Source organism: Cavia porcellus, unplaced genomic scaffold, assembly GCF_034190915.1.
Source record: "Cavia porcellus strain 051 isolate PalLab524CR breed Dunkin Hartley unplaced genomic scaffold, mCavPor4.1 scaffold_13, whole genome shotgun sequence".
NCBI lineage: Eukaryota > Metazoa > Chordata > Mammalia > Rodentia > Caviidae > Cavia > Cavia porcellus.
The window spans coordinates 26,946,576-27,018,664 of NW_026947496.1; positions in this window are offsets into that span (position 1 = coordinate 26,946,576).

Sequence of the window (72,089 nt, forward strand, 5' to 3'; positions counted from 1 at the left end):
TTTTGAGCATCACTTCTTGGCTACACTGCAGAACCCTAATCTACTGACACAGACCCTTCACCCCTCTGGCATAGACTTTCTAGCTTCCACCACTGACCTTCAGGTCTTCCCAGTGCAGATCCATGAAATAGATTTGCATGAGTCATTGTCCTGGGCTCTAGGTTTTCAGCTAAACTAATGCAGATTATTGTCATGGGATCCGGGCCCTTGGCTGGATTTTCTGGTTCTTTAGTGTTGTGGACAGATTTCTTGCACTTTCTTTGTATTTGACTCCTTGGGTGACCATAATAAATAAAACTATAAATTATGTGACCTGTATGTAATTTTTCTCCTTGCAACCCCTGACTACAACAGTGAGTTACATAAGAGTAAAAAAATCATCTTTCAAAAATGAGTAGTCATTTCAGGAACCTGACCGACACAAAAAAGCATTGTTTTAGTTCATATGTGACCCTAAACCACATCTGTATCTTAGCTTGTTATTATCATTTAAATTTTAAATGCAGGCAAAAAGGTAGGGATTTTAATCTACCACACTCAGATGCAAAGAGTATCATATTATTTTATTTTCTAAATAATTTATCTCTAACACAAAGCTCTGTCTCACTGATAAGAAATTCAATCATTTTTGGTTTTAAGAATGCTTCCTTTAGTCAAGAATGGTGGCACATGCCTATAATCTCAGCACTCTGGGAGGCTGAGGCAGGAGGAGCACAAATTCAAGCTCAGAGTGGATAACTTACTGAGACACTATCTCAAAACAAAAATCAAAGGACAGGGGAACATAGTTCAACACAAAGACCCAATACTGGGACAAAAATGATAAAATAAAAGCTTCTTCTTGATCACCAAAACTGGACATGGCCTTTGCCTCACCTTGCAGTGAGTCAGAGATCCCCTCCTCCCTGCATCTCTTTTTCATAATTGCCTCTGAGTGCCCATGGCCAAGCCTCTCAAGTCTCCTTAGAAGAACTTTATCAGGCTGGGAGTTTAGGACCTAGTCCTCGAGTTGTACCCCAAAGACATTCCTCTTCCCAGGGACCAGATCCAGCTTTTTCTAAGACTGTGTCTGAAAACTTCTGAGTCTCCAGAACCCTCGTCCTCCTGGGTGCCCTCCTCTTCTGCTTTTACTCCCTGCCACCGTCATGTCCTGACCCTCTGGATAATCCTGCAGATATGCTCTCCCAGGCTGTCTAAAAGCCTAACCAGGGTCCAACTTACCTGCCAAGTCAGGAAAAGACAGGTTCTCATCAATTATTTTCTTATGAATTCATCCTGTTAGATCCTTTTTATCTGCAGATCTCACCACTAAACAAATATTATCACAGATATTAAACTAGCCATCAGCTAATGAGACTCTTGCATATATCCTTGTTTAATATTCTTTTCTTTTCCTGTACAAAAAGAAAAAGAAAAAATGATAGAAAAAGAAAGTCACTCTGCCCTTGGTGCTCAGTGGTGGCCACAGAGGGCAATGGCCTGGCTGAGCCTGTGTCACTGACTGTGGGTTGATTTTTGACCTCCAGGCCAGCAGGGCCTGGATCAGCCTGCTCTGCCATCCCAGTCTGCAGTTTCCACACCCCAGGCTTGCAGAGGTTGGGGGTTGGGCACATATTGGGAGCATTTTTCATGGTCCAGACCAAAAGCTGCTTGCCAGATGTATGCAGCCCTGCCTGCAGCATATCCATGAATGCACCCCATATAAATTGTGGCTGTCTTGAGTTCACGTTAAGTAGGAAAATCAATTAGAGAGAAGCCAAGGTCTTAAGTGGGAGAAACCCCTTTTATCCCCATGAAATATTTCTCCTTTTCTGTTCCTTTAATCAAATGGCAGTGACTCCATCTAACCATTCCCCACTATTCCCTGTCCTTGCTCATTCTGTTTGCTCATGAAAAAACAAAGACAGACACAAAGGCATGAAATCCTTTGTTTTTTCATTTCTCAAATAAATCCAGCATTGTTACTGACACGTGGTCAATTTGATCATAACATACATTTCAGAGTTAGGAGAGGGAAAGCGTTTCAAAAATTACCTCCTGATTTAAAAACTGCCGTGTGTGTGTGTGTGTGTGTGTGTGTGTGTGTGTGTATGTGTGCGCGCTACTGACATGGATATACACAGGCACACAGACTCCCTCAGGACTGGTGTGCAGAGAGCCGGCCCCCACCGACCATTTTATTACTGTTTGCACATTTAGTCCAGAGCCATGGTGAAGGCCTCAGTGTCTGCAGCAGCTCCGGCAATTAGCTCTGAATGAAACAGTCATAAATAGTAATTAGCCATTCCCTCAGTCATGTCCCAAAGCCTTTAAAAAAAATCCGCAGAGAAATGAATGCATTCTTTTCTAAAGACCCATTATAGGCACACCACCCACTCACCACCATCAGGGCACACAAGCTCCAGCAAGAGCAGCATTGTAGCTGCTCCCAGAGAAAGTGTGTGTAAGTTCCTGACAGGGCACCAGGGACCAGAGATGGTCCAGAGGTGGTAGAGTGCAGTCACAGCAGAACTAAGGTCAGAAAAACATTTGCAGAGGTAGGGGGTGTAGTCTGGAAAATGCAGCACACTCTGGGCAGAAGAATGCAGGGTCCACATCGTAGCTGATGAAGACTTTCCACGAAGCCTGTGCTACTCTTCCACTGCTCTGCACTTCACCTGGGGTGGAGATGCTGCTGGAGGACCTCATTCATTCTCCTGCACTCACCTGTGAACTTGCTCAGCCTTCGGATGAGCCTTGGACCTCCTCTTACTCCTTCAATGATGGAAAGCAGAAACCAGAGCATAAGGTCTCATATTCATTTAGCCCTATCTCCCTTCTTGGAACATGGATTCTGAGGCCCTGACAGCATGTCTCTGCATTATTAGGGAATTCCTGAGAGTGACAATTAGGCCTTGTTGTCCAATAAACACACACACGGCATCCCATGATGTGCTGAGTAGCCTGGATGTGATCGTTCTAATTCACACAGTCAGAGGTCTGCAATAGGCCTTGAAGGCTTATCTGGCTTGTTCCCTTGGCTTTAGTTATGTCTCTTCTGTTCCATTTCAAATAGATTTATGAACAGCGAAACCCTGAGCTCAGCCTTTTTGTACCGACCATCTACAGCCCAGCCTAATCATTCACAGGGCACTTAATCAGATTGCTCTCAGAAACAGGGTCCAAGCACAGCCAGGGGCCTGAGCAGTGACAGGCAGTGTTTCTTCACTTCTTGGGGTGCTCTCAGAGTACCCAGAAGCTGACACAAGAAATGTAGATTTAAGTCTCCTTTCCAAGCATATCTCCACCCTACACTTTTGTTCTCTAGCTAGTCCGGCTATTGTGCACATATTTTCTGGGGCTCCCTCCCCACACCTTGTCAGTAATGCTTGTTACTGCTCATTGGCTTCACCTGCTAGAGAGACTCTCATGCAAGCATGGGAGAACAAGTCTCACACCTGGGACCCAACACTGACCTAGCCAGGAGGGAAACATAGGAGCTCAGAATTGTCCATTTGTCCCTCTAGTCCAGGAGTTCTCAATCCTAGCCATGCACTAGTCATACTTGACAATTTGAGGTAACTAGAATCACAACCACAAGTATCAGTATTTCATCTTTCTTCATAACAGATAGTCACTTGTGTTTCTAGTACAGCACTGGATTGCAGGTAATTCCTTCAAATAATTTAAGATCCTGTAACAAAATTACAATGACAAAATACTTACATATAAGGAAAGGAAAAGGGTCTCTGTGGCAGATTCCTGATGTCAGAACCAATTTAAGGATAAGGTCTTGGTGTAGGTACGTGGATTCTTCTGCTATGTATCATAAGATCCAAACTGCAGTTCGAAACCTCAGATTTACTCACCTGCATAAACACTCTTTCCATAGGCTGCTGGGGACTTCTATATCTATAATACAGATAACTACAGGGAACACAGTAAATATGTAATCAACTAGCTGTGGTTATGTCCTCATTGCTCATTTCATTTCCAACATGCTTTGCCAACTCTGGAAGCTCTGATGAAGTACAGCGCAGACCCCAGTGCCTGATTAGATTCTGAACTCCAGAGTAAGCGCCTCTCTGCCTCCTCTAGGCTGGTGCCTGACACAGCAGAGTGTCAACAACTTGGAGGAACCGCTTCCACCCGAATCTACCTTTCACTCAAACAACCAAATCAACTCACCTTCCAAGATGTTTGTCAAATATTCATGTGGCCCTTCAGCAAATTCTTTCCAAGCTTAGAGTACATTGTGTATCTAGCAAAAGATAAAACCAACTGCATAATATTGCTTCTCCTATGATCTTATGCTATTTTAACTCATTTGCTATTGTTTATAGATTTTCTCTTTAAGTGGACATTTTGTTTTTATGTCCCTTTTCTTGCCTAACTTAGCAGAGGTTAGCAAAAGATATAATATGTCACAAATGTTAAGAAAAATACTCTGATAAAGAGGAAAAATATCCTATTTCAATATAAGTACAACTTGAAATGGTTTAGAAATATCAACAATTTAAAAACTGTTCATGATAAAGAATAGAACTTAATTGGTAAAAACAAACATTGTGCATGTCAGCTAGCAAAAAGAAAACAAAATTATACAACAAAAACTACCGAGGTTAGAGGTATGGATTCTAACTCCAGATCTATTGTTAACCAATTTAAAACCTAGGACCATCACATTACCCTTGTGGTTTTTAGGAATGTGAGAGCTACAAAGGTGGCTTTCCACCTTTTCATTCTGTTTTTGTGACACTCAACTTCTTAAATACAAAGGTGCACAGTCACAGACATGGAGAACTTCCCAAGAGATGCAATTATTCTCCAGAGAATGGATGCTAAAATTAGGCAAGAGTGGGAACTCAGGAAAAGAGGGCAAATAGAGCATGGAGGTGGAAAAGGATATAGTTTGCAACGCAACTGATTTGTGGGTCTCTACTGCCCTCCTCCGTGGAAAGGAAGGCGGTGGGGCTGCAGGCTCATCAGTGCGGGGCGGAGGAGGGGCCTCTCCTGCAGCACAGCCAGGATGTACCACAGAGAAGGAGTTTCCCAGGAAAACGGCTTCAGCACTGTGGGTCAAATGAACTGTTTCTGAGATAACAATATACTCCTTAGAGTTGAGGGCACAAATTTGAAAGCCAATCAAACAATCTTGATAATTATTCAAACAATCTTGATCGTGGCATGGCTCTGCCTAAACCAACAGCTGAGAGAGAAGAGAGAAGGGGGCGAGAGACAGAGACAGAGAGAGACAGAGACAGAGACAGAGAGACAGAGAGACAGAGAGAGAGAGACACAGAGAGAGAGAGTTTTATTTAGAGACTTTTTTAAAGCTTACTTCTCACCCTCCACTCAGCTACCCACTTCCTCATCTGGTGACACTTCTAATAAATGGTTTCTATTTTTGATAAAAGCCACCCCTGGCTTCTCGCATTTTACTGGGTCACTAAGGAGCCTCCCTGTGGGAAGCTGCTTATACAGGCTACTGATGTGACCTCTCTGAAGCTCTCCTCCCCACCACTCCAGGGGAGGCTGGTCCTTTCCTCCCTTGTGCCTTGGTCCCTGTTGCATCTTCTCATCCTGCCTCTCCCCACAAAGCTAGTGTCTGCTATCGCTCCCTCTCCAGCGCTTCCCGTCTACATTGGTCTTTACAGGCACTCACCAACACCACTGCATGTGGATGGTAGAAACATGAATTCTCACCTTCTTCTAGCACCATCACCAAATCCCACTGAAATTAAAAGGAAAAGAGTCAACAGGCAAAATTCAACCAATTCAGAGAACAGGACCAGCGATGGTATCATAGGAGAAATTTTTTATACATTTGAAAAATTGACAGCCACCACACTTTAATGGAAGCAGTGCTAATAAGAACAGATTTAAAGATTTTCTTTAGAAGAAAAAAATATTAATAAAGGAAATTTAATTAATGACTATATCAAGCAGGGATAGCATTCAATGATATAATAAGATAAATTTTACTATATCACAAAAAAGGTGCAAAATTTCAAAATCATATCGAGATAGAATGGGACACACGTTTTTAGAGACATGAAGTAAATACCAGGAAATATGTAGCTGCACAAGTGAAAACGATGGCTTTTGAATTGATGTTGCTCTTTTTTATGCTTTTATATGAAGTCACTTTAAAATAGCTGGTTATACTATAAAAGGGAAAAAGAAGAAACAAAAGATTTTATTTTGAAGAGCAAACTGAACTTCAGTGCCTCACTCTCTCCTGCTCTGCAGACCCTGCCTGACCTTCCCTGGTTTTTCCCATGTCCTGTTCTGTACCACAGGGGTGGGCCTTGCCTCATAACATCTCCTTGAAAGGAAAGGTGTGTCCGTCAGTTTTATTTTCCTTCCATACCCCTTCACCTTTTGAAAGGCTGTGAGCCAGAGCCCCAAACATATGCTTTGGAAAGTTGTCACACTTAAAGTCCCATGGTTGTTAAAAGTCTCACACTTCCAGAAATCTTGTTATATATAAAGTATTCCTATAAATGAAGAATTGTCCTACCAAGATACTTTGGGAAATAGCTGGCTGCATATCAGACTCAGAGTCTTGCATGCCTATGATACTGCAAGGATTAAGATTGGAAAACCCTTAAACTTTCTTACAATTTTCAAGGTTAAGATTCTTAAACCCATAACTGCCATTGGCTGTTACATATGGCAGTATATGCATTTTCTTTGTAATCAGAGTAACAAGAAGGTAATGAAAATGCCAAGCTATAAATTCATTTCATGCTCAAAAGATTCTGACCCAGAAATTCCACACTCAGCATTGAGTCTACACTTGGGCAAAGCTCACCAGAGTAGAATATTCTAAAGCTCTTTGGGGATCTCTGTGAGTTTAGAATTTACTGCTAAAATAGTATAAAAATAGGAAATGCAGTAAAGAAGAAAATTTAGAAAGCTTTTTAGAAAACCCATCTTGCTCCATGTGTCAAGAAGTAACACTCACTGTAATATAAATTTGCCTAAACTTTTCAGCAGCTTTTGCTCAGTTAAATGCAGAGACATTGTCACTCAGGTACCTCCCACAGAAGCTCCACAGCTCACTCTGCAAGACGTACGAGGCCCACAGCAGCCTCAAACTCCCTATCAATATACTTCCTTCCAATGGCTTAGAAGACAGGCTATGACCCTAGTGTATCCGTTAAAGACATTTCAAGACATGGACACTGAATTTTCTTTCTTAATCCATGAGTAATTATGTGTCTTGACAAAACCTAAAATCTCTCTAAAAAACTCTATAACTTCCATCCCTGGAACATTTATTCACAGCTGACATTTAAATACAGCCTCAAATGAATCCCAGAGAATTATAAAGATTTATGTGCTATTATGAAATATTGTGCTTTCTGGTCACCAAATAATGACTGCATAGCCAGACAAACATTTCAATAACAGTTCACTTGCTAATCAAATTAGTGAAAGTTAAAATAGCAACACATGAGTTTTAACCACAAACATAGGAAATACTGTTTAACTTATACCTAGTGTTAATTGCATGTAACAAATTTATGCAAAAATATTCTTTTGGCTGATGGAAAAAATCAAGAAGCAATGTAAATGTCTCAAAGCAGGATGGTTAAATGTATGGATAACTATTTAGGTATTTAAACCATGATTTCAAAGACTATATAAAGACATGCAGAAATAATCATACTAAAATGAATATTAGATGTTGTAAAAAGTTTTATATAACATCAGTTGGTTTCATAAAATATACATGAACATTTTGTCACAATATTGTAAGAGAGTAATATTTTCAGATGATGAGGTAATAGTGTTTTTTCCTTCATACCTTGTTTTTCAAACATTATACCATAAACTGTGATACATAAATATTATTACATTGTATATAATATATATTATACCATTACATAGTATATAATATATTATACCATTACATAGCATATAATATATATATATATATATATTATACTATGTATTATAAAAACAATAGTGTAGCTACTTGGTAACACTCACAACCTCCAGGACATCACCATGTAAGAAAAAGCAGATGCTAAAGGCACTTCCTTTCCAGGGAGACTTGAAAGTCCAATTCAAGAGAGATCATTACTTGTTTTTCCCTCTGAGATTCTTTTTTTAATGTTTTCACAATTGGAGATAGAATAAAATGTACCATGTGAAATGCTACCTCAAGAAAAAATAGATCCCTTTGAAAAGGGTGTGCTTTGAAATTATTACACAGTGAACTTATTCACAGCACATTAAGCTCTGGTAATCAAGCAGCACCCTCCTCCCCTGTGCCTCCTAGCTCCCCTGCTCTGGCCTCACACTTCTGAATGGGAAAATAAATCAAATTACATCAACGAAAAGCAGAGTATTCTCCAAAGACAGGCCCTGTGTCTCTCCCTTAATTCTATATTGTGCTTGAATAAAGCACATGGGACCCTTTCATTGAATCATTCTAAATATAAAGCCTCTGGATATATCAGAGGGCCTTCCCTTTCCAAAATCACGTACAATTCCCATTAATGTTAATAAAAGCTATGTGGGGGGATGAGGGGAAGAACCATTCCCCATTATGTTTTATTACATTTTTATTTTATGAACTGGTCTCCCAGATGATAAATCAGCGCTACTGCGAAACCATAATTCTTTGGGGAAAACCTCCATGAAATTTCCCTGCTTTGTGCTATTCTGATGCTGTCAAAAAGAAAAATCTAAAAGACTCCACATAAGCCTGAAGATTTTAACCCGCTGCGCCCACTGTGCTAGGGCTGACACGCCCACACAGTACAGACTCATCATTAGCAGCTTATGCAGGTTGGCAGATAGCAGAGAGAGAGAGAGAGAGAGAGAGAGAGAGAGAGAGAGAGAGAGAAAGAGACCTTCCTTCCTGGAATAATGGTCATTGTATTTTGTATTTGCAAATACCCACTCACCAGCTGACTGTTAGATACCCCAGAGTCACCCACCAATTGAGTCACAGGACCCAGTTGGCCTCTGGCCGAAGTCCATTCGTGGTGCTTTGGGCCAGCCCCTGGCTCCCACTGCAGCGGCCTCATTTATCTTTGCCCCAGGAGGAAAAGTACCTGAATTCCTACCATAACCCTGTTTATCATAGTCACCGCTTCCATATTCTTGATCCTGCATTGTGAATTTATCCTTCTCTGAACACTGCTTTGCATTTCATGCCCTCTCTTAGCTCCCTCCATCTGCTCAGATTCTCTACACTTAATCTTTTTATGTTCATCTTTACCACTTTTCTCCATAAACTCTTTTATTAGAATAATCTGGTCTACAGTTGCTCTTTTTCTTCATTCTTTTACCTTTAAAAATAAGCTTTGTTTGACAGAGTAGTTTTAGATTCAGAGTATAATTCATAAGAAAATCGAGTTACCATATACTTCTTGTACCTACAACCTCCCACAGTATCGACAGCCCACACCACACAATCACATGTGTAACAGTCAAAGAGCCTGTACCGACATGTCATTACTGCCTTAAGTCCACGTTCAGGTTAAGATTTGCTCTTGGTACTGTGGGTTTCATGGGTTTTGACAAACATAAGACAAATATCCACAGTTATAATAAGGTGCATAGCAGTTTCAGTGACCTAAATACTGCTAGCGCTTACCTTATTCCCCCATCACCTTCAACTACTGATAATCACTCGTCCTGTTGCTTCACACATTTTTCTTTAAATAGCAGGAATACAGAGGTCATGTAACCGCAGTCATACATTAAGTCATTTTTCAGGATGAGTCCTTTGACTTCGTGACATGCAATTAAATCTCTCCCAAGTCTTCACAAAATTTGATAACTCAATTTTAAAATATTTTCTATTACAATATATTAGTTATATGGAATATGAGAGTACATTGTGAGAGTACCTCCATACATGTGCATAATATACTTTGATCCTATCCCTGTCTTATCCTCATCGTCCTTCTTTTGCTGTTTTCTAGTAGTCTTCTTGTTAACATCATCTTTTCCACCTACCATCAAAATACAACAGAAAATACAAGGTACATTTCTGAATCTGGCTTATTTCACTTAACATAATAATCTCCAGTTCCATCCATTTTCTTGCAAATCACACGATTTTGTTCTTTAAGGTTAACATTTCATTGTACATTTTGTTCACTTATTTATAGGCACCTAAGCTGACTCCACAGCTTAAGTGTTGTGAATGGTGATGTAATAATCATGGATATTTGGATACCCTTAGAAATAACTTTAATTTTTTCAGGTATATCCTAAGATAGAGTATTGAGAAAGCTGGATCATATGGTATTTCTGTTTGTAGATTCTACAGGAACAAGCGTACTGATATTTATAGTGACTGTGCTAAACTGTACCCCTACCAACAGTGTAGAAGAATTCCTTTTAGGTTACATTTTTGCCAGCATTTGCTGCATTTTTATATATTCTTAATTATAGCCATTCTCACTGGGGTGAAATGGAATGCAGTTTTAATTTGGTTTTCCCTGATAGCTAAAGATTTTAAGCTTTTTTTGGTATATTTATGGTCATATGTACTTCTTCCTTTGAGAAGTATCCATTCAGTTCCTTTATCCAGTTATTAGGTTATTTGGTTTTTGGCATTGAGATTTTTGAGATATTTATATATTTTGGATATTAATCCTTTGTCAGAGAATAGCTGACAAAATTTTTCTTCCACTCTGTATTCTTTGTTGTACAGAAGCATTTTAATTTTTTTAATCCACTTTGTAGGCTCTACCCCTGTTTCCTGAGCTTTTAGGGTGCTATTTAGGATGCTGTAACCTGTGCCCATGCTTCCTCTCTGTTTTCATCTAGTAGTTTCAAAGTTTCAGGTCCTATAAGTAGGTCTACAATTTGTTCTGCATTGATTTTTCTTTGCTCCACTCAGTGGAATGTGCTCCCTACCATTAGGCAGCCACCATTTGCCACTGTGCCATAATCATCCTTCTCCTGGTTCAGTGGACTCAAGGTAAGAACCCTCTGAGTCACTCGAGAAAGCAGCTATTGTGTCTTAGAGATACAAAACTATGGGGGCTTCTATTCTCCCGTGCAGGCAACTCACACACTGGGACATTCATTAAGTGGCTCCCCATCACAGCACTGTCTAAATCTGCTGGGAAACTCTTGGATTTTCTTCTCCCATGCTGGTTACTTCAAAAATCTCAATTCACCCTTCTCAGAGTGCATATTTGTGGAGCAGCAAGTTCTGCATTAACAGAGGTATGGTGGAGTCCCTCCCTCAGCCCATTGAAAGAGAGGTTACCCTCCCCCAAGTTGTCACCAAACTTACTTGTGTTTGGTGCTGGTTGCCCTATTATTCTATTATAAGCCATTCCTTCTGGGCTTCAGCTGGCCTCTGGTTCACTCAAGCTGTCCTCCAGCATTTTTTGACAGCCACTGTCTCTCCGTGCAGTGACACACTCATTGGTCTGAAAATCTCCTGGAGGAGCCTATAAATGCAGCTTGCTTCAGCCCACCAAGATCTTCAGCTCATTTCCTGTTAGTGCCGAGTGGTATTCCACAGTTTAGATGTTACCGCTATTTATGTATCCATTACTCACGAAAAGACATCTAGACTGCCTCCAAATTTTAGCAATTCTGAATAATGCTGCTATAAACAACCCTCAGAGGGTTTCGTGTGTGGATATGTTTATCGTAGAGTATGTTATCAAAAAGTATGATTTCTGATCACAGGGTAAAAGTATGTTTCACTTGTAAGAAACTGCTGAAATATTCTCTGAAGTTTCTGCACTATTTCACATCTCCACAAGCAAAGAATGAAAGTTCCTTTTGTTCCACATCTATATCGGCCACGGGCATTGTCAGTATTTGAGATGTGTGTTATTTTCATAGATGTACGGGGTATCTTATTATTATTTTAATTTGCAATTGCCTCATATCACACATGATGCTTGGGTCCACTGTGGATGAAGTATGTGGTAAGGGTTTCTGCCAATTCTTGAATCAGGTATGTTCAATTCTCTTATTTTGAGATTTTAATAATTCTTTTCATATATTTTGAATAATACATATGTTTTCTGCAAGTATTTTCTCAGGTCTGTGCCTTATCTCATTATTTTGATATTGTCTCTAACAATACAAAAGTTTCTGGTTTTAATCAAGTCTTTCTTTACTATATTTTGAAAGCTGGGGATATAAGTGCCTGCCTGGCAAGCCCAAGGTCCTGAGTTTGATTCGCAGCACAAAAAAATACTTATTCTTTTTCATGAATCATACCTTTGGTGCTATGCTACCATACACAAGGTTATTTACAATTTGTCTTACTTGTATTGTAGGAGTTTTGTCGTCTCTATCTTACATTTAGGTCTCCGAAGAATTTTTAATTATTTGATGAAGGGTGCAAGAATGCATTTCAATTGAGTTTTTTGCACATGAATCTCTAGTTGTCCAGCATCACTTGCTAAAAATCAACAGTCTTTACTCCATACATTGTCTTCATTACTTTGTCCAAGATCAGTGGACTACAGCGTGATGTAGATCTATTCCTCAATCTCTATTCCACTGTTGTATGTTTTTCCTTTCACTGATGCCACACTGTCTTGATGACTCTAGCTTTATAAAAGCTTTCAAGTTGAGTAATACCAGCCACTGTCTATTCAATAGTCTACTGGCTGTTTCCTAAGTTTCTTGCCTCTTCACTTATACCCTGAAATGAATGTGTTACTACTAACAAAGCAATTTATAGGATTTTTATTCGGATTTTATTGAACCTCTAGGCAAAGTTGGGAAGACTTGACATCTTGGCAATAGTCTTCTTGCCACAAATATAGATCTTTCCATTTACTTGATTTCTCTTTAGAATCTAGGCTTAACTTTATAAACATTTCATGTTGGTTTTCTTGGGTTTATATCTGAGCATTTCATTTTGGGTGTTCTAATCTCAAATTCCACTTGCTCATTGTTATATAGAAAAAAGTACTTTACTTTTGTACATTGGCCTTACATTCTGCAATATTAATATAATCATTTATTAGTTCCAGGAGGTTTTTAATCAGATTGTTTCAGATTTTCTACATTGATGATTCAAGTTATTAGTGAATAAAGATATTTATCAATTTTGTTCCCAATCTGTATTCATTTCCTTTTTGCTTTCCTCTTACTGTGTTAGGGAGGATTTACAGTATGATGTTGATAGTAGTAGTGAAAGGAGGCATCCTTGAAAAATATTACTGGAAAACAGTAACGCATTTAAGGAATAGTCACTTTACTAACCAAAGTAGCATCAAAGTAAGAGCAGATATATTTATAAGATTAAAATAAGGCTATCAGTTTAAAATATTTTATCAGGACTAAAATGGTACTGCTCTTTTGCACAGTTTGATTAGATAGAGAACTTGTGAAAACTTCATAAGCACCAAACTTTTCTCCCTCTCTGCACTTCAAAAAACTTAAATTCAAATTTCAATTTTGCTACTTACTAGCGATGAGGATTTGTACAGATTGAGGAGGAATAACTGATACCTAATTTAATCTCTTTGAGTCTGTTTCTCTGTGCATAAAACTGTGATTATATTTACCTTGCAAGGCTTTTTGTGAAAATTAAATGATAGGGTTTAGGCAGACTACCTAACACAGTCCCTCGGAGACAGTACCTGTCATTTGATGTATCCTCCTTCTCAAATTCAGCTGCTAATAAAGTCTAGACTGAATGTTTTGCTTCAGTACTTTAATCTACTCAGTATTTATTCCTTTGAGTTTTCCTTTTTCTGCATCTTTTATATAAATTATAATCAAATTTTTATATAATAAACTTAATTTCAAAACGTTAAGTACACAAATTCAGTCATGTGACACATACCGACTTTTTGGTGCATGAAAGACTGTACATACAATTGCAGTCCCATAAGATTATAGCCCTGTGTTGTCATAGCTCTCCTAGTTTTTGTAAGTGCACTGTACAATGTTCACACAGCAAAGTGTCTATCACCACAATGGTAGTGAAACAATAGTGTGAATTTGATTGGCTTAGGAGCTGTCCAAAGGGTCATTAAAGTACACTTTTGAATGTGTCTTGGGTGAATGTTAGGGTGTTATCTTGGGTTCTACATATTATCTCTGGTCTTTCTTCCTTGGCACTGTTCCCCTGCCCAGTTTCCTGCCACTGTGATGCCGTTTCTGCCTTGGAGTCAGTTTATCATGGATTGAATTCCCTGAGATCATGAGCCAAATTACACCTGCTCTTCTTTAAACTGTGGTGTCAGGTACTGTATCTCAGCAACAGGAAAGGAGGTAACAGAGACATATGTCTCAGAACATGTGTTCATCCTGACATGATGCACGGGTGTGTACTTCTTAGTGTAAGCGCAAATCATGCACAAGGTACCATTGTATCAATGAGTAAAAAAACTTATTTATACCCAGTTCTGTGACTAAGTAGCTTGTGTGCTCTGGCATGTAATTTAGTATTAACAGATTTTGGTAAAATTAAATGATATTTGAGATGGTTTTAAATTATCAAATGCAGTAAATAAAAACATATTAAAGTGTACTATGTTGTATATAATTTTCTTATTGTGTCAGATTTTGAAGGTTTAAACTTATTAAATATCTAAAGAAACTATCTACTAATAGTTTTCTCTTGAACATGCTTTTAGATAGCTAAGACTAGCAAAGATATTTAACTCTCCACCGCTATTAGGATCTTATCTTTTAGTGAAGAAAATTATTTTTAAAACCCCTTGAGAAAGATGGAACCTCCATTTGGTCCACGAAAAACCTTTATTTTGGGGATAATGCTGTCTAGTGGAAGAACATTGGATTAAGAGTCAAATAAGAAGGTAGACCAAACAAGTGTTTAAAACTACAACATAGAAGGCTGAAGCACTATCTTTATAAGATATACACAAAAATTATCAAATATTTTGCATACAGTACTTATTTGACATTTCACAAATTGAACTATTTAAATCTTGAATGATCATACTATTTTTTATAAAAAGAAACAATATATTTCCTTAAAAATGACCATGACGTTGATGTGAGTATATAGCAGTAAAAAGGTGTGCAATGCACTCTGCTAAGTGAAACAACAGGTTACAAAGCAGTATGTGTCGCACTGTCAATATTTTATTTTTGAAACCATATTAATGTGTAAAGATATCAACTAATCACATAGAATTTTATCCACTGAACTGTTTTAATTTGTTTCTTGGCGTGAGATGCTGAGCACATTTACTTTCTGTTTGAGTATCTTTTTGACGTGTTATTGTAAGATGTTTCTAAGCAGAGGGAATTCTGAAGTGCTGTAAATATGTGAAGTGATGGGCATATTCACTAACTGAGTTGCAGTAATCAGTTCACAACATCAACGTATCTTAAAAGAATGTTGTACACTTCAATATATGATTTTATTTATCAATTATATCATATAAAAAATAAAGTGGAAACTTTTTTAAGGAAAAAAGAATAGCAAAATGAATTTCCTTTGGCATTCATTGATATGTTTCTAACAAGACTTATAAATTTATGACTATTCACAATCCATATATATACACATATATATTTTCATATCTATTCATGTTTTGGTGACGTTCACTTAGGCACATAGTATCCCACCTTGTTACTAAATAGTTACCCATAATATTGGCCCCTTGTAATTTTTGTTACTATAATTATAAATTATTCAAGTAAACATAAATCAACTTAAGATAAAAATGCATTTATTAATGCACATCTCAATTTTAATTCCCCTTTTGTTCTTGTAAACAAGCATTTTCACTTATTATACTATAAAAATTCTTATTTCCTTTTGGCTAATAGGTGTCAATACGAACTAATTTACTGCTTACAGCCCACATGTCCATTTCCCCCTTTCAAGCGAGACCAGTACTATATTTGAAACCTCTCAACAGGCCATCTCTATGATATTGTCACACTCTCAATATTTCCTCATGTACAGTTATTTGACTGAAAAAGTGCATTGACCTAACCCTAACATATGGTTAGCAGGACTGATTCTTTCCTCAGGTAGCTACCTGAAGGGATTGAAGTACACGGGAAAAAGACCTCATAAAGGCTTAAGAACAGTGGGTCACCTACATTTCCTTCTGAACTATCTAACTTTACCCTTTGCAGATCATTGCACTTCTTTTATTTTCATAAAACGGCCTCTGATGCTTTTAAAATAGGTGTGGCAGATTAACTAAAGCTACAAACAGAAAACATCAGACAGTCTTCACATCGTATCAGAATGTACGACTTTCAAGTCGGACTTTCACACAAATTAAAAAGCAAAAAGAAAATGGATTTGAAATACATGAAATGATCCTTTTTCTCAGATATATATTATGCTGACAATATTTGAAGACACATAAAATATTCCAATATTCCAATGCTAGCAATGTTAAAGAGTATAAATTCAAAATTAAATATTACAAAGGAGTTAATCTGTAATGTATCTTAAAATAATGTGTCCAAAGTTTCTGTGTGCTGTTTCCTAGGTTAAATTCCTCCCTTTCTCATATGCTACATTTTCTTCTCTCTGTAGGCTAAAGAATGTAAGAAATTTCACCTTTTTCTTTTGTCATTTCATGTTTGGAAGTTGAATAACCTACTGATTATTAGAAATGTGGGGACAGAATATTGAAGAGCACTGGCTTAGAAAACCAGCCACTTAAATTTTACCCTTGATTTTGGCAATGTCTAGCTTTAGAATGAGCACATCACTTTTCTGTATGATCATAATTTACTCAATGTTTTGTGTTTGTAAAATATAATCTTCATTTGAGAAAAGTAAAGCTCAAGCTGGACAGTTTTGCTAGATAAGAGAAGATCTAATAAAACCTCAAAGGTTGCATAATGTTTTGAAAAGCCAAAGGCCCTCAACAAGAAAAGAGAATTCAACAAAAAAGTCTTCACAGAGTCCTCACCATAGGGAGCAAACCATGCATGAGTGCCCAGCCTGCCGCCAGCTTTGATACAACTATAGATGTGTAAGGGGTCCCTCTCAGTGAACTCTTCATGCCAAAACTGAGGGCTGAATGGATAGTTTGCATTGGTTACAAAATCGGAGAATTTGAGGAAGTAGCAGTTGGCATGACGTTGTCAAAATGTAGATATGACAAATATAAATAACTTTCTTGATTTTTCTCAGTGACTTTTCTAGTTTTGGGGAATTCTTACATATTCTGAAATCAGTCTGCTGGTGGTAGCATTTTGTTATATAACCTAGAGCAAGATGTGTATCAATTAAATATTTTAATTAATTTGCATGTCAACATCCAATCATGTCCACATTGTTATCTGATAATGGGATTTTATTTGGCCTCTTCTAGGCTCAATGTCTAATTTTCTGCCATCATCCATATTCTATATTATCACATAGCACAACAAACATAACTACGTGTGAATATCTGGCTGGGCGAGAATACGCCTGATGAGGAGAAAGCTTAGCCAAGAAGGGAAAGGGTCCCAGGGCTAAATGGGTGGCACCTGGGCCTTACTGTCAGACAGTACTGGAGTTTTGAACACTAACAGTGAAAGGATGATATTCATTGTTTAAAATTTTTGAAGTGGATTCCCATTGCCTTTGAAATTATATGATATTACATCTGAAAACTGTAGAAAATAGAGTTTCTCCATAAGATAAAAGGAAAGATGAAGGTATTACAGTCAATTTTGACATATTGAAACTGAAGAATATCTTCGTGGTAGCTTTCATTTCTTTTCTTTCCTTTAAAAAAAAAAACAGAAATTGACCTGTATTTGTTGTACTAAAGTCTTTAATTTCTGATACAAAGTAACAATTTAATACAGAACATCCAGGGCTGTCAGACTTCTGCACCGGATGCCAGGCCCAGCTGAAGAGCCCGCTGAAGTCTCTCACAGCTGGCTGAGCTAGAAAACCTGTACCTGTAAAACAGAGGCCAGCACTGAGGACCAAACCCTGTCTCTTTTTTAAGCAGTGGGGAGATTATGCCGAATTATCTGCATGCACTTGTAGTGACATCACACATAGAAGAAGGCAGTGTGACACTTGGCTTTAAACATGGAAAGAAAGTCTCCAGAGGTAAAGAGAGCAAATCCCTAAAATAGCAAAGTAAAACAAAACAAGTGTCTCCCTTACACACCGCGGGCAGAACACTTTGATTTTGAACCAGGAAAATGGATTTCAGCCTGATTTTCAAGGTTTATGATCTCTTAACCAATAGATCAAAAGCAAGCATGAAGGATACACACAAGTCTGGGTTGTATTTATGATTCAGAAAAACAAACTTTTTTATGAAGGACATATTTCTGAGCTAACAAATTGTTTCAATGCTCAAATGTCAACAGTAATAGGCTTAAGAAAAGAACAGGCCAACATGGGATCTCCAGTGATCCCCAAAATATAGATTTCGGAGGAATTTCAACTGTTCAACCCCCACATCTCTCTTTATCAACCTTTATTGTAATTGACTTGTTAAATGTTCTTTCCTGCTTAAAAAAAAAAAAAAGAAAAGCAAAGAAAGAAAAGAAAATCCCTGATTAGACTATGTTTTACATATGGGTATCTGTGTGTACGTATGTATATACACATACCATTTCTTCTCAAATCTTAAAAGTCCTACCATAAATAGAAATTACTGGTGCAATGTATAAGCAGGAAGTTCAGAGAAAAAAACAAATGTCTGAAGTCACTTAGTTTTGAAGACTATTTCTCAAGCCTACATAAATTTGGCTCTTAGCTTCACAGTCCTTAATAACACTTGGGAAAGATGACAAGTCTTTTGCTCTCCAAGTAATGTTTCCAAGAAGAGACCCTTCATTACAAAACTGAGATCCCGAAGGGTAGGCCTCCAGTGCAAATGTGAGGCAGAAGTAAACCCAGATGCCGTTTCAAGCCCAGGAAAAAACCAAAGAAAATTGCCTTAGCTGTCTCAGAGATAACACTCTGAAAGTCAAAATTATAAACTAGCCTCAGAAAGATTTACAGTTTCAAATCACATTACTTGTGTCATCCCATATGATCTGAAATCATTAAACTGAAGGGATCCTGTAACTTTTATCACCTTAAAGCACTAAGCAGAAGCAGACACAAATATCATCTGCAGAAAATATGTCTAAAGAACCAAAAATAATTTTCCAACAATGGGTGTCTCAATGAAAACTCAGAAACAAAAGAAGAAAAAAATCACTTCAACTGAGATTCAGCACAATGATCAATGGAGGAGTTCTAGCAAAGATTTTGATTATTAAATAATTAAATATAAAATATAAAATTATTCTCAACGATAAATTCTAACAATAGAACAGCTTAAAATACTAAGTAGAGAGTGAACAACATGTTTAAAACATGTATGGGATTTGCCACCTATAGAATCAATAGATGCTCTAGAAGGAAAAACAGAGTACCCGAAATTTTAAAATGAGCAGATAATTTTATAGCATTTTTAGATCAGCTGAAGAGACATGTAATAAACTGGAATGAGAATTACTGAGAAGATAGTCAACAAGCAAAAACCAGATGAGTAAAAAGATAAAAAGGAGAACAGAAGGCAAGATGCAAAGGCATGACATTATAATTAATAAATCCTAGAAGGAGCTGAGAAGTAAGTAAAACAGAGTCAAAATTTTAAAATAATCGATGATAACTTAGGAAAGACTTTAACAAACATGGTAATAAATAAATATTAAGTAAGAGGCCCAAAGAAATTCATACGAAGACTTATTTTCCTGAAATCAAAAGTACCAAAGCAGTGAAAAATTTTAGAAGCCATCAAGTAAAAACACAGATTACCATCAAAGAATTAATACACATTGGGTCAAGGATTTAGCGCAGCACTATAAGTACCTGCCTGGCAAGTGTGAGTTCGTGAAGTTGATCCCTGGTGCAAATAAAAAATAAAAATAACATACATCTTCATTTCTAACAGTCATATTATAAACTGAACAATGTGGGTAATGCCCACATTGATGCCATGGAAAATAATTAATAGCCAAAGATTCTATACTCAAATATTCTGATTTCATGACAAGCACATATAAACCGTAAAAAGAAAAAGAAAATTTTATATTAGCAAATTCTCATTGAAAGGAATATCAGCCATGTGACAGATGGAAATTCACTGCAGATACACTGCTCTGAAGCAACAATACCTAAATAAACGAAGACAGTGGTATCTAATATGGAAGGAAAGTAAGTATTTAAACTGCAGTATGATCATATTAACTTAGGCTGTGATATTTTAAATTGGTATATAATTTCAGGGTAACCAATAAATGCAGAAAATGAGTCAAGAGTACAAATTTGGAGAGAAGAGAAATGAAAATAGAACAAACAGATAAAGAAAGAGGAAGGGAGGGAAAGGGAGAGAGAGAGAGAAAGAGAGAGAGAGACAGAGAGAGAGAGAGAGAGAGAGAGAGAGAGAGCACGCCTTGAAAGAGAAAGCTATATGAGGTGAGAGGGCTAACTTTATTATGGGTTTGAATGAATTAATGATTACGTTGATATAATCAGACTAAATGTATCAATTAAAAGGCAGATTTTAAATTTGATTTTAAACATCTAATTATAATCTTATAAAACACACCTAAAAATAAGAAAACAGAAAGTCAAAAATGAAAGGACAGAAATATACATGCCAGGTAAATTTTGACCAAAAGAAAATAAGTGCAACAACCAATGTAATATTTTATTACTAGATACAATATATTTTGAAAAACAGTAAGTATCCCTATAGATGAAGACATTCACTACCTAATAAAATGCTAAATTCACTAGAATGCAACAATTAGTAGAAGCCCCCCACCTGCAAACCAAGTCTGTTCAGGGAGAACATTCTTAAATCAGATTCACCCTTAACTTTGACAAGGTAAATCTAATACTGTATTTTCACTTTTGTTTCCAGGTTTATTGCTTTGAGCTTCTGAGAAGCCCCCTCCACGTTCCTCTTGCTTCCAGACATCCCTGGCTTTGCCTGGGCACCGCAGAACTGTGCACCAGCGCACCGCACAGGAAGCACACAGAAGCAAGACAGTGACAACGTCCCTCACCCACGAGCTACTTCTGCCATTGAGCAGGCCCTAATGAAAGTGGCAGCTATGACAGTGTTGCCATAGAAGCTGTTCTGATGTCTCTGTTGAAAATAGTTCCTACTTACAGGATCGCCTCCAGATCATGTTGTCTGGCCTTCCTGGACATTTCCATAATCAATCCTTTTCTGTGTGAACTAGTCAGAGCAGTTTCACTTCTCATTTGAATGCAGAATGACACAGACACCAGCACATGATTTGTGTGACAACATTTTGGCAACACTGTCATCCAGGTATAGGATTCACCTGCCACCACTAAAGGGGAGGCCCCCAGCTGGGACCTCTGCTTGTCCCAGCAGGTACTAATGTCATTGTTCTATGCTTTCATCTGATCTGCGGCTCCCTCTGCCCACCTTCCAGTCCATGCTGTTGTGTTTCTCACAAGCCAGTGCAATCAGAGAGGAGGACCTTCAGAAGTCACCTTGAGGCGGCATTGGTGAAAGCAAGTACTGTCATTCCTAAATCCCACTGATAAGTTTCCAGGATGTCCAGAGAGGCATCGAATTTGAGGGAAAGAAGTTGCTAAGATCTATCAGAGACCCTAACAGAATTAAAAAGAAACTATAAAAGATTACATCTTTCTCATGGAATTCTATTTATGTTTCCAGAGATAAGAGCCATGAGAATAATTCATCTTTTTAGCTATGTGTTTTAATACCTCGTCCTGTTCAGATAAAAACTTGACCCTTTGCTCCATCATGATTTCTTAGAAATACTGAGAAAGGCTGTAAAGATGGGATTTCTGTCTACACATTTCATTATCTTCTATAAAGTCTTACTTATTTGGATAAACCCAGAAAACCTACTACTTTGCTCGAAAAAGTTCATTGACTATTTCTGGCACTGGCACTGTTCTTTAAAGTTCTTTGTAGTTTAAATATTAACATTATGCTGGCCCCAGAACAAGCAGGTCTCTATGAAAGCGTGAGGTGGGTAGAAGCAAATGGGTTTACTTCAGACACTGACGTCGTGAGGGTTTTCTTACCTCCAAGACCATCAAGTCAAATAGATTAGACTTCCTCTATCAATTCTTGTTTTTAATTGTATCTTTCCTTCCAAAGTCTGCTGATGTGTTTTCATTGCCCTGCCAGAAATAAATCCAAGCTATCTTGCTATTTGATAACTGTAATGTTGATACTACTTTGTCTGGAGTATTCCCTGGTAGGATTAAAAACACACTGCAGGTAAACATTTGTATCCTCTGATTAGAATTTTTTAAATACATCTGGAATCTTCAGAAGTCCAGTAATAGCAGCCTTCTTTCATATTCAAGATCTGAACAAAATATAAGGACAGGATAAGGAAATGTAGAGTAAAACATTTTGCCAGAAATGATAGATAGAAAGATAGAAAGAAAAATAGAAAGACTGATAGTAAGACAGATAGATAGATAGATACATAGATAGATGATAGATATCGTAAGTATTGACATATACTGTCAATTTGTGTACAAAGCATGGGCTGAAGAACATGACTTCTACCTTCCAGAGGGTGCCCTGTTAATGTAGAATCACAGAACTAGACATACAGCAGCAGTCCCAGGCAAAACTGGCTAGAAATCTTTCCTATGGAGTGGAGAGAGGAGGGTTAAGGCAGCTCAGGTCAACTTGCAACACTAAAGAGTATGAAACATGTTTCCCTCACTGGTGGTCCTTTCCTGAGAGTAGCTAGCAAGGAGCGGGAGCTGGAATAAAACTGAAATTTCTTCCCCCCAAGCCAAATAATCCAACTCATCCCTATTCCCTGGATTTAGACAAAGAATGGTGGAAGTAGAAATAGAGACCAACAATGTTCCAGTAAAAGATGAACCCTTCGTACAGAAGAAAATATCAGGAATAAGGACTAAGCTCTCTTTCCCCATTCTACTGCCCTCCTCCTCCCCTCCAAATTCCTGTAATTTTCCATGTGGACCCCTTCCAAAGAATTCCAGCTACAAGACATACACAAACCAAACTCGCCTTTGAGAGAAGCCTTGGGGTTGTGGTGAGTTGGGACTGCTGTTTAGGGACACAATTTCTATTCCCCATGGAAATGTAAGAAAGGCAGTTTTTCTTTCTCTACAAAAGGGGCAAGCATTACATCCACCCTCCCTGATTGCTGTGATCTGACTGCACCACAATTTTGGGCCGCGTTCAGTACATAAACTTGCATTTCTAGACAACCACATGACATTGCAAAATACTATTAAATTTCATCTAGAGAGGGCTACCACAGTTTTACAGGCTGGGTCACAAAACTATAAGTTACTATACTGGTCCACAGAAGGGGTTATAATGAGTTGATTATAAGAAAACAGAGAGGGTGCTACACTTTATGCAAAATTCCCATATCTTCTACATGCATTTCTACATTTCCATTTTCTATTAAAGTCCTTCTCGACTATATGGTTCTCTGGTTGAGCAAAAATACAACATAGAGCAAACATAATTTGAGCTATAAAATAAATAACATCACCCATAGATGACATTAGAAATTCAAGCGCATTACAAATACTATTTAGCACTATGTGCTAATTTCCCTATTTTAGTATATTGTAGACCTTCTGTAATAAACTCATTCACTTCTAATTGGCTATAATTTGTATCTTACCAATATTCGAGGTTTGTATCTCTGCCACTAACAGTTATATTTTTAATGCTTTACTCTTGCATTTCCCCACACAATCACAAACATCTCTGAAAATGTTTATTTTCTTAGTGATAATACTTCTGGCCCATAGTTATTTGTTCTGCTTCAAGACATGATTTAGGCCGTTCTTCCAGGAGTGCTTGCTGCCTTAGTAAGTGATGTTAGCTTTCAAAACTGGGGTCAAAAAGAACACAACAATAATTTCCACTGAGTACTTCTGGTAGAGAGAGTTAACTCCAAAAAAGTAGCAGGAAGGACATCTCCTTGACAGTATGTGTTTACGTTAAGGGCTTCAAATCACTCTCTTTGGTTAGTTTCTTTTTCCCTCTTTACTTGAAGTAATATAAGGTTAAGAATACATGTTTTCTATCCTTTGCAATTTCTTTCCCCAGAATTCATAACTTGCCATTTCTATATATCATATCGTACCAAGTCTCTCTCCTGTGGGAGACAACTCCAGTGACTCTCTTTGAATCCAAAACAATTACTGTGATTTTGATTCCTTCGAGACTCATTTTCTTATACTAATATGTAAAAGGCTGGCTAGGGTATTTTCTTCTCTCTTCAATTAGCTCTGAGCATTGCAAATAAGGCTAGCTGAGGCATTAATACGCAGTCTCTGTAGCCAATAGACAGTCCTGTTTCCTTGCATAGTGTTCTCCTTGTACAGGATTGAGCACAGGAGCAAATGGATAGGAGTCTCAAGATAAGAGGTTGATTCCCCAGGGCACAAGAGTTTGCATATCAGAAACCAAAGCAATAGCCCTCCAAAACAGTTCCATGCTACTCTAATTGGATTATGTAAATTGATTCTTCTGCGTATCTTTATCTCTGCAATTTACAGAGGTGCCATTCTTCCAACTGGCCATCCAGCTCAAATTACTCAGATAATTTCCCCCATCCTCACTGTGAACTCATCCCACCTTCTTCACAAGTTAATAAATTCTGGGAAAGGCCTAGGATCAAGGCCTTTGTCCTTATGTCCTCACAGGAGGATTTTAGTTAGGACCCCTTTGCTGCCCTTAACTTGGAACATGTCTTGGTGTTTTTACTCTCGCCATGGGTTGCATTGGTGGTGGTAGATTGGAATTAACTTGCTAGGATTCCAAGGATGTCTCAATGGGTTTACAAATAATAACTTTCTGGATTGTGAGAACTAGAAAGAGGATTATAATACTTGGATAACTGAAATCGATATTTAGGTTTACAACACCCTCCCATATTCCTGTGTTTCTTATTGACTTTCTGTTAATGCACTCTAGAACTGACTCCAAAGTATGCAGGTTAGTATGGTTCTTTCTCTCAGTTTCATCTGAACTCATCACCTCTAACTAGAAAGGAAAATGTAAATGACAAACTAGGCCAAGGGATGAAAATAATTTGAAAGAAATATCTCTTGAGCTCTACTATTCCTTTAATAAAAGACAGCAATGGACCAAAGAAGTAATAAAATACTAAAGGCATCACTACATTTTCTTTGTTTTTATTCTTCTTTTATTGCTTTGTCATTGGAATTTTGATTACTGAGAGCAGTCCGGTTACAACTCCATTTTTGCCTCTTAATTAGATATCTGCCATTTCTGATCCATGTAATTTCACATGTGTATGAGACATCACTAGGAAGTTTCTTTCTACTTGTGTCCAAGCCAAAGAAATTCAGATGTTAACAATGAAAAATTACACTGTAAACATACAAATTTTGTCCTGGATTAAAACATGCCAAAGCTATGGAAAATGAATACTTGCTGAACAGATGAAACACACAGTTATCTTAGAAAGTCAAAGATACCCATATACAACCTAATTTATCAGAAAAGATGTCACATATTTTGAGCTGTAGCATCCAATAAATAAATCCAATATTCCCTCTTAAGTAAGCACTGGGTATCTCTAAATTTCTTTTTATATTAAGTAACTTGAATACATTCGGAAGATGTCATAATATCTTTATGTCACAATATATTACTGTAGGGAAAACATGTTGGTATGCCCATTTGAAAACAAAGATATTGGGACCCTAGCTTCCCCCATGGGCATGGAAAAAGGTCCAAACTTTGAGCAAGAGCTGAAAAAATGGATTTTCTTATCACAGTCAAATTGGTGAGTGGGCTTGGTCCAGGGAATGGAGTTAACTTAGGTCAACAGGCATTACAAATTATGACAAATATAGTGATCAGGATGTCTTCCAGTTGTAAGTGGTGTGTGTGGGCATTTATGCACATGTGCGCAGTGATTTGTTGCCTGTTTCCTTTCAGCTTCTGCTTATTAGCACTGTGAAACTGACTGGCTCTAATCTCTGCTCTGAAGTACTGACAGCCCCGTTTTAGGTTCACCTCATCAGCTCTGCCTCTCTGAGCATCATCTTCTGGAATGGAACAATGTGCTTGAGGAACACTCATGGATACCCAAAAGTTTCCATCAATAAAAGGAATTCATTAGGAACCAATGTTATCCTAACTAGTGTGGTTGAAACCAGATGTCTATCCTGGATATTTCTGAGTGACCTCTGTGTAAGCAAGACTGGATAATAAAATCAGCATATCAAACACACATTAGGCATAATTTCCGTAACCCTCCAAGAAACCCCATTAAGGGACCAGCAGACTTAAAGCCTAAGACTCAAAAAGAGCACTAGTGAGTTAGCGTTTGTTTCTTCCTGCACTTTTGGATTTTTCCTTTTCCATTTGAAAGTGCAGACCGTGAATTCTAGTGTGAAGGGCTGGGACATAGCTCAGTAGTAAAACTTGTGCTTAGTATGCTTAGGGCCCTTGGTTGTATTCACAAGGGGAAGAAAGAAAAAGAACAAAGAAAGAAAGGGGAGAGAGGAAGAAAGAAAGAGAGAGAGAGAGAAAGAAAGAAAGAAAACAGAAAAATTATCATTATTTTGAATGATTACCAGAATTTCTATTAACCCTCATGATCTCTGTTCTTTCTTCTCTAAAGAAGAGAGATTATATTTTCACCATGAGAATTCCCCTAACTCATCATCCATATCTGAAATTGTGCTGAGCCTACTTTCTGGACAGAAAAGGGAGCAAATGACCACAAATACCACAGCCAGAGTCACTGATTACATTCTCAGAGGTTGACTACCCTGTCCCTCTCTATCACAGTAGTAGTCATTGCTACTGCATAGTTCTCATGGCCCCCCAACCCCTATGCACAGAGAACATTTGAATGTTTTCCCCAGCAGCCTGTACCTCCATCTCCTCTGGACAGTACTGTGCCCAGTGTTTGAAGAATCATGCTGAAAAAAAGCAGGGGCCTGTTCCTTTTGCTAATTGTCTTTCATTCACAAAGCTATAGGATAAGTAAGAGCACCACAGGTCATAACGAATATTTAGGACCCCTACTGCGATAAACCATTTTAGATAAGAACATATTTTGCATTCTCTCCACTTAGTCTATGAATTACTGCTGAATGCAGCTTGTGTTACTATAGTAATTGATTTACAAAATAGCTTTTATGTAGCACATACGAACTCACTGTTTTGCAAAATAGGAAAGATTTTCCAATGCAACAGTTTGATGGAGCAGAGAGCCTGCTGAGCTGCAAAGCAAATACAGCTATCTGATTAATTGATTCTGACCTCATAAATATTATACTTTGGGGGCTCTAATGGAACTTCCTGAGGGTAAATTGTATGGTTCACCTCATTCATTTATATCTCTGGCTGACAGATGTACATTATAAAATGTCACTGAATCTGCTGGCAATAAATGAGGTATAACATTAGCATCTTGATTCTGTGGTGGGATTTTTTTATGGAACACTTTTGTTAAATGATTCCAACAGTAGTAAAAATATTACAATATCATTCACTACACATAGTCCTTTCTTGTTTAATCAGTCTCCCAGCAATCCACACTGATCTTCTTTACTAATAACTAAAATTTCTGCATTTAGGAGGCAGGTTTCTCTTTCAATATATGCTACAACTCTTGCAATTGTCAGCATTAATCATTGCTGACTATTGGTAGCAAGCAGAGCTGGGCATTCTGGTTATTTTGTTGCTTGTATATATTTTTTTACTCAAAGAATACGAGGTATAATTCAAACTTCAATACAACGCAAAACTTAAGCATATCACCAATTGATCATCTGCCTTAGAATTGAAAATTTCAGCCGTATGGTAATTATGGAAAAGTTATCCCTTCCTGCCATTTAAAGAAACATTTACACATGTTAAAGTTTAAGTAACATAAGCAAACCAAAGTAATTTTACAAAACAATATAATGACATGTTTTAGCACAATGATAAATTGTATGCAATTATACTAACATTTCTCTGAGCAAAAAGGTTTTTACTAGTATGATGAGAGTATAAAATTTGCAAATTTTGGTGAACATTAATCTTGCAAATGAGAAGAGGAGCAATTTAAAGACAACTGAGCTTCAGAAAAAAATCCAAAAAGAGAACGAGCACTTTTGCTAAATAAAACAATTTAACAATATGTTTAGGATATTCTTAATTGTTTTCCTTTTGGATTCCTGGCACTGAAAAGAAAATTTAAAAATAAAAACCTGGAGTCTTCAAAAATTAAATTAGGAAGAACATTCTTGGCAGAATTGAGAATTTGAATACTATAGACAAGAAGATTTTTATTGGAAACGAGGCTGTCACTATTCTTATAAAGACTTGATTCTCTTTATTTTGTTACAATTGTCTATACACTTTTAATTTAAGTATCTTCAAAAATTTAGAAGGAAAACCAAATTTCAATTTGCAAACACAATAGGAATAGAGAAGTTAGGAAGCCTGACTACGATGTCGGAAAACCAATAGCTGAGCTGAACATGGTCAAACTTCAGGATCTAAGTCAGTCATTTAGGTGTGTTCTGCCCGTCTCTTTTCAGTAGCAGAAACCTAGCTAAGATACTTTGAAAAATCTGCAATTAGAAACATAAATAATGTCAAATGCAATTAGCGAATCTACATTTTAAGATTCTGGGTAAATAACGGACAGAAAAACACATGGAATGAACCCTAGCGTAGGAAGCAGGTTTGTTTTAGTACAAGTAAACGTGGCATAGAGGTTTTTAGATCCTGCTAATGTTCATAATATAAAGGAACCAAAATTTACGCTATGGATGTTTCCAGACTTTATTTATCATTAGCACAATCTGCATACCTCTATTTCTATTCCTTGTGCAGAAAAAACTTCTTTGACCCTCCTTTTTTTTTGTGTGCTTTTTGTTACTTTCTTTCTTCCCATTACACTTACTAGCTCATGGACATGATTGCGTGACGAAAACATTCCACTCCCATGTCCCACGTCCCACGTCCCACGTCCCACGTCCCACGTCCCACGTCCCACGTCAAGACATCGATAAGCATGTTTTCTGTGCCTCTTGATTGATGTGTTAATCTGCTGAAAACTAATTTACATTCATTCAATTAAAAATTATGATTTCTTTCAGATGAGTGTAACTATAAATTCTGTGCTCTGTATTTACTCAAAATACCACATTTATTTTATTTCCCATAAAAATCAACTTTAGATGGGAAAAACAGTATGAGCTAGGGGAAATTTTACAAAATTCTGTTGACCAGTGCTCTCATTTAAAAAAAAAAATATTTGACCAATTTTTCTGGTTATTTATGAATATATATGGTTATTGCAGGCATATCATTTTATTAATATTTAAGAAATGTATTTTATATTTCAACTTTCATCTTAAATTGTTTATATAAAACAATTTATATACTTCATAAAATATCAGCAAACTGATTGTTTGAAAAATGATTTTAACTCAATTGACCTAAGGTAAATAATTAACTAATTTCTATTTTCTAGTGTCAAGCAGGAATCATAGCAAAATAAATGCATTTGAAATGCTTTTACTTGTGACCTAGATAGATGTTTGCACATGTGTATATATCCAAAGGAAAGAATCTTTCTGAGTTCTTTTAGACAGGTAGGAGTGATTTGACAAAGACTATTAACCTCCCTTAAGTATTCCTCCTTCACTTGAAAACATATACCAGTAACTCCCTGCCTCACTTAGGGGATTTTGAGAGAGACTAAACAATACATTTTTAAGCTTTTATAAAATACAGAAACTATAAAAATATAAAGCAGTCACAAAGCAGCTCAATCTGAAGGGCCATCTCACATGACCCATCTATCTCTGTGAAAGTTTTCCACCCTCCAGTTATCTGGAAGTCTGAATGACATATTCATCCTTGAGGGCTTTTGGAGTAAATGAGCCATAGGTGTAAGGTGATAACAGCTGCTTGTGTATTTCCAGAGCATTTTTTCAAATTTATTTAAAAAAAAAAAAAAAAACCCTTCCTTTAGGACTGCAATCTATGGTGGGAAAACACTGCAAATCAGGACCTCTGCAAAACCCCTCCAACCATTTCTCAGCTATTCCACAGTAAGTTACCTGGCTCAGCACATTTTCAAATCACGCTTTTCACTAATTGCCATCACAGAAAGGGTAAAACTCCTCCTTCTGAGGCATGATACAAAGAAACTTATTCTAAAGCCAAGAATCAAATATAGACCGACTCACCAGCTCTAAGAGAGCTTGAGCTCATCCTAGCTCCATGGGTTAATCTACATGGTAGCGAGTGGAGGAAAGGGAAGAAGAAAATAGAGTGACTTTGCATCCCTAGAAAGTGTATCCGGATGACCCTCCACATACCCGTATACACACACACCCCAGGCACCCTTCTTAACTGACGTCTATCTATTACCTAGTAGCAGAGGTTTCACATCTTATGTTTTCCTGAAGCTTGAATCTGCTTCTGCTTTACCCACTGCTGCTTCTCATTAGTTTTTCCCTGGATCCTCTGTTTCCTCACATATACATGGGAATAGAGTTACATTTTAAAGATCGTTATGATGGCTAAAACTGATAATTCATTTTGAAGTTCTTAAACTATGACAAAGTCATAAGTAAAAGTCAAAGTATTAGAACTACTGTTAGTAGCATTATTGCTAATGCAATTATTATAGACAATCAAAGACAGAAGGAGAGGAAATGGAAGGGAAGATAATGAAACCAAATGAAATAAAAGAAAGATATTTGTGTATCCTTGAAGATTAATAAATGAATGAAGATAAAATACAACACTGGGTCACAGAAACCATGCCTTTTCGTTTCACCTCCCGCCATTAGGTCTCTGGGCCCCAATCTACGGCCACACTGATCCACCTTCTTTTTCCCAGATGCACCTTGATTTGTAGTACTACCAGTCTTTTTCATAGTCTACTCCTTCTCCTTTGAACAACGTAATTGTTTATTTTGTAATATATGGAGAAATTGTTGGCAGACTTGGCAAAGCTTATACAGAAGTGAAGATATTCATGTACACACTTTAGTCTTTCTGGTATACCTTATATTCCTAAAAGAAAGAGAGCCTTATTAGCTTTCAGATCATCAGTGACACCTACAAATGTTTATTTAACTGGGCGAATTTTACACAGCCTCGCTTTCTTCATTTTTTATGGGAAACAACTAACAGAATTTAGTTTTCTAAACCTTCTCTGAGAAGTGAGCAAAAAGTCTCTTCACTCGCTTTTAGTTGCCAATGTGTTTTTTTTTTAGAATGAGATGGGGCACCTAACCTCTGTGACAGGAAGACTCAGTTACCAACCCCACATGCATATTAGAGTCATGTACAAACTTTAAATGTACTGCTGTCCAGCACATACTCCAGAATTAATAACCCAACGTCTGTCTTGGTCTGTGCTGTGGGCAAAGCAGATATGAACATTTGCTTTTACGTTTTTACAGACTGTGTTAAAATTATACTAGAACTGAATCAGTGGTTTAGCTTCATCATTTTGTAGTTTGGTTAAAATGAGTAATCAAGCACTTATAATCTGTGTTTCCTATCACAGCTTGTCAGCTTCTTTACTCTCACCCAAAGGATGATTGGGAACTTCCCCAAGCAGGGCAGGTGACTGAGCCAATAGGCTGGACCCTGGTGTGATTAATAATTTGTAGGCTTTGTGGTCAATGACACATTCATTTGTTCCAGACATGGCGCTTACCTCTGAAACCAGAGTATGCAACTTGAGGGGCAAATCACTTTTAGCCAGGCAAAGATTAACAGTGTGGTAGAAAGAGTTTGGTTTTGAGGTCAGATAGAATACATCTTGAATTCTGGCCTGCCACTTATTTATTATGGGCAAGACTCTTTGCTTGCATGACCTTTATCAAGTATAAAACAAGAACAGTGACACCAGTGGTTTTAATAATTAAGAAGATACACATGGTGGGGCAACCAACTTGTGTCACATTCATTTCCTACAGCCTTGCGTCTGAGTCTGGGAACTGTCTTCCTTCAAATCCTGAAGAATACTAGATGGAAATATATTTCTTAGGAAATATACTTACTCAGGACCACAGTGAAATCTTGCTGACTTCATGCAAATGATGTCTTGCTATTCTTGCACTCCATCCTTCAATACTACTTATATCTACTTGCCAGAAACTCCTATGTGTATGGCTTGTACTTTAAAAAACACAGAATAACTCATGTCCTTTAAAAATCCTGGGCTCACATCGGCCAGAAACTTGGAGGGCCCATCTTTCCCACCCGCATACTTGCCTTCATTGGCAGCCTTTCATCCTTTACCGAGTCTCCCCTGGCAGAAAGCCTGGAGGGAGACTCATGACCCATAAAGTTAACTTACCTCGGGATTAGTAGACAAACAGGCTTAATCTAACCCAGAAGACACCAAGAAATAATAACTTGGAAAGGGAGACCAGGCTGAAGTCACGCACAGACAGCACTCAGAACTATCATTTATAGTACAGCGTACAGCATTCAGGCAGAGATTAGTTCACTCAGAGAGCAATGAACAAGCAGCCAAGTTTCAGCTTTAATTATAAGATAACTGATCGTTTTCTGCTCTACATATTACAAGGAATTTAGTCAGCCAAAGGAGTGCATATCCATCTTATCACCATGTCAGCCACCATTAGCAAATTCGTGACTCAAAGCAAGGCTGTGGATTTTATTCCGTGTCACTTCTAACCTCTTCTCCTTCAACTCTTCCAAAAATATAAAAATCATGAAATTGTACCACCTTTACATAAATTTAAATTCTTAAGTATCTCCAGTCTAAGAAACTGTTTTGCTGTGTGGGCGAATATGTGAGTGTATTTTTCAGACATTAAGAAAGAAAGCAGGTTCTCAAGTATTTTGTTCCACAGACTTTCTTAACACATCTAAAAAAGAAAATGAGCACATTGCAAAATATAAGTGGAAGAGAGTCTATGAGAAACCAGAGAGTCTGGTGTTACTATCTGGCTGTCTTTTTCAAGTCTTGCCCACTTCCTAAATCTTCATTCATTCCAGCCCTGGAAGGGAGTTACTATATGATAAGGAAGAACCACTGGGGAATTTTACTTTGCTGTTTTAACAGTCAAAACCAGTGTCTAATGATTAGGCAGAATTTGCCTATTATTTTCATCTTCTTTCGTCCTCAAGCATCTTGAAAGAGTTACTGTGGCTTCTTTTTTATTCCTTCTTGCTCCAAATAGTTCTTTGGGTATCGTGAGCAGTGTCTCAGACACAACCACATTGAAGGAATAAGGTAATTTCTTGAACTCAGCCCAGGATGGGGAAAGGCAGGAGTGCAAAAAGGAGAAGCATCATTCCTCCTTACTATCGTTGAAGTACTGATAACTATCATATTCAAAAGGAAGTTTTTCTCGATCCCTTCTCTTAAGCTACACATGGTCCTTAAACATGAGAGAATTTTCAGTTGTGGATTATCATTGTCTGAAGAGGTTCAGGAGAGTCATTCATCTTTTTATTTGACAAATTCTTAGCCCACACTGCATGCCAAGCATTCCTTTAGATTCTGGTACCATATAAGATTTAGAACACAGAGGCTTCCTGTGAGCCTAGAGTCCAGAAGGGAGCATAAAAAGACATGCAAATAATTTCAGCATCCAATAATATTTTATAGGTGTGTTGTGCTACGCATAATTTTATAGGGCCCACACTGAAGCTGTAGAGAATATTTAAGACTAGCTGAAGACATGGGAGACTCATTATAAAAGCCAGCATCAGTGCGCGCTTGAGATGAGATTTGCAAACAGGATAAAGGTTCATCAGACAGAACAAGGGGCAGGTGCAGCAGGTCAGAGGAGGAGTCTGAGATGAGTAGTAGCAGCTGATGGAGCATCACTGAAGGATTTTGAGGGAAGAACTCACAGTCAGGTTAAAGATTGGAAATGGCATGCTGCATATGGATTGGAAAGGAAGAAAAAATCAGAGTTGGGGAACCTGCCATGCTGATCCATGGTGGAGGATGAGGACTAAGACCTAGAAGATGGGGAAGAGGGCGGGAATTTGAAATAACTCTGGAGTCACTCAGATGTGGGCACAAAAAGATCTGGTTTGCTAAAAGGAGCACATGGGCATGAAGAGATGCATTAAATAATTTCTAGGGACTGGGGTTCAACTGTTCACTAGTTCACTGGCATCAACTTGAAATCTCCAAGGTAGAAAACATTTAGCTTGATTGTGGTATGATGTCCTCCCTCTGCCTTCCCTCCTTCTGCCCCTCAGTCTCTTATGGAGTGAAAGAAGTGGAGGGGGCATTTGGGGCTGGGAAAAGGAGAAAAAATAACTGCTGCAAAATAAGGCAGTTGAATTTATTTATTTCCCTTTAGTTTCTGTTACTCTTCCTTATACAAAGTGCCTGCGGATAGAGATTTTCAGTCAGAAAATCCAAGTCGAGGCTGCACTCTATGTAAAATGCCTTCTTTCTTCCTACACATACTTTTGTAACTTTAGAGCTAAATTGATGTATCTTCTTCTGAGAAATAAACTGTCAATAAATTGTCAAATATTGTAAGTTAGAATTTACTCATAACATGACCAATGAGTGTTCATCGAGCATCTGTTATATGCTAATGTACTTCTCAGGCTCTGTGGATAGAAAGACCAAAAATGGCATTATAACGAGTGTTAGAATCCTGTGAATAAATGCATTGGAATGCAAAGTAAAAGAGGCACTTACTACATTTAGAATGGAATTCACATCCTATGGAGAATTTCTCCAGGAAATTCTATACTTGTTAAAACCACTCACATTACTTAGAGGCTGCTCTCAGGATATTTAGGTTTCCATTTCCAGGATACTCGCCTTCCTGGAACCTAAAATAACCTGTATCTCTGTATTTTTACTATTCACTTCTCAGTTTATTACTTTCCTATCCCTCTATTTTCTCTTGTCTAACACATGGTCAGGAACAAATACCTACATGACAAGAATGGTAAATAACAGCTAATAATGTTATCACACTTGCATACACCTATTAGTAGATGACAAAATATCTTAGCTTTGGATGAACTGAATTTGTAGTCAGATACTGATCTGAGAAGCAAAGTCATCCCTAAAACTGCAAAATGAAGATACTTCTGTCTTTTGTCCACCTTTTCTCCTTGCACCTGTGTTTCCTGCTGTGACCCATTTCCATTCCTTGCACCCAAACAGTGAAACATCAGCTGGTTCTTCCTTTAGGAGAACTCTTCCTTGTGTTATCTGCTCTATTAACCCAAGTCATTCACCTCTCTGCTCTCCACATTCGCTAAGTCATTCATTCTCACTGGTATTTGCTCACTTGCTCTTCCCCTCTGTTCTACCCAGCACTGAAAATCCAGAGACTTTTAACCCACATTCTGAGCCCACGGCTAGAGATGCCTTTAGTTTGGATAAGACAGGAGGTCCTGTCAGGCCCAGGTAGCTGGAATTGGTTTAATCGAGAAGTGTGTGGATGAGGATACTCTTGTAGGAACATGAATGTGCGTACAGATTGCCTTCTGTATACAGAGGCTCCACAGCTGCAGACTCAAGCCAATGCAACCCAAAATATTCAGAAAAGAGGTCACACTTTTAGTGAACCGGTGCAGGCTTTTATCTTCTTTTCATCTCCTGCATAGAATGCTGAGCTTTTACACACAGCATTTACACTGGACTAGGTAGGTACTATAGGTAACCTAGGAATGATTTAAAGTATAAATATGATATGGCTGGAAGCATCCTGGGAGACATTCTCAGGTTAACACAGAAACATTGTACAAAAGGCCCCCTGGTGTCTTTCTCTAATACTAACTTGGTGGCATACGGGTCCCAGGCCCTGCTACAGGCACCACCATAAATCAATGTCAGTTCAGGAAAGCAAAACCAAAGCAGCATCTCGCCTCCTTCTCCCCAGCCTGTTTTTCTCACACTCATCTGCACCGCTTCCTTAATTGGAGCTGACCCCTGGGAGCCACACTGAATGGAACGAGAACTAAATGATGTGGGGCAGAAGGAGGGAAGGACTCCAGTGAGATCCCAGAAGAACGGGGCAGCTCCAGAAGTAGTTTTTACTCTCTAGACCCAGAGCCCATTTTTGTCAAAGGTGACTTCTGTTCCACGTTCACTCCAGGAAAGGGAGAGCAGAGTAGACCCCTCACGAGTCCAGCCTCATAGTTCCAATTTTAGCATAAGCACTGTGAACCCATTAAAGTTTCCTAGACTGAGAAGATGCCCCTGATTTAAAAACTTTCAAGTACCATTGCAAATTCTATATTAAGAGTCAGGATAGCTGATTTTGCACTGTTTCTGAGGGGTCGTCTTTCTGCACCCCAGTTTCTAATTCATGCATGGAGATAATGTCAGATTCTCTTCCGCCCTTGTTGGGTCACAATAAAGATCATGTGAGAGAGTGAAGCTTAAAGGTTTTTGAAAGACTGAAAAATGTCACACTAACTTTTTTTAAAAGAAAAAAAATATCAAAACACAATAATTAGAGGGTAACAATCGTTAATACACTGCATATTGGTAGCTTTAAATTAGTTTCTCAGAGTACAACATGTCTGCATGTAATTGTTCAAACAATATTAGCACAAACCTTTCTTTTCAATGAACTCAGAGAAATTAGTTATACTACTATTAATAATTATTATTATATTATTATAATATAAACTATTAATTCAGTTTCTCACACTAGGGAAACAACGTGATGTTTATAGATGCACATTTGGTTTATTTCATTTGATTTGGTTTCATTTCATTTCGAGTATGATCTCTAGTTACATCCATTTATCTATAAAAATATGAAGTTTATCCTTCTTTGTGGCTGACTAGTACTTGATTGTATAAAAATACCATATTTTTAAATCCATTCTTCAGTTGATGGGAACTTAAGTTGTTTCCAAGATCTAACAATTACAAATTACATTGCTATAAACACAGGTATGCATATATCACTGTGGTACAATGTTTTTAATACTTCTTCAAAGATACTCAAAAAGAGAACAACTGGGTCAAGTGGGACTGCCAATCTTAGTATTTTGAGGAATCTCCACATTGGTTTCCACAGTGGTTGCACTAGTCTACACTCTCACCAACAGTGAATAAGGGTTCCTTTTTCCCCATAGCCTCTCCAGCGTTTGTCATTGGTTAATTTCTTAATACTAGCCATTCTTTCTGGGATGAGGTGGAATCTCAGAGAGTTGCTGACAAGCACAAAGTTGTAAATACAACAGTTAGAAGACACTGTGTTTTACATTGCTTCTTTTGTATATTCTTAGCAAAAAAAAACTAGCTCAGTTAGACACTGACCAAGCAACAGACACCTTTCCTGGAGGGCAGGAAGCACCTCTGTGGTTTTAGTGATTCTACTGATGTGGAAGATACTGTGTCTAGTCACAGCCTCTGGGTAGGTATAAGGCATTGATTTCCTAGAGGTTCTGGAGACCAGCTGGCCTTTCAAGTCCAGTGTAATGTGACCTCCTGGTCTTTCCTTTAATCACTGTTATTTTAAAAAATGAAATACTATGGGCAGAAAGAAAATAGTCAAATGGTAGGAAATGCTTCTTTCTTCTAAATTTTGAGAGCAGCAATGACATGTATGAAATTTTGATTGGAATTTTTTTCTAATTTGCTTCACCTGAAACTCTGTCGTGTATCATTCCTCTTCCAAAAACAAAGAAATCTCCACTTTGTGAAAAATTCATCTGATTTTAATGTGCTTTTAACTAAACTGATTGGAATTATTTCCACAGATATAAGACATAGCATGAATGCTCGTGTGTATGGATACACACAGAGACAACTTGTCAGAGTCCGCAATTCACTTAGAGGATTCCTCTGCTCTGTTAGCCAGAAAATTTCTTCTTTCTTCACTCACTGATTGTTTCACATTCTCAATTGATATTTATTTGACAATCAGCCACTATGTGTCAAAATTTGTGTTAGTTATCAGATAATATGTAAGAGATATACAGTACCCAAACTGTACAGTTTGTGGTCTAGCAATGGAACAGGGATTGCATAAAGAAGCAAGTACTATAGTACTTGCAAAACTTGCCTTGTTTTGAGAAGGAGACAAAGTGGTAGGTAGACAGCTGGCCCCATTGAGTACCTTGTTAAAGGTCCAGAACATGATGTTTATGCAGAGAACTATTCTTCAGTGAACCAGAAAGTGCAAAGAAGAGCATCCCATGGGAGACAGAAAAGAGCGTGGCATGTTCCAGTAGCCCATGCATGAGCAGAGCTTGCAGCAGAAGCAAACACAGAGGCAGCAGGAGACCTTTTGAGGAATGGCCAGACCATGGCACACCTGCTGGACCAATGTAAGGTGCTACCAGGGACATAAGAAGGTGTGACATGTGCTTTTATGATTAATTTCCCTACTGGGTAAATATTAGATTGGAAGACATTCCAGGTTGTTGAAACAGCACTGCTAAGGATGCCGCTGCCAGTGACGGACAGTGAGCAACAGAGACAGAAAAAGTGGAAGGAAGGTGGAGAGACAGGAGAGGTGAAGTGCACTGAACAATAGTATTTTTTTTTCTTTTCTATAAGTAACTTTTGTGCACAGATATGTGAATAACCACATATTTTTTGTGTGCATGTTTGTTTTAGATAGAGAAGTAAAAGCTTATCCCAAATTCTACTACTTTAGAAAACTTTCTATACTTAACCATACACAAACATTCACACGCATGCGCGCACACACACACACACACACACACACATTTATCCAGCATTCTTTGTTCATCATGGAAGTCTCACAAATTTGTGTAAGTTTCAGTAACTCTTGACTGCATATATAATATTTGCTTGATGTGATTGTATTGTAACTTATTTATCCTTTTCCATAGATAAGTTGTCTATTTATCACCAGATTTTTGTAGCTACAAATAATTCAGTTTTAAGTATCTTTATACATAGTGATATATTTATTTTCTTGTTACACATTTCCAAGAGAAAAATTATTGAGTAAGTAATTCATATTAGTTTCTTAGAATAATAGAAAATTTTTCATTTTTATCACCAATATAAGAGAAAATATATTTTCCATTTATCATCCAATTCCAGCTACTTTCTTCTGGCCATCCATCCCTTCTTCTTATAGAAGAAATTATATAGAAACTCCATTCCACCAAACATACCCGAGTCAGACTTTCAGTGGCTAGCTAGTGACATAAAGACTAGATACTGTACACAGTTCATTCTGAGAGCTTCAGCATATAGACAGCACCCAAAGCCACAGCAAGGGTGAGAACAGAGAAATGAGGCAGGTCCCAGCTGAACCTGGATGTAGCAGTCTCATCAAAAGTCCTGCATCACAGCTAAGGAAGAGACACCAGGCAGGTAACAGGTAAACCGGTCTCCTGTAAAATTAGGAAAAATGGCTGCTTATACTGTTTTAATAGCTCTCATTCAATAAAGATGGAGAAACCAGGGCAGTTTCAGGTGAGTCTAGAGTAGAAAACAGAGTGAGATATGTTGAGATGGCGATAGGGAAAGATGAGGTAAAGCAGAAACAAAAGGGCACGTGGAAGGAAGCACTTCATCCTGAAGCTCTAGATGCGAAGATGTGCACAGAGCAGGTTTATGAACAGTGCAAAGTGCAGGGGCGCCCATCCGGCCTCCCTGAGGCTTTGGAGAAAGCAGCCCTGATAAGTGACACTGCACATCCACAGAGGCAAGTTTCACGGTGTGTGATTCAAGAAACGCAAGGCTGCCTCCTGCGTCTTTTTCAGCCCTGTGCTGGAAAATGAGGATTTAGGGCCTGAAAATGTGCATGAGATCAGTGAAGGAGAAATGAGACCGAAATGAACAGAAGAAGCACAAAGTCAATCAACACTGCAGATGAGGATGTGGGAGAAGATAAGGCAGAACCTTTAAGTGCTGCCAGGTCTCAGCACCAATAGAGGCAAAGTGGCAGAGAGTCACCTGGACCCTCTCCTGACCTCAGTAGGCTAAGGAGTGAGCTATTCTATCATGGTAAACTGTGTTCCTAATTGCCCCTGTGCTCTGTGAAATAGCACAATAAAAACTGGAAAAGGAGATTTGTGTATCAGTGACGCATAAATGAAAAAAAATGATCGGGGCCTAATAAAAACAGAAGCTCAGTTCTACATATATTAAGTGGTTAAGAAACACCTCAGTGCTTTACTAGATGGACCCCATTACCTTGAAAAAGTGCTGAGGTCAGAGAAGTGGGCGTTGGAGGCATTACAGCCTCTGAGTTATTGGAAGAACAGGAAGGATGGCAGGTGGTAACAAAAGCTGAGGTAGGAGAGACACGCAGACTAACTGAGGGGGCAGCAAGAGGCTTGAGGAGTGAGCGTCCATACATTTTGTATATTCCTCCAGGGCTTGATTTAGTACTCAGAATTCTCCTAGAGTTTCTTACCCAAGAAATTGAACATAAGCAAAAGGAAGCAGGATTTATGCTCAAATTGTTCTGTAATATATCAACCGTGTTTTCAAAACAAGCAGCAAAGCAGAACTGACCATAGTGTACCATGAATTCATCAGCTAGAGACAGTAGCAGATGTCAGCAAAACAATCGGAGCCGGGATGGCTGGAGCATGTATCAGCAGCTGTCAGACTGGCACCTTCAACAATGCTCAAGAGAGACGGAGGGACTTTGCTCTCTATACTAGGCCAGCTCCTGGAGTCCTGTGTCCAGGCAGTGGGTCACTGGAGAGTAGCAGGGAAAGGGCAAGGGATTGGAAATATGGACAAGCAAGGGAATGAGGAAGCCTGAAGCATCTGTAGTAGAATTTATTAGACTATGTTTTAAAAAACAGACTAGTCAAAATGTAAGCCCCTAATCTCACTCCTTGCCTGCTACTCTAGAGGGGAGTGAAGAAAAAAACTAGATCTGTTATGGAGAAATAAAGGATATACTATGTTGCTGTTATTTCTTTTCCCAGAAAATACAAATGAGAGTAACTTAGTGAAAATATTTTCAGACAAACGTTTTAGTAATGTTGACCTGAAGGGAAGTTGATTAATAGACACTAATCATATTTTTATGATTTACACAATAATAACTCTTGTTCACAAAGGGGGCATCCCTTTGGCTGTTTTTTCTTAGCAATTCTGGTGAGAGCAAGAAGACAAGGCATACTTGGATCAGGTATATCTCAGGACTTTCCAAGTTAGTGCCTTGGCAGATGTGAGCTTTGATTGTGTCATTATGCTGTTGGGAAGTCGATGAGACATATCCAAGTAGCAAATAAGATTAAGGACACAATCCAATCCTACTTCCCATTCCTGAGTGTTATGGACTGTGAAGAAATCAAAGGTCACCTCTTGAGAGAACTTGGGGAAAGCAAAGCGAAAGGGAATGTTTCAAGACATAACTGGTCATAGATGGGACTTTTGTTTCGTCAAGTTTTTAAAAATTTAAATTAAGCGTATCTTGTAAGTCATTAATAAAAATTCAAAACTTCTGCACATTGATGGCATACCATGTGATGTTTTGGCCTATCATACAGTATGTAATATTTTAAACAGGTTGAATACATGTCTCCTCAAATGATAAACATTTCTATTAGCTTTCAAGCTCCTAACTTCTAGCTTTTGAAAGTGTATAATATGCTATCATTAGAAAAAAACATCTTATTATGCAACAGCCTAGCAGAAATTCTTGGTATTATTTAACCAGCACCATAACCTTAACCCTTGTACCCACTGATCAACCTTTCCCAAGTCCTCTCCTCACTACATTCTCCAGCCTCTTGTAATCATCATTCTATTTTCAACTTCTATGAAATCATGTCTGTCTAAAACACTCCACATATGCATGAGGTCATGTATTTCTGTGCCTCCCTTAGTTCCTTTAACAAAGATGTCCAAGTCACCTATGTTGTCACAAATGACATATATAATTTTTTATGGAGAATAGTATGATAGGCCCTAGACTTATGAACATTCAAGTTATGAACTTTCAGTGCTATGCAGTATAAGATTCACAGGTGTACTGTATAAGACTCATTTTATTGGATTACAAATGAATCTGATTTATAAAAGTTCTTCAGTAACAGAACTTGTTTGTAAATTGGGGTCTCACTGTATCCCACCTGAAGTACCAAATCTCCTTTACCTGTTTCCCAGTATACAGGCAAAAGTATGTTGAAGAGACATCTCTATCCCTTCTATTCATTCACATTCCTATGGTTTCCTTGTGACTACTATCCATCAAACACCCATGGGTTAATGGCTCGTTCCCCAGGGTGGTACTATTGGAAGTGCCCTGGACCTTCAGGGGGAGGACATCAGTGATAGTCCTTAGGTCACTGAAAGTGTTCCCTGAAGATGCCTGTGGAATATTGGCCCATTTTTCTCCCTTGCTTCCTGGCTCATGATGTGGCTCCTTTGCTTTGCCATACCCTCTTCTCCGATGAGCCCCACTGCAAGAAGCTCAAAGCAATGGAATCTCCAGTACCTCAAGCCAATTAAACCTTTTTTTGTGTGTATTAATTGCCTAAGATGTCTCACTAAACTGAGATAACTGGTTAATGTAGAATTGTCGGTATGATCTGTGCCATCATTATCTTAACCATGTGGCCAATGAATTCACTCTTTGTAATATCACAAATGACAAACTTGAAGGAAGACATGATAGCAATGTTTTGCTTAGAACACCAATTATTGTCTGCAACAAAGACTATCTTGTGACTGTAAACTCCATGGGAGTTATCACAGCCTGGCCATCCCAGCAGGAGACAGATAATCATCTTAATTTGGTCCAATGTGATGTGAACATCTTTAAATTTTTCGTATCTGCTTTGTTCGTTTCCAGCTTAGTGTATATCTTGATCTATATGACCTTAATGCTAAGTGGCTTTCCCCCAAAACCATGTTGTTAGAAGTGGTTACAATTTAAAACAAAAATAGTCATGTGGGCTGGAGATTTAGCTCAGCTGGCTCAAGCTTTTGCCTGGTAAGTGTGGGGTCATGAGTTCTATCTCCGGTATAAAAAAAGACAGTGGTTACAGTTTTGATTCAGCCAAGTCCATTACCTACTTGGGGAAAAGGTTGTAGTTCAGACTTCAAGCTGTCATAGGTGAGACTTCAGGGGAGATTCTAGCATGTTTTTAGAGACTAGTATGAATGCTGCTGGTGTCTCCTGAAGAATCTGCATATGGATTAAGACACTGATGTGGAGAAGAAATAGCAGAGAATCACTAAGAGGTGACTGACAGTGCTGACAAGGCTGTATCTCCTGGGCCACTATACCATCTGTGACAGATTGGAAAGAACAAAAAATGGAGACTCTTTGGTCATTGTGCCCAGTTTTCACCCTGATCAAGAGTCTCATGACATAAGTGATGATAGTTTTCTTAGTGTTCTTGGCATCTTGTGACAAAATGAAATCTCAGAAGAGGTGAAGGTGACCAGCTCCTAGGAAAGTAGTCTAACTGAAAAAATGCAGATCCACTCCAAGAAATGCAAAAGAGCTGCAGTGTTAAACCTTTGAAGTTATGCAACACCGTTGTCTAGACTACAACAGTTTAGTTTGCTACTTTTTCACAGTTTCCTTTTACATCAGACCTATATATATTGTGTACTCCTAAACTGATGAGCACAAAATACTCTCACCACCTTTAGGGCTGTACTGTCAGTGGTACCCATTCCCAAGTGGACCTCCATCCCACAAGTGTGTACTATCTGACTTCTGGTTTCTTCATCAAACATACCTTGTTAAACATGTAAAGAAAAATAATTAGGCATATCTTGGCATTCAGTGGATATATTAAATATTTTATATCTTGTGTGCAATTATTCTAAAGCAGTTATTTTGTCTTTTAGTATATTAGTAGCATGTGTGCTATATAATATAAACAGAAAGGTTTAACATATATGATACAATCAACTATTCAAATGTACCAACCAAAAAAAACCAAGTAAACTTTAAATAGTGAGAAAATAAACAGATAGAAGAAGGTCATAAACTAATATTTGTTGAATTGTCCGTACAGACTTATTAATGGGCAATTACAGTACAACATTCCACCAATGAAGTTTGAATATGGAATTATTAAATAATTTGTGCATGAAAATCTACAGAATGCATGTCTAAAAAACCATGAATAGTAAGTTTTGGATAAATAAAAATATCATTTAAAAATTCCTGGAAGATAATACATCAAGGATAAATTTGAGTCATTTGAAAGACAATGGATACATCTTAGAGGCTGGGGATTTAGCTCAACGGCATAAGTGCCCGCCTTGCAAGCAGGCAGTCATGAGTTCGATCCCTGGTACCGATAAAAAGGAAAATGACCAACAAAAAAAAAAAAAGAAAGAAAGACAATGGATGCATATTAAGACCATATTTTTAATGAAATAAATTAGACACACAGCTTAAATATCACATGGTTTCATCCACATGAGAAACCCAAATTCTAAGTAAAGAGTTGTATAAAAGAAAGATGATAGGAAATAAGGAAATAGATCTTTTGCAAATAAGGGAGGAAAAGAGGTGGAGTGAGGGGGGATGGAGGGAAAAAGAAGGAGGATAAAAGAATTAAGATATATTGTGTACATGAGCCACCTCACCATGAGGTGACCATTATCTACTGTAAGAATGTAATAACAAAAAATAAAAATTGAGAAAAAATAGTATAAGTGAGCTATATTACTATATAAAGAGAAAATGAGGCAAAATTATCAATAATGGAAACCTAAAAGAATGCTGTATGTATGTGAGTTCTAGGGTAACTTCTTGGGAGAGAAGAAGGAAGTAAGTGTTCTTAGATGGCTTTTTAAAGCAGTAGCACCCTGAGCTGAATGACCAGAAAGCCAAAACAGCCTGCCCTACACCATAGAATATAGGTAATTTTTTCAGAGGTTATAGTTAAAAGCAGATATTAAACAAGAAAAGCAGTTTAGCTTTCCTTAATTACAATCTAATTTTATATGCCTTTCAAAATGCATTACCAGTTACACAGTCTCCTAAGAAGTGTTGGGCATTTGTCTCCTATATCCCTATATCTAGCATTCATTTTTGCTGGAATTCTAAAATCAGCGCATCAAAATTGCGCATATTCTGCCAAAATAAGGGCCAGCTCTTGTTCCAGCAAGTGTATTGCCTAAAGGCAAAACAGTTTAGGAAAATCAAAATGAAACACACACACACACACACACACACACACACACACATGTATATACATAGTTACAAATGTTATAACAGCAGTAATTATTTTTAGACTGGTAACTTAGGACATAATTTCCTTGGAGAGAAAGTAATAGGTTAGGAAATATTATCTGGATACCTTGAATGAGAATGATACTCATATGTTGAGGACAAATTCTTTGTAATACATAAAAGATGTGTAGGCATCACAGAATCAGTCTCTTTTATTAATCACCTGGAATATCCAGCCAGAATCCCATTTCTACCACTTTCACGTACTGGCATTCATTGTCAGTGTAACAGCACTTAAAATCTATACCCTCCTCTACTTATATGCTTCCTGTTAGCAGACTCTTCACTATTAAATATTCTCAAATAGAAAAGTCACTAAACCTACTCTTCAGGAAGTAACTGTAATGCTGGCACAAATAAGTCCAGAGACCCAAGAGGTAAGAGTCATGTGCAACCAGAACATTTGTGTGTGTATTAAACAAATTATTTTAATAGGATGTGAGTGGTGACATACCCTTCAACTTGGCATGATTGCATCTAGAGTATGTCATTCTTATTCAGTTGTCAACACTTTCATGAATAAGCCATGATCATCTGTTTATTTTTGTACATCAGAAATGAAAACAAAATAGATTCACTGGCTCTTCTTTGTATATTTCCCAGGTGAATCCATTGATTTGAAGTCCTGGCAATATTTTCTTTCAAATTTTCAGGTAAAAAATAATGTTGCCACTCATTTGTGGCTCTTTTGCAGTACCAGAAAAAGTAGGTCAAGAAACAAGGAGCAAGAGCAGAATCAGAAAACATTGCTGTAATTCTGTATCTGCCACTAAATAAGTAACACGTGGCAAAGTATAACTAATTAGTGTATCTTAAAATGTATAAAAAGACTTTCTCTGTCTACTTTATGTCTCTCCTTACACAACTAATTCTCAATCACAAGCTACCTTTCTACTGAAAGCAGGTCTGCCTTACCAGATTACTCTATCACCCCATGATTACTTTATGTTCAATCCCAGCAGAGGTTCGATTCTGTCTGAACCCATCTCCACTAGCATCACCTAGAAGTATACCTTTTGTAATCCAGCTGGGGTTACTCTCTTTCTCACATCTTATTTAACAATGTTAAAAATTCTCCTTTTATGTAAGATCTTCAAAATGTTTCTAGATTGTTTTGTATTTTAATATCTCATTTTTCACTTTTTCTTCACTAAATCAACTTTGATGATTTAAGTAGAAGATAACATTGTTTATTCCAGTAGGATCTGCCAGACTGCCAAGAAACATTGGCTTACAGTTTATTAAACTCCTCCAAAGGAGTCAAAACTTAAAGGATCATGTTGGAGAAGAAGCTGAGGAAATGGGAAAAAAAAATATCTGCTGATGATGTCCCCTCACAGAAATCATAGATTCTTGCACTGCATGCATGACAGAGGCATAGAGATTCAAGAAGAGAGGACTACAGAGAAAGAGAATTGTTGGGTAGTGCTTAAAAGTCGTAGAGAGTTCCTGAGGTAAGAACTGGTCCTGTAAGGTAGCCAAGATGGTCAGTGAACACTTCAGTCACTGCCCTGAGATTCCCAAAAGGGCCCTTAAGCAGAACCAAGGACTATGCCTTAGGAGTAAGGAAAGATGAGAGAAAAGCCAGCCACAACAGATCTGTAAATGTTCTTGACTAGATTAGTGTGATCCTCTGTTAGAAACAGAGTACTAAAAGATAAGTGAAAAAAAAAAAAAACCAGCTAAATTACTCTGGAGTTGGACATCCTCACAGCTATGACAGTTATTTAAACATATACTACAATGTTATCTTCTACTTAAATCATCAAAGTTGATTTAAGAAAAAGTGGTGATTTAAGAAAGTTGATTTAAGAAAAAGTGGTGAAGAAAAAGTGGTGAAAAATGAGATATTAAAATACAAAACAATCTAGAAACATTTTGAAGATTCCATGTTTTGTTGCTGTTCATAGTTTAACACTTTGAACTCAGAGAGTATATTTTGCTAGCATTAAAAGTTTTTTTTCATGCACTAAACGCCTTTTTTGCCTCTATTTGAGCATTGTTCTATAGATTTCAATCTGATGAAGGTGGTTGATGGTGTTAATCAAAATTATACTCTTGCTAATTTTCTATTTGTTCTATCATTTTTTCTATAAATTTGTGACAGTTTTGTAAACAATTTTCCTGCAGCAAATGCTATAAATACCACATTACCTATTCTTATTTTTAGCTAAAAATTATCTTTTAGAAAAGTAAAATACATGAAAATATATTTATTGTATTTTATAGATATTTAATTACTCCAGAACTCTTAATTTATTTGGTAGATCCAAGTGTCTGTCTGTAATAATTTTTCTTCTGCATGGGTTCTTTTGATATTTTACATTGTGTAAGTCTGATAGACACAGTCCCAGCTGTGTTTTGCTTGAAAATATCTTTGTATCAGTTTCATTTGTGAAGAATGATTTTATTGCTTATAGAGTTCCTTACTAAATGGTTTAGGTTTTCAGTACTTTAGAGAGACATTCCATTTCCCTCTGATTTGAATTACTTCTGAGAGGCAATCAACAATAATTCCTGCTATCTTTGTAAGTGTTCAAGTAATGAATGTTTTCTTTGTCTGTAAGATTTTCTATTTATCAGTTATTTTTAGTGGCTTCATTCCAGATTGGGTTTTTTGTGTTGTTTGTGTGTTTGTTTGTCTTCTGAGAGTTTTTCTTGTTTGGAGGGGTTTATTTTTTGTTTGGGCTTTTTTTTTTTTTTTTGCCTATGGATAGTTAAGTTTCTTGGCCTGCAGATTTTAATCCACCCAATTTATTATTTATATTTTAAATTTTAGATTTTTCAATTTCAAAAAGTTAACTGATTTTTTCTCATTCTTCTCATTATATGCATAGTTTCCTTTATGTTTTTTAACATCAATTAAACTCCTCTCATAAGTGCTGCAATCGCTATTTCCATTGTGGAAACTTAGTTTGTGTGAGCACCCACCAGGTCCTTTTGTCTAAACTCATGAACTTTCTCCCCACATAGGTGCAGGCTAAAATTCAGTCAGTGTTTCAAGTGGATAATCATGCACAATCCTAGAATATAAACTTTCTTCTTCAGTGCTCTCCCCTAAAATTTCAACCACTTCAACATGGTCAAAGCCTAGTCTCTGTCTCATCCAAACAAACCATTATCTGCTTAGTTTTACTTTCTGTCCTAATATTAAATAATGCCTCCAGACAAAAAGCAAGGGTAATCTGAGAGCTCATCTCCTTTGCTTTGATTTTCTCAAAAATCACCTTCCTGTCTCATTTTTTCCAATGTGAGAAAGCGTTTGTCTCATACATTCGGTCCAGACTTCTAATTACTCCATCATGCCTGGAAGAACAATTCTGTCTACAGTTTTTCTGAGTAGCATTTGGCATTGTATAAAAAAAGTACAAATATTGCCAAGAAAGAAGAAAAAAATATCAAAAATTAAAATTAAATGTCAACAGAATAGAACTGTCTGCAATTGAAATGTTGGAGAACGTAGACAAAGACAAAATAACTGCAACAAATTTTAGATTATTAATTAAAAATGGATAATTTTATTAAAAATAATTACATGGATACTTCTAGATAAAGGAACTAAGGCTTAAAATAACATTAATATGGAAGACATTAATAATGTTTAACATACTTGTACAAGAATAAGAGAATCATACTACGTACATATGTTATGCAATGAACTAGAAGATATTTGCATTGGTGGAAAAACACTATTGATAAAACAACACTCAATCACTATCTCAGTTTGCACTTAACAATGGAAAGTATATTGTGCATTGTTATCTTCAAAGTAGTTGATCATATTACAAGATATAAGCACAATTGATAAAGTAATATACAATTGATAAAGTAACATAACCCATTTTTTCAAAGAACTAAAAGAAATTAGTAGTATAACTATCTTAACTATCTTTTGCATCTATATATATATTTTTTGTTCTTCCTTTATTTTCCCTTTCCCTCACCCTAGTTCTTCCTTTTTGAGCAGTTCCTTTCCCTTTCACATTATCTAACATAGTTTTTGGATTTTATATACTTTTTTCAGTTTCTTGCACAAGGGAGACAATATGATGTTTACACATCTATTTTTGATTTATTTCACTTATCATTATGGTTTCTAGTTGCATCCATTTATCTATAAATGCCTTGAGTTTATCCTTCTTCAGAGTAGAGTAGAGCTCAATCATATAAAAATACCACATGTTTTTTATCCTTTCTTCAGTTAATGTGCATCTAGGTTGTTTCCAAGATTTAGTTATTATAATTGTGCTGCTATAAACATAAGCATACCTATGTTGCTGTGGTATGACATGTTCAGTTCTTCTGAGAAAATGCCCAGGAAAGCAATAAGTAGGTCTAATGGGACTCATAATCCTAGTTTTTTAAGAAATCTCCACACTGATTTCCACAGTGGTTCTACCAGTCTACACTCCCACCAACAATGGAGAAATGTTCCTGTTTCCCCATAGCCCTGCCAGCATTTGTTATTGGTTGATTTCTTGATCATAGTCATTATTTCTAGGGTGAGATATAGTCTCAATATTGTTTTAATTTGCATTTCTCAAATGACCAATGATGTCAAACATTTTTCATATATTTACTTGCCATTTGTATTTCTTCATCTGAGACATGCATATTCATCTCAGATGCGTTTTTAGATTAGGTCCTTGAATTTGGGGTTCTGATTTGTTTCAGTTCTTCATATGTTCTAGATATTGAAGAGATTTTCAAAACTACGTAAGGACATCAAATTACTACTTCACAAGGTTTTATAAACTCTAAGCAGGAAAATATTATATAAGACAATTCATTAACAGGTCCATTATACTAGAACTAATGAAAAATAAAAGGAAAAGAAAAGCTTTTTTATTTTAAAGAGAATAAAACAAAAGGGAACAGAACAAAGCAAATCAGAACAGAACAATGCAAGCAACACATCATTTCACAACAAGATAACCGACATCAACGGTACCTACCATAATGTCTCTTTTCTTTGACATAGTTGAGCATACGTTCACATACAATAATATCAAACATAAGAAAATAGTATAAAACCATTCAAAAGAATGAAAGAATTATAGGACTTCAAAACCAAATAACAGGAAATGAACATTGGCTACTATAATACCTCATTTTCCTCAAAAAATTTGTTTATATCATCTCACATAATAAAATCAAATAAACTACAATGGGATAGAACCAATCAAAACAGAAGAACAAGAGCATGATAGGACTTCAAAACAAGATGATAGTAAATCACCAATGGCTGCCTTAATGTCTTGTTTTCTTCAAAATAGCTGTTCATACCATCACACATAATAAAATCAAACAAAACAGAATTAAGCCAATCAAGCCAAGGAATGAAAGCATTATAAGACCTCAAAGCAATATAATAAGAAACCATGATTACCATAAAATATCCCATTATATTCAAAATAGGCCTCTACCATCTGACAGCTTAAAATCTAACAAAACAAGACAGAACAAAGCCAAACCTAACAAAAATGTGTAAATAATTCAAGAGTTCAAGATAAGACAATAAGAAATTGACAGTACTTTTCACCTGTTCCTCTCAGGTGTTTTCTCCTCTTTACTCTTACATTAACTGTTTTGCTTTTGGATCCCATTAACTCCTATTTCTCATGCTAGGGTTTAAACATATGAGTTTGAACTGTTTCGGCCATGAACATGATCTCCAGTTGTATCTATTTACCTACAGGAGTCTTGAGATTATTCTACTTTATATCTGGGTAGCTTTCCACTGCATGAAAATACCATATGATTTCTTATCCATTCTGCAGTTGATGGGCAAGTTACTCTTGCTTTTTTTTTTTTTTTTTTTTTTTGGTCCTGTCACATGGAACAATTGTTTTCTCTCCTTTGATTTTCAGTCTATGAATTTCCTTTCCAGTTAGATGTTTCCTGTATACCATATATCAATGGATCTTGTTTCTTGATCCATTCTCTCTGTGTTTCTTTTTATTGCTCACCTAAAGGCATCTACATTAATGGTTACAACCAGCATACGTTGGATTTTCTCTGCCCTGTTAGTCTCCTGTTATTGGCCCTCCACTTTCTCCCTCCATTCAATTGCCTTCCCTGCTCAGTCGGTGATCCACCTCAGCAGCTGTTCCTGGAACCATGTTCCTGGAACCATTATCTCCCTCTAGAATATTCTTTAGCACTCTCTGTAGGGTTGGTTTGATAGTCATGACTTCCTTCAGTTGTTTTTTATCATGGAAGTATTTCATTTTTCCATCAATTTTGAAAGTTTTTCTGGGTAGATCAATCTGGGTTGGAAGTTGTTTCTTTCAGGGTTTGAAACACTTTACTCTGAACTCTTCTTGACTTGATGGTTTGTATTGACAAGTCTTCTGTGACTCTTATTGGTTTTCCTTTATAGATGATCTGTCTCTTTTCTCTAACAGCTTTTAATATTCTGTTCTTGTGCTGAATTTCTGGGATCTTGATTATTATATGTCTGGGTGTAGATTTACTTTGGTTGCCAGATCCATTTCCTGTGTTTGGGAAGTTTTCTTCTATTACTTCTATAAACATCCTTTTAATTTCATTTGTGTTGACCCCTGCTTCTTCATTGACACCGATTACTCTTAAATTATTCTTCTTTGCATCATCTTGCAGCCATTGAGTTATTTCTTGACTCTGTGTTATTTTTAAGAGACCTTTTCTTTCATGATCACTAGCTGCAATCCTGTCTTCAAGGTTTGAAAGTCTATCTTCAGTCCCTTTCAAGCAGTTTTGCCAGCTTTCAATTGAATTTTTAACTTCCTGCATCTCTCTTTGAATCTGTTTCATGCATTGTAATTCCTTTCTACATTCATTCAAGGTTTCCATCATTTTCCTATGCTCCTCTTTATTGTTTATGTCTTCTTTAGACCTGCTGAACAATTCTTTCAGTATGTTTATGATTTCATTTTTTACCTGAACATTATTTCTGATTTGACTGCTTTTACAATCTCATGAAGTTGTTTCCTTACTTCAGTTGCTATCCTCTCAGAGATTTCAGGTGTGTCACTTCTGTTGTCTTCCATGACTGTATCTCCCAGACTTTCTGTGTGTAAGCTACAGGTTTGAGTTTGCCTTTTGCTCCTTCATCTTGACATTCTCTGGGGTTCCTCCTAACAAGCTGGTTGTGGGATCCCAGGCATTTTCCAAGTTGACTGCTGCTAAGCAGTGTAGGGAGATGGTACAGGCAAATGGGTTCCTCTAATTGCAGATTTAAAGGCAGGTAGCAGGGCATGGAGCAGATTTTTCCAGAACTACGCAGCTACACTCGGGATTCACTGAAGATCAGGATGCATGTAGGTTGGCTGCTTCTTTCAGCCTGTATGTCTACACTGGGACTCCATGATGCTGTCAGACACATAGGGGTGTGTCTGTCTGATTCTGCTATTGGATGATGACTGTCTGAAGGAACCAAGGGACTCCAGTGGTGGCCTACAGATGTGCATGGCTTACCTGGCTGTGTGCCCCTGTTCCAGCTGGCTGCCTGCAGGAAGGAGTCTTCTGGTGGCATCTCCCTGAAAGTGAAGGTGGATTTACTGATTCTCTCTGCCCACACTGGCTGCCTGTACGACATGGCCTTTTGGTGGCGGTGCATAGTTGGCAGAGGTGGATCTGTTTGTCTCCTTCGGCCCGTGCTGGATGTGCAGAAGAAAGGGTCTTCCAGTGGTGGTGCCCAGCAGTAGAGGCGGGTCTTCTCCTGGTTCTCTCTGCCTGCACTGGGCTCATGGAGGAAGGAAAAAAGAAAAACTGTAAAAGCATAACTAAAAGTAAAAAGAAACATTTCCTACAAAGGAGTAATTAGCAGGCACAGAATAGATTGTTCACTTAAAACAAATCCACCAAAAGTACTAGAATGGCAAGTTTAAGGTGTTGTGATAAAATGTTGCCAAATGAGAATTCTATCCCAGCTAATACATATCTTTTAAATATGAGGAATTTAAGATAACAGTGTTGATATAATAAAACACAAAAAGTATCATGCTTGAGGTAAGCAAAAATTTCTGAAGTAAGCCCACAAAGCAGTACTCAAAAAATGCTGGTGAGTGAACTACTGTAAGACAAAGATCTTTCTTTATCACTTTAAGAACTAATGAGTAGATACTCAAGCATCGGATAAAAGAGAATATTTTAACATTTATTTGAATAGCACTTATGTCCAAAATATATGAAACTTCTAAACCCATAACAAAAAACCAGGTAAATCCATTGTTTAATAATGGGAAAAATTAATTTAAAGACTAAAATGAAAAAGAGATGATAGGAAACAAGGAGATAGAACTTGTAGCGAAAAAGAAGGGAATCTAGAGATGGAGGGAGAAAGGCTGGGAAGAGGAGGGCGAATTAAATATGATTAAAAGCAGTCTGTGCACACACCAGTTCTCCACAATGAATATAATTATTATGTATAGCAAACATATACTGTACCATATTTTTTAAAAAATTCCTCAAGGGATTTAAATAGAGATTTCACTCAGAAGTTTATGAGATTATTCAATAAGTACAAGAAAGTACTATTTCCATCATTGATCACTAAGAAAATACAAATTAAAACCTGGGTTCTACAAAGGCATACATCATCAGAATTCTTGAATTGATGAATGAATTACATTGTATTTAGTAGCAGAATTTTATTCAACAAATAGGACAAGTAATGTGTTACTGTATGGATAGACAACAATATTACACAATAATCTGGATGACATTCAAAAACATGAGATTTAGTGAAAAATTTAAATTAAAATAAAAGCCTGAGTGCATTTATATAAAATTTTAAAAGAGGGACCAGGGATCTAGCTCAGCAGCACAAGAGCCAGCCTGGTAAGCACAAGGTCCTGAGTTTGATCCCCAGTTCCAAAATAAAAGAGACAAATCAATTCATAGTAAAATACATCAGCTGATGTATGAGAGATGGTAACGCAATTGAGTACTGGGATGAGAATGGTTTTGGGGGAGCAGATCTTGTGTTCAAATCTGGATTTTTATTATATATATGCCTGCAAAAGATGTAATGAAATCGCACATTTGAGATCTATTCCCATCATGTAGTTATGCTTTAATGGAAAAAGGACTGCAGGGTTGAGATTGTACTATATAAAAGATACATTATTTTATCATTTAATGCAGCAAAATTGTCCATGAAGGAAAGAGTAAAGAGGAGTTTGGTAAAGACATTTGTTTTAATCTCTAAAGATAAAAATGAAACTAATATATTGCAATAAAGGTACATAAAGTGATGAGTATTTGAAAATGTTTGTCATTATAAATACTCTCTATTATGACAAATATCTCACACCTAGTTGATATTAGAAAAATTCTTCATCTTTTCAAGCATCAACTATTTAAATTTTCTCTCAGTAATATTGATATACATGAGAGATTGTATGATGAACATTTCTAATGCATTAACATAATCCATAGTCTAAGCAGCCTATTTTGTTAAAAAGGTAATATTGTATTGAGGAACTTTGTGTTCAAAAAAGCTTAGAAACTTGCAAAAAGTCATGCATTAACTTGTGGCAAAACTAGGTGTCTAGGACAGTGCTTGTCATATTTAAAGCACTGACTCATAATTGCTGTAAAAGTGAGAGAGTTATCCTGACCTTGTTCATCTATGCCCTGTATTTATAACAAATTATCCTGCCTCTAATGGAGCACCATCTTCTGAACCTGAAGATGTCAATAATTATTAGATAGATCATTATTTATTAAAATAGTAATTGTTAGCATAGTGCTCTCAGTGACCTCTCTATCTCAATTTCTTGACTCATTTATTTACCTCTATTTATTTATTGCATAACATGTGCAGGGCTCAAAGTGAAAGGAATATAATCCAGAAAGCAAAGAGGAATGCCCTCTTCTGTAGCTAACAATATGCATAGGAAGATAATAAAGGAAAGAAAATAAATGTAGAGATGTAAATCCCATCAATGAGGCAGAGGCATAGAGGATACAGGGTTATTTTAATGGGGGTGTCCAGGGAAAACATATGCAAAGAGGGAAGCCTTGTGGTGAGAAAGACTTAACCAAGACCCAGAAGAAGCACATCCCATGAAGAGGTGCAGAAAGTGAGCAAATGCAGAGGGTCTCAGAGCAGCTGGCTAAGTGGAGGATCTCTGCACAAATGCCCTCTGACATCCACATCTTAACAATGCTTGGTTTGGGATTGTACTCACTACCTTGAGCACGATCTGACTTGAAAGTTAAGTCTGAGTATTCCTAACAATTCTCAGCCTCCACTGCTTTAAGAGAACTTTCATTCTGGTCTCTGAAAGCTTAACAGAGCAAAATGTAGCCCTGAAATTTTATATACTCTCTGATCCAAAGAGTTATATACTGAAAATCTGCTTTTATTTAACCTTTCCTGAAGGATATATCTCTACCTAAGGAGTGCATATAATTCTTGTCTGTAACCACATAAATATTCTCCTTGGGATTGAATTTCTGACTTCTGCCTGTCTCATGACACACTTCTGAAATGTACGTTCTAACTCAGGAGAATGTTCTCAGCTGAGAAAAGCTGAGATTCTGTATCTCTTTCAAGTTCCCAGGTGACCAGTGCCTGGTCTCTGTTGAGCAACAAGACACAGGAAGACTCTGACAAATGCAAATATCTGTACCTTTCAGTGATATTTAAAAGCCTGTGGATTTTACTGCCTGTCAGAATGGGACTCTGGGCAATGGCACAGATGGTCTGCTTCTTCATCTGGCTCTGCTTGTGATAATTAAGTTAAATAGCATATGCGAAAGCACTTTACACATACTAAGTGCACAATTAATATTCTTTTTATCTGGTGGAAAGTTAGCTGCTTCAATAAAAGTTGAATTACTGATTATTACACTATTAAAGTCATGCTTTAGTAGAGTAAGTTCTTAAATTCACTGGACTTCTCATGTCGTTGTGTATAAAATGGGATCTGTTAACATATGGTACGTTTTGTCTGTGCTCAGCATTGTGTTAAACACTAGGAGAACAGAAGTGGCAATGCAGCAGAGTCTCTGCCCTCCAGGATCTCCAAATGATGAGAAAGTAAGAAAAATAATTCAAGAGAGAACATAATTGGCTGCTAATCAGTATGATAGCACATTAATTACTATGGGGAGCCAGAAACCAGTGGGCTCAGGGAGGGCTGGTGTTGAATTCTGTCCTACCTCCTATCACAAGCAGGCCTGATGAAGGCAGGGAGAGCAATCTAAGCTACAGGCTGCTACAATTTCCCTCATTTCCAGATGTGCACAGCATACAGTGAGCATGAGTGCATATCTTTTCCGCATGTGCTGGGTTCACTGAAACAGCGTATGTGGAATACATAACGCAGTGTAGGTAGGAAGACGCAGGCTTTATTGACCAAATAGAGGATCCAAAGACAGAGGAAGACACTGTAGGGCCACAGTTCTCTACAGGTGCTCAAATACACATGCATGCAGAAAGGCAAACCGGCAACTGAAGATATGGGGGCATTAAAGTTAAAGTCATTCTTTTGTCATTTTTTTTTCACTTCCTGCTTCTCCCAGGTTCTATGTCAAGACAGATTATCAGGGACATTAATGTGAATGTTTTGTATTCCATTTCTTCTAGACCAAAAAAAAAAAAAAAAAGATGTTTGATAAATAAGTCTATCTGGCATTTCCATAGTCCTTAATTGATGATTACCCAATTATTAATTGGTTACCTTCCAAGTGTGAGTCAACTGAGAATTTTGATATTTAGTTTTCATTTACTAGTTGATACTAAATTTGTATTTCTAGTATGCTTTCATTTTTCTTGGTGTATATGTGAGTTTTTCTTACTCAAATTTCCAGAAGTTTGACTATGTCTAAAATACAATATTTGACTTGAACATATTAACAAATTTTATTATAAATTTAACTGCTAGTAATTTCACTTTCCAACACTTGTAATAATCAAGAAGGGCATAATAAAAGACAGACCTTGGGCTAAACTCTGAAAAACTGGGTAAAGATTTCAGAGGGTCAGATTTTGAGGGGAAGGTGTGAGGGAACTTCAGGGTAAGGGCTGAGTGCTCTTGCAGGAAAGATCTTCTGATTAAAGCAATAATGTATGTTGTGAAATACAGAATAAGGTTTCACATGATAAATGAGGCCAAAGAGGAGAAGACCTATCCTGGACTGAAAGAATGATTTTAGAGAATGGTATATAATATTATTTATGGAAGGCTAAATCCAAATTTATAGAAACTTGAATTTGTTTGGATTATTTAGGTGTAATGTGCCATGGACCCAGAGTAGAGTTAAAACTGGATAACACTGAAGAGAAAATAAATGAATTACTACATATCCTTATATATTTCATACAGTTAGTATACTATATGGATGATATATGTATTTGAGAATACCCAGAAACATCATGAATATGTATGGGATATACTATTTTCCATAATTACAGGTGAAAATTCCATAAATTAAACTTTCAATTGTCTCAGGTCATCAACAGACAGCCCTCAGCAGTGCTTAGATCTCTAGACGTGGAATGCTATAGATATCTCAGTTCCAAAGAAACTGAGATGAAGTCTGTGTTCAACATAGCTAGATAAACAGATGCTTTGAAATCCTAGATACAAAAACTTAACTACAGTGTATTCTCAGCACTTTTGAATACACATCTACTCATTCGTATTGTTAGAGAATTCTCCACAAAAATCTTGCTTTTTTTGCAGATGCATTGTTTTCAAACATAGGTTTCTCATGTAAGAGAAAACTTGTGATATTTAATCTTGTGTATCTGCTGTATTTTATTTAACATTATAAAGTCAAGATCCATCCATTTTCTTGCCAATAACATGAGTTTTTCTTCTTTATACTTGAATAAAATTCCAGTGTGTGTATATATGCATATAAATTATATATATGCATATGTACATATATATTGTTTTCTCATTCGTCTGTTGATGGGCACTCACACTAGAGCTTAGCTATTGTTAACTGCGCTGTTATAAACATGGGTATGCATATGTCAGTGCAGTATGATGCCATTAGATTTTGTTAAATTCTTACATCAAGTGTTTCTTTTGCTCAGACAAAACTCTTATTTTTCTTGAAATCCCAAGAACAATGTAATTTTTGCACTTATTTAAATTTACTTGTACTTAAGCATTCTTACTTCAGACCACATTTTACTCTAGTCTTGTAGCTTTAAATTGATTTGATTTAGTTGCATGATACTGTCATGTAATACTTTGCTGATAACATATGTTGATTTTTATGATGTAAATTATGGACTTGAGGCCCTTAAAACAACTGGGAAGACAGATTATATGCACAAAAGGAATTTTAGAAAAAAATAAGTTTAGATGTTCAAGAAAAAGCTCAAATTGTATGATAGACATTCATTGAACCACTGATTTTTATGATAAAATTTAGAAAATGACTTTAGATATGAAAGTGAGATATTACAGATATTATACTTTAATGACTTTTTGGACTTACAACTGAGGCATGCTGTTGGGAAGTTCAACCCACTACTCAGACTTGAGACCCATCTTATTATAAAGTTCTGTACATCTTGTTTGCAGAGTCTCCATGTCTTTTTTGTACAGCGTACTTTGTTTATGCAGAACTGTATTTTTTGCTGACTGTGTTATACAGTAAAGTACTGCAGTTCTGTGTTCTGCTACACAACACAGTACTGCATGTAAGAGTTAGGTAAATATAACAAAGTCATCAAGTTTGAGTTTCTTTTGATCATTTTTGATCAATATTGTCATCAAATATTGTCATGTACATAATGAATATGATTTTACTAATACCCTTAGCAATCTAGTCTCAGGAATGGAACTCGGTTGTTAAATGTGGAATATCTATATAAACAAGATTTCTTTCTTCATGGAAAGAACGTCCTAGTAAAGAACACTAATGATGAAATGAGAAATTAGAAAACATGTCGCATAACTTGAGAGTGAAGCAAACCACGCTAGCAGAACAAGTCGAAGGCTTAGATACCGCAGAAATGTGTTAAAGGGCAAGTCTGATTGACCACAAGAAAGAAAAACCTAAGCTAACAGTGATGGAAAAATAAAATTTTAAAGGGGTGGTCTCCATTCTGTGGCACTATGGGAAGGTTCTGGAACCTTCAGTGGAAGGGGCTTAGTGGGTGGAAGTTGGGTCACGGGAAAAGGGGTCCGTGAAGGGGATACTGGGAGTTTGGAAGAGGCTGTGCAGCAGTATTGTGGGACTCCCTGGGAGCCAGGATGTCATGTGTAGCTACCTCACCACTCTCTCTCAGGGTCTGGGTAACTAGCAGTGTGATGGCTACTGTTTTCACAGCCCAGTTTCTGGGGAAAATCAACTGTACCCAAGCTCCTTTCTACACAATGCACAAGATTTTCAGTCAGACCTCACTGGTTTCGCCATGATTCTTACCCAGATGCAAGGAAAATGTAAAAGTATTTGTTCAGTTTTAACTAAAAGAAAATAGGATTTCTAGCACAAGGTAAAAATGGAGATAAATATGATTTGAAGGATGTAATATAATCTTCAAGATAACATTGACATTCTCAGCTTCAGGTTTTAAATTGTTAAAATGTAGCAGGATAAAATGAAACTCAATTTAACAATGGGTTAAAAACTGATCAAATAATTTCATAAAATATACAGATGGCAAATAAGCATATTAAAATATGCTCAACATAATTTTTCCTGAAGGAAATATAAACTAAAATTAGGAGATATCACTACACACCTATTACTAAGGCTGATCTCTAAAAATATAATTGCTGGCAAGGAAGAACAACAACAGGAATGCTCTCACTGTTGATGAGAATCCAAAACGGTAGCACCACTGTGAAAGACAGTTTGGCAATTTCTTGTAGTTGCCCATAATCTTGTAATATAATTCGGATTCAAGATCCTCAGTTGCCAGCTGATTAGAAGTTGTATGCACATCCAGAAAATTATATTTTTTCAGAATCACCAAATCAGGAAGTGACTAAATATCCTTCATAGGTTAATGGATAAATGAAGTGTGGTACATGTATAAAGAAAAATTCTGCTCAGGACATAAATGTTTAAGTTATGAAACTGTGCATTTATGAGAGTGAATCTGAAGAGCAAAAACAGGGCTAAAATAATCTACTTATGTAGGAATTCATAAAGGACACTGGAAAATGTAGTACCAAAGGAATGAAAGACAAATAAGTGACTGCGAGGGATTCTAGGTGGCAAGGACTGAGTATTAATAGGCAAAGCACTGGGAATATTTCAGGGCAGTGAACTATTCTCTATGATACAAAAACCTAAAGAAATATACTGCACAAACACTGATCATTAAGAAATACAAATTTTAAGTAAGAAGAAGAGGAAGGTGAAGAAGAAGAAGAAAAAGAGGAAGAGGGAGAAGTCAGGAGAATCTCAATATAAAATGGTTATGTGGCACTATATCTGTATTATAAATTCCTAGAATGGAAGAGTAAAAAGTATTGATTGAAGCAACTTTGAGTCTCTACCACTATAGGTGACAGGAGTAGTCTGTAAGCACTACTTCAAGTTGATCATATTCTCCAACAAATAAACAGAAAGCAAACCACCGTTCATATATCCTGGAGTTCAACAGTTTACTCAGTAATGTCAATTGAAGCTCCCCAAGCTTCTCATTGTCAGAGTAAGAGGCTGCAGACATACAAGGGAAAGAGGCTAAGATAAGGCACATAGTAATGTATGTTGTATGTAAGTTGGAAACACCACTACAAACTCATGTTTAGCCAAATATAGATACAGAAGTTGCACGTGGAACTATTTATTATAGATATGTGTGTATATACACATACATTTATTTCCCTGCCTGCCACCTGAGGTGGACTCAAGACAATGAAACAGTACCATTGAATACAACTAATACCCAATTCTTGAATTTTAATGCTATTCCACCCAGAATTGAGATCACGGTTATTCTACAACTGATAACGAAATATAAAATATATGTCTGGGCCATCTGTTTTGCCAATAAATGTAAGAGAAAATAAGAACACAATAAGAACAACAGAACACAAAATAAGATAAATAATAAAAATAAGTAAAATAGTATTTTCAATGTTCCTTCCTGTAACCATCAGTAGTATTATAACCCATTATGTAAAATGGGAGTCCATATGAAATAAAATAATGGGAGAAAGTTGACAAATCTCCCACACAATATTCCAAACAACATTCAAGAAGACCCAGTGGAAATCTTTGCTCATGTGTTTCCCAGTGAATCAGTTGACTTGCATGGCCTCCACAGAGTGACCAAGCTCAAAATCAGCAGTGATAAATCAGACTGATGTAGCTTTAGTACCATATGAAGAGAGTGCCAGTTCTCTTTGTATTCTTTTTCCCAAGAATCCAAAGTAACAACCAGTCTAATCATCACAAAAGGTAAGACAAATTACAATGGAAGGTAATTGTACCAAAAATATTCCCAAAGTCATCAAAAACAAGAAAATTTTGAGAAAATCACAGCCAAGTGTTTTCTAAGGATTCTTGACAACTAAATACAATTTGATGTCCTAGTGAGTTTCAAGAAAAGAGCAAAACTATGAAATTTGAATCAAGTATAGACTATTTAATAGTGCTATATCAATATACATTTATTAATTTGACAAATGTATCAAATTAATGCAAGATATTACTTATAGGAAAAAGATTTCCTGGAAAATGGCTGAGTGATAAACAATGAAAACTCAGCTTCTCCATGATTTAGAATCCAGACAATGGAAAATAACAATTTGGGGAAGAAAATAAAGAAGGAGAGGAATCCTTGGGACCAAGAAAGGTCTAAAAGGAAAAGTGGAGCCTACAGACAAATTGAAGAGGCAGAATTCAATGTGGAAAAAGGAAGAGGGAATCTGCTTTCTTTCTGGCTCCTGACTCCTGGCTCCTGACTCCTGGCTCCTGGCTCTTGGCTCCTTGCTCCTGACTCCTGACTCCTGGCTCCTGGCTCCCAGATCCTGGTTTTCCTAGTTCAAGAGAAAGGAAGATTGAATCTACAGAGACAGTGAAAATGGGAGAGTTCAGAAATCCTCATCAGTAGAATGGACCCCAAAATGCTGTCTGTTGTAACAGCAGGTATAACTCTAATCCAACTGCCTGCCATATGCCCTGGAGAAAGGGCTTGGTCAAACATGATTCCAGGGTTGGATCAACTAAACCTAGGACTCAGACCAACCAGGGGCTTTGCTTAATTTTAGGGCTTCCAACACTATACTCCCACAGTGACTGGGTGAGGGACATTTACAGGAAATTGCCAACGCCAGGAAGCTGAGTTCAGGCTGTCAAGATATTACCACAGAGGTTTAAATTAAAGGCTCTACTTCCATGACCTGAAGCCAGGCTCAGCCTGAATCACTCTCCATTTGAAAGTCACAAAATTAGCACCCTTTCCCCAATCCTATGGCCTGCCTGTGACTGTACCAACATGAAGTCTAATTGCCTTCTTCATCTACCAGCATTAGAGGAAAGAGTACACACTTGAAATGGATATGAGATTCATTGCCAAATTCTACAAGAACTTTAGCGATCTAATGCCAATGCGACTCAAGATCTTTAATGAAATTGAAAGGGAAGCAGTACTCCTGAAATCATTGCTGGTAACACAATCATTACTCTGATCGCAAAACCAAAGAAGTCCTTAATTTAAAAAAAAATTGCATTAAGCAAAATGAAACACGTAGGAATTAAGCTAACCAAAGAAACAAAAGATCTCTACAATGAAAAGCTTAGTACTCTGTAAAAAGAGATTGAAAATGATACTAGAAAATACAAAAATATCCCATTATCTGGTTAGGTAGAACTAATATAGTCAAAGTAGCCATAATTGCAAAATTGTTACATAGATTTAATGCAATCCCAATTAAACTACTAGTAGCAGTACTTACAGAACTAGAGAAAAGAAAGCAATCCTAAAATTCATATGCAACCAAAAGAGACCTAAATTGCCAAAAACAATTCTGAGCAATGAAGGAAAGCCAAGAGTCATCGTGAGCCCAGACATTAAGTTATATTACAAAGCTTCAGTGATGAAAACAGCACTACTTTTGCAAAAACAAAAAATCAAAGCAAAACAAAAAAAAAAAAAATCCACAGACTTGTGGATCAGTGAAACAGATTAGAGGACAAAGAAATAACTTTAACCATAAGCAACTGCATTATCTTTGACAAAGAGACCAAATCCTTTCACTGGAAGAACTGTAGCTTCTTTAACAAATTGTGGTGGGAAAACTGGCTATCCGTGTGGCAAACATTGAGCCTAGATCCATATTTCTCATCATGCATTAAACTAAAATCATAATAGATCAAAAACATAAACTTTAGTACAGAAACACTTCATCTACAGGAATAAAAAATGGGTAAAACATTTGAAGCCACTTCTGTTAAGTAAAAACTTTTAGAACCCAGTTGCACAAAAAATAGTAACGAAAATCAGTAAGTGGAATTACATTAATTAGAAAGCTTCTGTACTGCAAAGGAAACCATCAAAAGCCAGCCTACGGAATGGGAAGAAGACTTTGCCAACTATTCCTCAGACAAAGGATTAATACTTTGAACATATAAATAAATCACAAATGTAGACTTTGGACTTAAAGACCCAATCAAAAAATAGGGATATTTTTTCTCACTGAAGAAACACAAATGGCCAATAAACACATGAAAAAAATTTTAACTTTTCTGGGTGTAAGAAATGTAAATTTAAATAACAACGAGTTACCATCTTACTCCAGAAGAATAACTATCATCAAGGAATCAGTCACAACTTCTGGCAAGGCTATGGGGTAAAAGGAGCCCTTCTTCATTGTGGGTAGGACTGTAAATTGGCACAACCACTATGGCAATCAGTATGGAGAGTCCGCAGAAAAGTTAAAACAGAAATTCCATTTGACCCAGATATTCCCCTTCTAGGTATCATACCAAAAAAGTTCAAAGGCATCATATCAGAATCATGCATGCATAATCATGTTTTTAGCACACAATTCCCAATAGCTAAATCTTGGAAACAGCCCTCTATGCATCTATCAATAGATGGATGAATAAAGAAAATGTGGTGTTTATTCATAATGGAGTTCAATTCTGCTATAAAGAAGGATAAACTTGACTCATTTGTAGGAAAATAGAAGCAACTAGAGACTAAAATATTAAGTAATTCAAACACACAAGTTTAGATATCACATGGTTTATCTTATATGAGAAACACAATACTGTATATAAGTAAAGTACAGCATAATAAACAGATAAAAGAAAAAAAGACAGAAAAGAAAAATTATCATAGTCCAGCATGGACAATGTATCTAAAACTGAAATTTGCTTATTATAATTGTCTTATGTGTTTTACATGTTTACATTCTATTAATGTAATGTAATAACATGTAACATTCTATTAATATAGTTGTTAATCTGTGTGTATGATAATGAACTTTACAAACATAAGATAAATAAATCTGTTGTTCACAAAAAGGGATAATGGACAAGATGCTGAAAAACAAAGAACTGAGATGTGTCATGAATATGTCCCAGTTCCCCACAATGAGTACAGTCATTGTGCACTATGAACATGTACCAATAAAAGTTTAAAAAATAGTAAAGTTAGAAAAACACAGATGTAGAATATATGGGAAATTTCTGTATTATCATTAGAATGTTATGCAAAATTAAAACAATTTTAAAATGAAAAGTTTATTTCTAAGAAGATAACTAAGATATATAATAAACTATAGCCTAACATAATTTAAATACTTAGGGTGTTAAAAGTAAAATAATTTTGCATTTCTATATATTTGTCTCTTATCACAGTCTCAAAAAGATCCTTGATGGATTTATAATAAGCATTTGTTTATTATTTTATTAAGTTTTATTCAAGAAACTGCTTAAAAATATACGTTATTCAGTGTCAATATCAATGATAGCAATGCCCTAACATTGAAGGCATTTAGAGAAATTTGGTCAAATAACCCAAAGGTTTAGGATTGCCTTCAGGAATGGTTATGTGTGAAGCTTATCACATGGTGTGTAGTGGTTTCTGTTATCACTGGTTAAGGTGAGAATGCTCATACAATCTTTATATATTATTTTATTACACTCCATAGTGGAAACAATTTTTAATTCAACCTTCTCCATGTTCTTGAGAATTATTCATAGTACAGGAACTGAATAATTCAAGAATACAGTGAAACTTCAGTATAAGATTTTACAAGAGACCACCCAATTGAAATATTGAGAGGGAAGCATGAAAACTAGGAAAATGAATTACCAACTGCTTTTTCTCCTGCTGGTCTCACAGGAGATATAGAAAACTGAGAAAATCCACCTGTATTCTTCCAAAGGGATCTCATATGTCAGGAAAAAGATGTTCTGTATTACTCTATTTCAGTGAAAGAGATTGAAACACCCTTTGCTTATGAGCATGCATGTGTACATGCAATAGAAGAGGGCAAATGTTAAAATGAAAGCATAAATTCAGAACACTCATTTCATGATAGTTTTCTATATTAGGTTCCAAAAGCAAAAGGCTCCCATACACAAGTAATGTGAAATCTAGGTATTAGTGCACCTTCTTCTCCAACAAGGTTTTTATCCTGCCATTAACTGTGTGCCAGAAAAATCCACACTTTTAAAACAAATGAGACTATTTGAAATTTAAAACTCTTACTAATAGATAACATATTTCTCAGACATATTGATTTAAAGATACAAAATTCCTCAGAGTTATCTACATTGTCTCAGAAGTACAATTTTGTAAAATTAAATTTAAATTGAGTGAAGACCTGATGCAGATTGGTCTACAAGAGTCACCTATGCAGAGGTATAAAACTAAAACCCAGAGTTAGAAGCATCGTAAGAAGGGAAATCTTGGATAACAGAACATCAAAAAGAGGAGACTACATCAACGTATGATGAAAGAAAAAACTCATAAGAGCAGAATGACAAATAGTAATGGATGGAAGAACCAGACTTCAGCGGTCAGTTCCATCATTTCCTGAGTATGAATATTAACACCTTGGTACTGCTTGATCATCCTTAAATAAGAGAAATTAATTTTTATCTCACTAGGTCAAAAACCATCCACGTGTGTATGTAGAGCACTTAGCTCTGCACATGACACAGAATGCACACTCACTTGTTATATTTTGCCTACATGAACATTTATTTTCTCTGGAAGGAAAGCAAATCATGGAAACCAATATAGAATTTCCACAAATGTCACTGAATAATAATGAGACTCAGGGAAGCGGCACTGATCCTTCAATAAAGGTATGGTATTTCCACATTTTATACAGAGCCAACTTTACTCATGACCAACAAATCTTGACTACAGTCCAGTTCGCCTCAGAGCAAGCTTGGACTTCAGGACATCAGAATTGTATATAATAAAGAAAAGGGATTGTAAGGATATAACAACTTAAACTCAGAAATTCCTGAGCAGTATCGTTGCTAATTACCTCTTGACATTTTGTGGGTATCATTTGGAAATATTCATCCAAAACTAAAACTCAGACAAAATTTGAAAAACCCAAATATATTGAAAGGATCAAAATAAAGGAACTGGAAAAGAAATTAAGTAATTCAATATGTCTGTGTAAAGGATCTAAAAATCCAGCTGCTCTTGGATTTGTTAAATTCCTGTTTTTCCTTTTAAAATACTATTGGGAATAGGGAAAACTCAAAAGGTGTTTTACTAAGCACTTTTTCCGTTCTTGTAGGAAGGTCCCAGAGGAAATTTAATCTCCATGTTTCTGATACTTTCACACTTAACATCAAAGAGTTGTTTTGTAAGGGTTATTTGATATATTAAGAGGACTTGGAGCTTTTTTGCAAAGCTTTCTGAGTGTTTTTCTTGGGGAGAAATGTGGTCACATATAACCAAGGAGAAACAAATTCACACACCACTAAGTTCAAATTCAGTTCAAAATTCTCCTGCCAAGCTGTCCCCAAAAATGCCTTTCCAGTTTAAAAAAATAATATTTCTGCTGCTAGGGCATATTAGCCAAACACCCTTAACTTCACAGAAGACACATATAGAATTTTATTTGTTGCTGCAGTAATTTCATATACACCATTATATAAAGAGGTAACCCCTTAGTTAATAGGAATAAGACAAATGTGCCTTCTGTTACATTGCTGTCATGAACTGAATAGGCATGAATGGCTTCATCAGAATTTTGCACATGAATTCAAAGAGTGAATGGAAGAAGACGGGAACACCATTAGTCCGAGATAGTTAAAAAAAAAAAAAAAACAGTTGATGAAGTTCTTTCCACTAAAGGTATTTAATCTTCATCTTTAAAAATCATTACAGCCTTGGGTTCTTCTAATCTTTAGCCCAGAAATATCCAGATGCTATTTCCTACTGCCTGGGCTACAAAAATAGACTATTAATTGGTTCATCATTTTTCTTCCCTCTCTTCCATTCATTTTTCATGAAGCAACATGATCTGTTCAAAACCTTCAGTTCCTCTGGCTCTTAGGCGAGCCAGAATTATTTCCTTAAAATTAAAATCTAATCATAGCTTTCACCCACTTGAATATAGTTAGTAACTGTACATGTTCTGGGAAAAACAACAACAAACTGAACATTTAATGAGGCCTAACTATTACAGATCTTGAGTTTGCAGACCTTTAGTATTGCTGATCAGAAAAGTTACTACCAGATTTTGCTTGCTCACGCGTGTTTTCCTTCTGCGTGGGCTGCTTGCACCGCTGTGCCACTGCGTCTTGGACCAGTCCAAACCTGCTTCCTCTCTGAGCTTGCTTCCCAGTCCTTGCTTCTCAGAAGACTTCCTTTACCTTCACAGACTCTGATGTACATGCTTGGAGTTTCTTTTCACAGTTCTTTAAAAATTTAAAAATAAAATGCGGAGCTATTTAAGAGTTTCAGTAACTCAACTGGTATTAGATCCGGAACATCGTTTTTAACTGTTTGTTTCAGTAGCATTTGGAAAGCTATTACGTATGCCAAGTTTTGTCTAAGAGTAAGTAGATAAATGAAGTCATTCTCAACACCTTCTATTGTTCTCTTCCTCTACCTGATCTCATTGTCACGGTGCTTATTTTTCTTCGGTATTGAGGTGTTCAATGTCTGCTCCACTTTCTCCAAGACTGATTCATAGCACTGGTCCTGTCTTCAGCAGCAATCACTGGGCTCCTTGCATTTGCCACATTTACCTACACACCATGCGTACTGCTCTGAGCTTCTTGGTCTGTATGGTAGAATATCCTTGGAAATGTCTCAGCTTCCTTATGAGACCCACTGTAGCCAGATTCTTACAGACAGTTTGGACATCAGGGCTTTTTCCAGGAAGTAGCATTTATTTCTGCTAGCACAAGACTCAGTGGATTATTACTCAAAAGGTGAAACCCCAAATAGGCAGGATTTTTGCCTTGCACACCATTTTTTGTGTCTTTGTCTCCAGTAAATGGACACACATTAACATACAACACCCTAATTGGCTAAAACCTATGTTACAGAGCAATGTTAGAACTACACATGTGTATCGAGGAACTGAGCCATGTATTCTTTTTGGATTCTGAGACAGCCTCTAGGGAAGTGTCCTGCCACACCACTAATAAAGGAAACATTACAGATATTTCCACTGTCACTGGGTTACATGTGAGTGTTTATGGGTTTGTGCACATAAATATTTGTATACAAGGGTGTGTCTCAACATATGTGTTCAATAATGCCACACAGCTATTTCTATTCTTTATATTATTACAGAGTGGGAGTAAATTTTCTTTGATGATTTCATCTTTCTTGGCCTTAATCTAGAGGACAATTAGATTACTCACTAATTTATATGAAATGTGATCTTTGTCTCCCAAACCTAGGTTGTATACAGAGAGAGTTTTGATATAAGCATTCATGGCAAGGATCCAACTGCATCTAAAGATTGTTCTTTAATCATGTTTTTATTATTTCAAATTTTAATTATAACTTTTGAATGTTTTAATATCTGTATTCATCAGTAAAGTTTTATGCAGCATTGCCAGTTTCTGATGATCCTCTTCCAATCAACCTCCCCCTCCTAACATCACGTTTAGCTAATAGCATCCTACGGTCCAGTCACCTTCCACAAAGCCTTGATACTGAGTTCATGAGGTTCTTGGAGGATGTCTAGAAGTAAACTGTAAAGACAAATATTTTAGCGTGATAAATACAAAATTAATTACTCACGCATATTATTAGATTAATACTTAAGACTTTTATTAAAAAGACACAAATGTAACAGGATATCTGAAGCCTCTGCATATATTCACTGCCTGATCAGTGCATGATAAACTTATTTTAAATTCCAATTCTTTACTCCTTACAGTTGCATTTTAAATTTAGATCATTGTCATGCTCTACAAGTTTGTAGAATATACTCCCGTTCTTTGATTTGGGCCTGGGACATATGCATTGCTTGAACTAAACTCATGTTAAAATAAGGGCACAAATAAACTTAAATGCAATAATTATTGAATTGTGGGATCCAAATGCATTTGTGAGTTATTTGGTGAACTATTTAACAGATAACTCTAAATAGTGAACAAAATTTAAAATATTCCTCAAAATCATTGACCAGAATCTCTGTCCAGTCTTATCACCTCCAACCTTAATAACATGAACATCCTTCTGGAAACCTGGTCACTTTGTCACAAACAACCATGCCTTTCCCTGGAATCAAAAGTTGAAAAGGATCCAGTTGGTGGTGAAATAGATGGAGAACAAGATAATGTTTCTTTTAACGTGAACTGTACACTAAACAATCTGCATCATCCTAAAAAGTGCCATCTCACTTTGCCTCAAGCTTTCATAACCGAATAGAATATGAATGTAGATTCCCTTTTGATCCTCAATGTACACACAAAACTATCACAACACTGTTGCTATCTGGAAACACACAGAGCAGAGCACTCTAAGGTCTATGGCTCAGACAGGCAAGGAAGACACATTATAAGACAACTACAGGTCACTCCTTGTCAATTTATTACTCCCCCACACATCTTTAGACTCCATTTAATTTCCAAATATAGCCATACACACATTATGGTAACATTTTTCCCAAGAGAATGTGAAGTATATTTTCTCACTTTAAATGCATATCAGTTAATTATTCTGTTTGATAACCTGCAACTAAAATTCTTAGACGGTAAAAATATATATTATATATATGTATATATTAGATGGTAAAATACATATAATATATATATATATTAGATGGTAAGAATATATAATATACATTAGATGGTAACATATATATATATATACATATATATATATATATATATATAATATGTCAGTTGTTAAGAAAATTAGAGAAAGGGAAAAACTTAAAATACCTACTTAATATACATTATCAAATTTTTATATTCATAACTACAGCTGTTCTATTTTTTTGCACATGGCCATATTTATAAATTTCCTAGTAACCTAATAGTTTCCTAATAACCATTCCATATTTCCTTTCCTTCCAGAAATCACTTCAGCTGGTTGAAGTACCTTGCCTCGAGGAGAGATGGAAATTTTCATTCAAGAATCGTCTATATCTTTAGCAATCTTGACCAAATTGTGTTGTTGCTATTTTCCATTGCCATTCACCACAAGGCATGAAACAGTGAAATTACACACCATGGAATCTCCCAGGTGCCCTCCTCTGCATGAATTGAAGAGGGTCTCTCAAAAATTCATGTGTACTGAGAACTCGTGCATGTGAATTTATGTGGAAATAGTTTCATGGTAGATAAGAGCTAGTTGAGATGAAGTCGTAGTGAGCTGATCTGGACCCTAAATTCAGCATCATTTTTTTCCTTAAAAAGTGTGGGAGGAACCTCACACAGAGACAAAAAGGGACAAGACCATGAGATAGTGAAGGTGAAGACTGAAGGGATGCGGCTACTACAAAGAAGCAACAAGGGTTGCGAGCTGCTCCAGGAGCTAGGAAAAGATGAAGCCTCTGCTGCAAAAAGGACTCAGCCAGTCTGACAGTTTAATTTAGACTTCTTACCTCCAGGACCATAAGGAAATAAGTTCCCATCATTTTAAACCACTGAATTGTGCTATTTTGTTATGACAACCCTAAGGAAATAGTATATACCCAGTGGTTAGTAACAGTATAATTTCTACTTGATAGATAGAAACTTTTACTCCAGACACTATGGCAAATCATATTTTTGTTTGCTGATTCATTCCATAAGGAGTTCGACTTGGACAGGTAGTATTCGCAATGTGCAATTCAATGGTATCATTATTGCTTCTTCTAGTGGTAATGTGTCTCCCTTTAGGCCTAACTGAGAACTCTAGAGGAGCAAATCTTTCAGTCGTGGGATCAGAAGCAACAACTCCAGAGTGAGACAATAAGGATAAGGGTAAGAGAGCATTACAAATTTCATTCCTTGACCTTTGAATTCATAAATACTGACTCTGACAGAAGTAATTCTTTAGAGCACGATCTGCATTCTGGGGTGTTGTCCAGCCTAGAAGGTTTAAGCCTTCAAAAAGACTATCACTATTTTATAAAGGCAGCTAGTTCAAGTTGATGAAGGATATGGAAAAAAATTAATCCCATAAGCATATTCTCCTACTTCATTTGCTTGAAATGAGTTCCTTGGTGTGAAGCAACACTATATGGTACACCACAATGGTAGATTAGGAATTTTGTAAGTTTAGAAAGGATATTTTAGTAGAAGACAGGCAAGAGAAATCCATGCCTGGAATGAAGTCAAATTACTGCTTCTGTAATGAAAGATCCTTGAAAAGAACCACAGTCATTCTCAGTGACAGTGAGGACCTGAGCTCCTCTGACGATGGAGTACCACTGAGTTCAAATCAAGAAATCTACCATGACAAGAACATGATCCAGCATGATCCAGCATGATCCAGCATGACAAGATTCTCCAGGAGAATCAACAGCTTACCATCTTCCCTTTCTGTTTAATTTTTTATGCTGTTGGCAAGAATCCTCAGGTGGGCCTTCTGCACCCAGAAACAGGTTGATTCTGTTCAGCTGGGTGTTAC